Raw genomic sequence first — 71,877 nt, 5'->3', positions numbered from 1 at the left:
TAATGTGGTGACTTGAGTGTTGATTTCATGCTGGACGCGTATTTACCACTATTTCAGTACCATTAGGGTCACCTGTGGTGGATGGGTTACAGCAGAGCTTCCAGCCTATTGTGGACTGGGATGGGAAAACTGGGCTTTTACTCTTTAGATTCAGTCAATGACAACCCTATGATTCATAGACTACTGTCCAAGACCTTGACTTGCTTACTTCAGCATGCCATGAAGAAGGATTGGTCATTGGAGGAGGTCATCATGGTCGGTAAAGTGCGGACCAGCAAAGGCAATTGAGACCCACCACGACATGGACGGACCCAATAGCTCCATTCATTAGTTCCCAAATTTGAGCCCCTTGGCTCACATCCTAATGATCTGAACAGGTCAGAGCCTGGATTCTCTCTTGTGCCGTTGAGTCTGACCCGATGCATAGCCTCTCTGTGTAGAGCAGAACAAACCACCGCACAGTCCTGTCTCAGTCTCAGCCTGGTTCTTATGTCGAACCTGTTGTTGCAGCCACTCGTCAGTCCATCCTGTCGTGGGCTTCCTCTTTTATTGCTGCCCCTCTACTTTACCAAGCATGACGTCCTTCTCGTGGGACTGGTCCCTCCCGACAACATGCCTAGAGTCCACGAGAAGAGGTCTTGCCGTCCTTCCTTTGAAGGCGCATTCGGATGGTACTTCCAAGAAAAATATTTTGCTTATTGTCCTTGCAACCCCCAAACTGATTGACAGCCTGAAGTGCAAAACTAAGGAACCCTTGTTCTCTGCGGTTAAACTAAAGATACAGAAAGAATGTTCCCAAGGGAGGGTCCTGACACAAGACCCTTATCAGGACTTCCCTCAGCAGCCCCCATATAATGTATTTCAACAAAGATATTTGTCTTTCGACCGCCCTGTCAAAGTCTCCTTCTTCACACATCGAACCCGTTCACGTATCCCTATTTGTGTTTCCAGCCAATTGCTTTAGTCTCTGCCCTTAGAGTTGTTATGAAACTTCCGATTAAAATGTTGTCACTTTTAATGGATGCAGTGGAAATTGAGCTCCAGAAATTCAAGTCAGATTCAGAAGAGCACATGAAATCATTGCCGATGACAAATGGACTTGATGGAATATCAGAGAGATGTTTATTTTGTGATTTTTTTGGTTATGAAAAGGCATTTGATTTTTTTGGCTATGTAAAGGACCAAAATCTGGATGGCCTTGAGAAAAATGGGAATTCCTGAACACATCATTGTGCTCAGGAGGAACATGTCCATGGCTCAAGAGGCATTTGTTCAAACAGAACAAGGGCATCCTGAGTGGCTTAAAATGAGGAAAGATGTATGTCAGGGTTCTTTCCTTTCACCATATTTATCCAGTCTGTGTGGCGAGCAGATCATCAGAGAAGCTGGACCGTATGAAGAAGAAGGTGGCATCAGGGTTAGGGGAAGGCTTATTAACAACCTGCGACATGCAGATGTCAGAACCTCGCTTGCTGAAGGTGAAGAGGACCTGAAGCACTTGCTGATGGAGATCAAGAACTACAGTCTTCGTCTGGATTACAACTCAATGTAACAAAACAAAACAAAACCCAAACCCTCGCAGCTGGGCCAGGAGATGCCATCCTGGTAAAAAGAAAGGAGATGGGAGTTGTCCAAGGATCCGTCTTGCTTGGATCCGCCACCAATGCTCATAGCACAGCAATCAGGAGATCAGGCGACTTCTTGCTCTGGACAAATCTGCTGCCTAAGACTTCTTTAAAGGAGACGTCTGTCTTTGAAGAGCAAGAGCGTCACTTTGGGCACCAAGGTGCACCTGACCCACGCCTTGGGGTTTTGCATGACCTCATATGCATGTGAAAGTTGAGCAGGGAATAAGGAAGACCAGAGAACTGATGCATTTGGATTATGGTGGTGGCAAAGAATATCAAAAGTACCATGGTTGTCCAGAAGAACAAACAAGTCAGTCTCTGAAGAAGTACGGCCAGGATGTGTTTTGGAAACGTGGTTGGGGTGACTTTATCTCACCTACTTTGTTATGAAGAGAGACCAGTCCCTGGAGAAGGACATGGTACTTCGTAAAGTGGAGAGCCGGTGAAAAAGAAGACCCTCAACAAGATATACGGACACAGTGGCTGCAAGAGTGGGCTCAAACCTAAGAACAAGTGTGAGGATGGAGCAGGACCTGGCAGTGCTGCACGCTGTGTGCCCAGGCTCTTTATGAGTGGGAACGGATTTAATGACACCGTCACTCTTCATTTTAGCTCCGCGATGGGTGTCTGTTACTCCATCATCGTAGAATGTTGGCTTTTGCTTGGTGAGATGGCATGTGTCTGTGGATATGACTGTTCTGAATCTTTCATAAACCTCGGTTTTTATTTTAAGACTATGTGGTCTTACTAGTTGGCAGCTCTAATGATGGACTCAAATATTTTAATACTCAAGAAGATGGCGTGGGACAAGACCACGCCTTGTTCTGTTCTATACAAGATTGCTCAGTGTCAGAGTCAACTCCATGGCTACTCACTACCACCACCGAGTCACTGCTACTGGCCTTGTGGACAGAAACCCTGGGAGAGACACAGAGAGATGCTTGTGATCCCGGCAGACACCTTCTGTGCACCAGCCAACTGCTGAGGTCATGGGGCGAAGTATGAACCTTGAGACTGAGAGTCCTACGTTCAGCTAGAACCTTTCTCCCTGGCCTGAGGCTGGCTTCAGATAATCCCACTTCCTCTCTGCATCAAGGACATGACTGTTGGAGCCATGAGATGGTTAGGAGAACGGTGGTAGTTCGAGATTGCTAAGGAATTCCTCTGCCATGGCAGAGTCACTGGGTGCTTTGTCCATGAGACTGCTCAAAGAACCGAGGGTGAGCAGGTATGTGCTGAGACTCTGGCTGACTCTATGCTTAGGCCATTGTGGTAGCTATATAATCTGGTGTCAATTTGAGGATTCAGAATGAAGGGGCTGTCAATCAGGTAGCTGCTTCAAGTGACCTCATTTGAAGGCGCTATGGAGATAAATAGCTCGCTGGAGACAGGATGCATGCTCACTCCCGGTGAAACATCCCTGTGGAGAAGAGACATGGAGAGAGGCTGATGGAGCCAGACCTCTGGAGCCAGAGAAGCCACGTGGAGATGCCTGCCATCGCTGAGGTGCTTACAACGCCACTGGATCCACAAGACTTCCCACTCACTGATCTGTGTTCTTCCTGCATTCGGCATCACTACATGTGTTTCATGAGTCTGAAGAGGACTTTATCAATTGGTATCAGACATATGGGCTAATATCAGACTTATGGACTTGATCAGGACTGGGCTGAGATGTTTTCTCAATACTCAACTGTTCTTGTAAAGAAAGCTCTTTCTTATACACATGTGAGTGTCTCTGGATTTGTTTCCCCAGTCTACCCAGACTAACAGTCATTTCTTATCCAGTACCCACAGCTTGGGAAGAAGCCAGGGTGCCAATATGACCCACATTCTGGGAACCGAGTCATAAGAAAGACCCTCTCCTGTAGGAGGAAGTGAGTTCCAGGGATTCAAGAGGGGAACTAGGTACACACATCCGCCCACAGCTTCCTCATTCGCCAAAATCCGGAACTATCCAGATCAGTCCCAAGTACTGGTGGTTCTAAAATAAGCCAGGAAGTAGGGTGGGAGGGGGATGGACAGGACTCCAGAACATCAAGTTACCAAAAGACCAACCAGAATGTCATCTTCTTGCTCCATCGTTTGTGACCACAAACCAATAGCAACCAGAATGCACAAGGTACCAGATTCCTGCTCACAAAGGTGCTTCATGGTCTCTCCAAACTTTCCGAAGACAAACACAGAGTTTACTCACCGTGGAGTTGTGCAAATGGCTGACACAGTTGGCTGCTCATGGGAAAGTTGGAAGGTTGGAGTCTGCCCAGGGGCGCCTCGGAAGCAAGGCATGGTGCGCTACTTCTGGAAAAACGGACCACTGGAAACCCTGTGAAGCACTGTCTGACTCCGGGAGGGGCAGTGAGTCCCGAGGCATGCCACTGTAACGAGCTATCCCCCAGGAGAGGCTGATTGGCAGGCAGCACCCAACTACCAGTCCGCAGAGCCAGGTGAGGGGGCTGCTGGATTTGTGCAAGCCAGTCTAAGGCTGGGAAGAGGCTTTTCTGCTAGAGCTCTGGGTTTTTGCAAACACTCTGGGTTCCCTTTTGTGCCAAACAAGGTGGATTTTATCCAAAAAAGCCAGCCATATCCCTCCCTTGGGATTTCCTGAGATGAACAGATAACAGGCACCTTTGATGTTCTCCCTCCGAAAGGGACGTGCCTGGCAAGAATCAGAGACAGTAGACCCATACGAAGGCTGTTGACTAAGGCCCTCTCAGCACACATGTCTGTGAACACTGCTGGGTCACAACTAGGACCAGAGGGAGCTCCTCCAGGGTGGGCTTGGGCGGGACTCTCACCCCTCGGGGCTGACAGGAAACAGGTTTGGTGACGTGCGCTAGCAGACTGAGCAAGCCGGTGATAGGCAGGAACTAGCGCCAGCTGGGTGGGCACATGCGGGTCCCCAGCCGATGAAAAAGATGAGATGCTCTGCTTCCGTAAAGACTGGCAAGTCTCGGAAAGCCCATGTAAAGTGTGAGAGTCAGAGCCGACTCCCTGGCTGCTCGGGATGGTCATAGAAGGAAGCACAGACATCAGCTGCTCCGGACTCACGGAAACTCCATGTGATTCAGCACAGAAGGGTTTTGCTGGCTGTTTTTGTTGTTGTGGTGGTGGTGGTGGTGGTTGTTTTGTTTTTGGAAATAGGGCTCCAGGGTTTTCTTGTCTTAAAAAAAAAAAATTTCCCGAGGTGCCTCTGAGTGGACTCAAACCTCTAACTTTTCAGTCAGTGGCATATCAATCATCTGTACCACCCAGGGTCCCCAAGTAACTGTTACCCACATGGCATCAAGTTAATTCAGACTGACAGTGACCCGTGTGCTATGTTGAGAAGTACCGAGCTCCATAGGGTCTTCCTGGCCAGCAACTTTACAGAAGCAAATCTCCAGGCTTTCCTGGATGCATGCCTACAGGGGAGGTTGAACTGCCAACCTTCCAGCTAGGAGCTGAGATAAAACTATTTGAGCCACTCAGGGACTCCAAGTGTCTCCAATTCATAGACCAGGAAACTGAGGCTCCAGGAGGGTGTATGAGGTCTCCAGGTCACTCAGTGGCCAAAGCCAAGTTTAAATCGATGGCCATCTGACAGCAAAGCTCCTCCCTTCTCACTCCGCCATGCAGCTTCCCGTGGGAGGGAAGAAATGAATTTGACAAAGCAGTACCAGTCAACCATGATGTGTCCAATACTATGGTTAGGGCACGGTTGCCTATTTCAAATAACTTTAAGTGGTAACACCTGCAGGCCAACCCGAGCAGCGTAGAAGCAAAGCTACATGTATGTGCAAGTATGGGCGAGTACGTGAGGGTGCATGCAGGTGAGTGTTTACGTGCGGCTGAGTCTATGTGTGTGAGCACGCAGGTGAGCATATGGACGGATGCCTGAGTATGCGTGCATGTGAGCAGGCCCCTGTCGTCCTGAGGCGACCTGGCGCAGGGAAGCAGAGAAGGTTCCCTGGAGTAGGTGGAGTTTGAGTTGGCCCTGGAGCAATGGGAAGAAACTCCACAGGGATGTTTGGGAGGTGGGAAAGGGTCTTCTGGCACAGGGAACAGTAGGAACCGTAGCTTGCTCTGGAGATGGGAGATGGTACCTTTTAGCTGGAGAGAGAAGTGTGGGGATGCAGGGGGACAGGGAAGGAGAAGAGAAGGGCACTCCGTGGGCAGGATAAAGGGGTGTAGACCACGTACTTGGGTATAAACTTTCAGATGTATAGAAACTGACAAGTCTCAGGAAATGACCATGGAATGGCCTTAGCCTATGAGCTAGCCTGGCCCTGCCCCAGAATTTTAGCATTGGCACGGGTCAAGAGATTGCACTATGCCCATGTGGAATGGGTACTGGATAAGGGGGGGGGCTTTCTTGCCACCATTCCCCACCTCCACCACCCCTCAAGGAGTATTTACTCACTGTTGGGTGGGGGTGGGAAGAGAGACGGGCCTTACTACGCCTGTAAAGAGTTACAGTCTCGGAATCTCAAAGGGGCGGTTCAACCTTGGCCTACAGGGGTCTCTGTGAGTCGGCATTGACTCGATGGCAGCGAGTCTGGGGTTTCTCGTTTTGTGTGGAGGTGAGGAGGCAAGGCCGCGTGTAAGAGGATGGGCCTGAGCAAGTCTCATGGGCGTCCTCGTTAAGGCCTGCAGGTGAAACATGAGATTCCACACTTGCCTTCGGTGCTCAGCTTAGCTGCTGGTTGTCTTATGACTCTGCTGGCAGCCCTGCCAATGGGCCCTCAGGGGAATCATGCTATCTGACAAGGTCACAGCGCTGGTAGGTGGAGCAGTGAGGCTCCACACGTGACTCATTGGCCCAAAGCCTGTGCTCACCAGGAACCGTCACCTATGGAGCATCAGACCTGGCTCTAGGCATTCGGCTTGCATTGACTCAGTTATTCTCACCCTGACCCATGGGGTAGGTGACTCGGTTCTCACTGTTTTGAGGAGGAGCAAACTGAGGCCCAGAGAGGTTAGGTAACTTACCAGAAGTCACACAGCTAGTAAGTGGGGCTGGGAGTGTTTCGGCATGCTGTGCATCCTGCTTGAAGCAGAAGTCAAGGTGTGAGGAGGTCGACTCACCACTCAACCTTTCCTCGGTCTCTCTCTGTTCGTTTCCTGCTGGGAACCAAGGCCTGCGGCACAGAGCAAGGATCAGAGCACTTGGGAATCAGGCACTTCACATCCACCGTGGCAGTGACCTTTCACATCACCCCTGGGAAACATATAAAGGTAGGTGCGTGCCTGTCAGTGCATGAGAGTATATGCTGGTGTGTGTGAGTGATGGATTGGATTGTGTACCCCCCAAAACAAAACAAACAAACATGTAGAACCCAGGCATGGAGGTCTGTGCATGAGATAATATGCTGGTGTGAGTGTGCGTGTGTGATGGATTGGATTGTGTACCCCCCAAAAAAACATGTGGAACCCAGAGAACTTCCATGCCTGTTGTCATCCTTCTACTCGGGAATGGGTTGTTGTGTTGTTGACGAGGCAGGGTTGGTGCTAAGGCGAGACAATATCCTTTGAGCTGTAAGAGATTACTTACACAAGCAAGATAGATGTGTAAGTAAGAGGGTAAGATAGATGCCCAGCCACATGGAGACTGCTGAGGAACAAGGCAGCATATGTCAGAGAGATGAGGACCTTCCTCCGGAGCCCACCCAGCGAGAAAGCCTTCCCCAAGCCTCCTCAACAGCGAGAAAATACATTTCAATTGGTTGAAGCCATCCACTTCTGGTGGAGTGGGTTATGGATTGGGCTGCTAACCCCAAGGTCAGCTGTTCAAAATTGCCAGTCACTCTGTGGGAGACAAAAGAGGCTTTCTACTCCCATAAGGAGTTAGTCTAGGAAACCCACAGGTCACTGTGAGTCAGAATTGACTTGTAATATTTCTGTGAGGTGACCAAGACATTGAGGGACGTGTGTGTGTGCATCTTGGTATATGGATACATAAGTGTGTGAGATAGTTTATTGTGCCAGCCTGGCCAATAAACACAAGAGAACCCTGTCTAACACAGAGTGTATGTTGCATGTACAGGTGTGTCTCTATGTCATGAGCATGTCTATATGTATGAGAGCCATCCTCTTCCTCTGGTCTTCTTTATAAAGTCCAGCATCTCAGAGGCTTTGCTCAGCATACAGATGGAGTAGGGATGGCGACAGGATAGAACCCGGGCGCATGTTAACAACTGAGCTGAGCAGAGACCTGATCTTCCTTGCTGGAAGCAGAGGTGATGCGGTGCTTACTGAAGCAGATCAGGGCCCAAGAGCTTCCGTGTGGAATGCATGCTACTGTAAAGGAGACAAACGTTCTCACAACGGGAACGAAAAGCAACATTACAATAAACAGAGAAAAGGCTGACGTTGTCAAGGATTTTATTTTACTTGCGTCTACCATCAGTGCCTATGGGAGCAGCGCCCAAGAAACCAAATGGGCAAATTGGCTGCAAAAGACCTCTACAACACTGCGGAAGCCATGGTGCCACCCTGAAGGGCCAAAGCGGCGTGGACCCAAGCCATGGTATTTCCAATCACATCCTTTGCATACAAGAGCTGCGCAGATACCTTGGAATCGTGAGGTTGGTGAAAACTACTGAAAATATCACAGAATGCTAGAAAAACCAAGAAATCAGCGCTGAAAGTAGCACGGACAGAATGCTCCCGAGAAGCGAGGATGGTTAGACTCCATCTCAACATCCTTTAGACACGCTCTTTGGAGGGTGGGGGTGGGGAGGTGTTGTTCCAGCCCCTGGAAAAGGCCGTTCAGTTTGGTAAAGAGGGCCAGTGAGAAAGAAGAAGGTCTTCAATGAGATGGATGGACAGAGGAGCTGCAACAATGGGCTCGAACAGGACCATTGTGAAGATGGGTGCAGGACTGGGCAGTGTTTTATTCTTTTGTGCACGCATCCCTATCAGTCAGAACTGACTCAAAGGCCTGTAACAATACCATATATGTGTATGTGTGATGTGCATCTGTTTGCATATTCATAGATGTGTGTGTATCTACACAAACTCACTGCCATCAGGTTGATTCCAACTCATAGAAACTCTAGAGGAGAGAGTAGAGCTGTCCTTGTGCTTTTCAAGATTTTAAATCTTGGGAGTAGGCAGCCTCATTTTTCTCCTGCTGAGCAGCTGGTGGATTTGAACCACTAACCTCGGGGTCTGGAGCTCAAGGCATAGCCTACTACTCCACCAGGGATCCTATGCATATGTTTGCATGTGTGATACGTGAAGACATGTGGGATGTGTGTATCTTTATGTGTGCGTCTGAAGTGTCTCTATATGTGTAGGTGTGCATTTGGGTGATGTACCTGCATGCACCATATTCTTATCTCTACCAGATGAGGAAGCTGAGCTCAGAGAACCTAATCACTTGCCTGGGGACTCACAGCACATAGGTGGCTGTTCCGCATGACAGCAACGTGGGAGGACCGCTGCCCACTCTACTCTTACAATGTCCAGAGCAGGGCTCCAATGGGGCCAGCTGCTGCTGGAGTAACACTCTGGCTTTCCTGACTCCAGTGTGGGGTTCACACCAGCCAACCTTCTCAAACCCTCCAGAAAGAGCCATTGGAGACCGGTTGGCTTGACCCATCCTGTCCTTGAAATTGTGGAATTATGTGCCAACTCAGGAAACATGAAGTCTCCGCCCTGAGGGCTGGGGGTGTTTACCAGAAGAACCCATGGGCTATGAGGCAACTCACAATGTCATTTCCCATCAGTAGCAATGCAAGCAGGGCCACTCCCAAGCCATCGATGTGGAAACTCGGACGGCAGACCTGAGAATCCACTCGGCCTGTGGGGTGCGACAGCTAGCCTTAGCACTTAGGGGCTCCTTCCCTGTGAGGTTTATTGCTGGCTCTTAGTCCTGTCCCACAGCCCTGGCACTTGCAGGATCCTGCAGCTGACCCATCTGTGATGAAGGAGGTGGCTGACAGAGGGGCCGTCTGCCCCACTGTGGAAAAACAGGGAGGAGGCAAAGTGCTGCGCAAAGACTAGCTGGCAATTCCGACTCCAGGAACTCAGTTTCACGGAAAAGAACCGAAAAGAAACACAATGTCCTATGCGCAAACATGTCCCACAGAGGGTTGCTGGCAAGGTCCACACGTCGGAAGCCAGGGCAAGGGTCACAATAGGTTGATGCTTCAGCCAATCACAGGGTTCCTTCCGGCACCCACCCCAGCACTAGCAAAGGACTACAAGTTAGCATGTACTGCAGGGAGAGCATGGGGCTAGGGGGCCCTGGTGCGTCCTGTGCTCAGCTGGGACCCACCAGCTGTTTCTCCGGAGAGGAGAGAGATGTGGCTTTCTGTTGCCATGCAGAGTGACAGCCTCAGAAGCCCTAACTGAGGTCCCTATGAGCCGGACATGGCTGATGGCGGTGGGCTGGGGTTTGGGCTAGTAGTTTTTTGTTTAAGGAGCCTGGTGGTGCAGTGGTTGAAGCATTCCGTGGCTAACCAAATGAGAAGGACTCTGGACACAAACAAGAACCAAGACTTCCTAAAGAGGAAGCACTTAAGCTCCTGAAAAAAGGCACCAAACGGACTGCGTGGAGTACAGTGAACGAGAGGACACCAAATGCGGATGAATAACCGTTTGCAGCATGGATGGGGTGCTCTGGAACTTTTGCCTTCACAAGGGCAATGGAGAAGGAGGTGGGTAGGAAGAGAAAGCTCGGAGAAGGAGCCACTGGGCGCTGAGGCCGGACACAGCATCCAACGAGGCTGGGGGATTCTCAGCTGTGCCGTCCACAGCTGGATGCCTGGGCCCGGGGTTGGGAGTGGCCCTGCCTGCTTCATCATGACGGGATGTAACAAGCAAGGGAAAATCAAACCCCTCTGGGGACGTTCTAGTCTGTCCTATGGGGCTGGGATGAGCTGGAATCAGCTGAGTGGCACCTAACAACCACACGTGTTCCTAGCACACTGTGCAGTGGGGCTGTGCCAATAATTCAGGCATTTCAGTCACGATCGGAAGGCGAGATACATACATAATAAATACACACGGGGAAACATACTCATTTTCTCAGAACATGACATAAATAGTCAGCGCCACATGTTTGTATCTATTTTTATCATTCCCCATCATGTCTATTTATAAAATCACTCACATCCAGTGAATTATGTTTAATGAGCAACTCATTTTTCTCTCAGTTCTCCCCAAACATAAAAATTTACAAATCGGCTAGATCTTAGATTTACTGTAAAGCGTTCTGAGTGACATCAGCATGGGATTTCTGTCACTAGAATAATGCCAAGAGAGATTGTCCACGTTCTATAAAGCCCTGCTACAGAGTCCAGGAGCATTTTACCAACCACCCCAGGATGTGACAGGGCTGATGAAAATGAAACGGATTTCTAGTGGCATTAAAACAACAACAACAACAACAACAACAATTTTTACCCCAAACAAGTTAAAAAGAGAACATATAGACTGTGGGTCAGGGTAGGGGGTGTTGGCAACGACATATCAAGGAATAACTTCTAAAATTTTAAAAACACATCGACACCTCAAGAAGAAAAAGACAAACGATCCAATTAGAGCATGAACAGAGGACATGAACAGACACTTCACCAGAGAAGACGTTCAGGTGGCCAACAAACCCACCGATCGGAGTTCATGATCACTAGCCAGTGGAGAGATGCGAATCAAAAGACGAAGATGTCATCTCACCTCAGCATTGATAGCAAAGTTCCCAAACAGAAAACAACAAAAGCCAGAGAGGCTTGGTGAGCCTAGAACTTCGTGCACTGCTTGGGAGGCTGCAAAATGGTGTAACCACTATGGAATTCAGCATGGTGCTTCTCAAATGTTGGACAGAGAAATACCGAATGATCCTGCAATCCCACTACTCAGTGGGATATCCTACAGAAATTAGAGCTGATATATGGTATCTGTGCGCATCTATGTTTATCAAAGCACCATTCACAACAGCACAAAGATAGAACTGGACTGATTCGCCATCGATGGAAGAATGGATAGGTCAAGCAAGACATAAATACACAGTGAAGCACTATGCAATGTGACAAAGTAATGACAAACTTGTGAACCGCCTCATAAACATGGGTGAACCTGGGGAGCATTCTGCTAAGTGAAATTGGCCAAGCACAAGAGGCCAAAGACTGTATGAGACCACAGACATAAAAAGTCCATAAAAGGGCTCCACATAGAAAGAAGAATTCTTCGATGGTCCTGGGGGTGAGAGGGGAGAACTAAGAGTCATTAACTAGAGGGTGGACATCTGTCAACTTGGGTGAAGCACAACATGACTCAGGCAAAGGAAGACTCTGGGAGATGCATACAAGTTAAATCCAACAGAGTTAAAACGAGAGGGCTTCAAAAAGTTCACGGAAATGGCATTGAAATGATCATGGGGATTTTCTGCCTACTTATGGAAGTTCCCTCGTGCTATTACATACAAATCCTGCAATAACACGAACAACAGTTATCTAGGAATGGCACATAGACATGGCAACGGAACAGGGTTGTGAAGACCAACAGGACCAACCTCAGGTATATATTATCTATAGGTTTGATAAAGGACATTTCTATACATGTATTTATAGGTGCAATCAGGATGCATTGATAATTACTGGTGATTGGAATGTTAAAGTTGGAAACAGGAAGAAGGAGCAGTAGTTGAAAAACATGGACGTGGTGACAGAAATGAAGCTGGAGAGCTCATGAGAGAATATTGCAAAACCCATGACTTGTGCGCAGCAAATACCATTTTTTTTCAACAACACAAAGGGCAGCTACCCACATGGGCAGCCCCAGATGGAATAGACAGAAATCAAATGGACTACATCTGTGGCAGGTCACCATGGGGCAGCTCAGTATCTGCAGCTAAAACCAGACTCGGGCCAACTGTGAAACAGACCATCAATTGCTGATATGTAAGCTCAGGGTAAAGCTGATGAAAATGAAAACAAGTCCGGTGGTGCCAAAATGTGACCTTGAGTCTATCCCATCTGAATCTCGAGAGCATCTCAAGAAGAGATTTGATGCACTGAACACTAATGACAAGAGACCTGATGAATTGTGGGAAGACATCAATACCATCATTCCCAAAGAAAGCAAAAAAGTCATTAAAAAGACAGGAAATGAAAGCTCAAAGTGGATGTCAGAAGAAACTCTGAAACTTGCTGCTGATCATAGATTAGCGGAAGCAAATGGAAGATGAATGAAGTCAAGGAGCTGAATAAAAAATTTCAAAAGGCAGCTCGAGAAGACAAAGACGAATACTACAATGAAATGAGCAAGGACCTGGAATTAGGAGACAAAAGGGAAGGACATGCCCAGCATATCTGAAATGGACAGAATTCAAGACAAAATTCAAGCCTTGAATTGCAATTTTGAAAGATTCTATGACAAAATATTGAATGATGCAGGAAGCACCAGGAGAAGATGTCAAGAACACACAGAGTCAGTGTACCAAAGAGGACTGGTTGACAATCCATCACACCAGGAGGTAGCGTATGAACAAGAACTGAAGGTGTTGTAGGAAGAAGTTCAAATGGCACAGAACGCGTAAGTCAAAAACAAGGCTCCACGAACTGACAGAACACCCACTGAAATGTCTCAGAAAGCTGAAGAAGCACTTACTGGTCTACGCCAGGGAATTGGGAAGACAGCTACCTGGCCAACTGACTGAGCAATATTCATATCTGTGTCCATTCCAAAGAAAGATGGCTCAATAGAAGGCTCAAATTGTAGAATGGCATCACTGATACCGCCCAAAGGTAAAATCTTGCTGAGGATCCCCCCCAATTATCATGATCCCAATTCTGTCTTGCGGACCTGGTTAGACCAGAGGATGCACAGCGGTGCAGTAGGGATCTGGAAACACAGGGAATCTAGGACGGACGAACCCCTCAGGACCAGCGATGATAGTGGTGACACCAGGAGGGAAGGGGGTGTAGAAAGGGAGAACCGATCTTGGAGATCTATGTGTAACCTCCTCTCTGGGGGATGGGCAATGGGGAGGTGGGTGAGGGGAGACGCCGGGCAGTGTAAGATAAGATAAAATAATTATTTATAAACTATTAAGGGTTCAGGGGGAAGAGGGAGAGGGGAGGGAGGGGGAGGGAAAAAAAGGGAAATGAGCTGATTCCAGGAACCCAAGTGGGAGGCGAATTTTGAGAATGATGAGGGCAATGAATGTATAAGGGTGCTTTATTCAATTGATGCATGTATGGATTGTGATAAGAGTTGTATGAGCCCCCCAAAAATGATTTATTAAATAAAAAAATATCTTGCTGAGGATCGCCCAACAACAGTGGCGGCAGCACATTGACAGGGGGTTTCTGGGAGGCCAGGCTGGATTCAGAGGAGAGGTGGAACAAAGGATACCATCGCTGATGTCAGTTTGACCTTGGCGGAAAGCAGAGGAAACCACAAAGAGCTTTCCTGTGTTCCACTGACTATACAAAGACATTCGACTGTGTGGACCATGCGAACTGTGGAGCACCTTGAGCAGAATGGGAATTCAGGAACACTTCATTGTGCTCATTTGGAACTTGCACATGGCTCGAGGGGCAACCATGCAGACAGAACAAGGGCACACTGCATGGCTCAAAATCGGGAAAGGCGTGCGACAGGGTTATACCCTCTCCCTATACTTGCTCAGTAGGTATGCGGAGCAAATCATCAGGGAAGCTGAATTAAATGAGAAGACTGTGACATCAGGACTGGAGGAAGGCTTATTAACAATCTGCGGTATGCAGATGACACAACCTTGCTGGCTGGAAGTGAGGAGGACTTGCAGTCCTTGCTGATGAAGATCAAGGATCATAGTCTTCTCTGTGGATTACAACTCAATGTGAGAAACACCCAAGTCCTCACAATTGGACCAATAGGTAACATCATGATAAATGGAAAAAGGTCGAAGTTGTCAAGCATTTTGTCTTACCTGGATCCAAACATCAATGCCCATGGAAGCAGCAGCCAAGAGATCAAAAGACACACTGTACTGGGTCAATCTGTTGCACGTGATCTTTCTAGCACTGAACAGCAAGGGTGTTACTTGGAGGACTAAGTTGCACCTGACCCAAGCCATGGTGTTCTCCATTGCCTCATATGCATGTGAAAGTTGGACTTTGAGTCAGGAAGACTGTAGAAGAACGGGTGCTTTCAAACTGGGTGCTGGAGAAGAATAGTACAAGTACCGTGAACTGCTAAAAGGACAAACTGATGGGTATTCGAAGACGTTAAAGCCAGAGTGCTCTTTAAAGGCAAAGATGGCAAGACCGAGTCTGACATTTTGTAGACATCTTCTCAGTAGAGACCAGTCCCTGGAGGAAGGCACCATGTTTGGAAAGGGGAGTTGTAGCGAAAAAGAGGAAGGCCCTCGATGAGGCAGATTGACACAGTGGCTGCAGCAATGGGCTCAGGGGTAAGAACCACTGTGAGAGATGGCACAGAACCGGGCCATATTTAGTTCTGTTGTGCATAGGGAGGCTGTGGGTCAGAACCGACTTGACGGCCCCTAACAACAACATTGAAAGTACTGCAATGTATCCATGAATATAGTGGAGCATATAGAGGGCAGCCTTATGAAAAAGCCTTAGCCATAACCAAATACTTTGAGGGAAAAACGTGCTGGGCCTAGGGGCTCAGGACAAAGAAAACATTTGCAACTGATGTTGGTGAGTAGTGACTAGGGTCTTAGAAGCTTGTGAATGGCCATCTAACATACAACTATTGGTCTCTCTGTGTCCAGAACAAAGAAAATATAAGAAAATTAAAGACTCAAGGAAACAAAGGACTACTAGCCCATCTGAACCCCAGTCCTCATGACCCTGAACCCAGAAGAATACCAACTCCTCTGTAAGGGAGAAGGGAGAAACTCCAAGTTATTAAGAAGATCAATGTTACTGGTCAGACAGAGACTGCTGGAACCTCGGACTTCACGTCTGGAACTGAATTCACCCCACTTTCAGCTAAGCCACAGATAGACCTATAAGGTGAACACCAGCCCAGAGAGACACGCACTCCTCTGAATAATCAGCCATAGGAGATCAAAAGGGCAACGTTTGCCCAGAAACGAGGTTCAGAAAGCAGGAAGGTTTGGGAAAGGAGGAATGGAAACAGGAAACACAGGGAGGAAGCAGGGTAAATGATGTCCCACTGTAGGCGTGGTCATCAATGTCATAAACAAAATGGGCATGAGTTGTTGAGTTGAAAACGAATTGGCTCTATCAACGGTCACCCAACTCACAGGGGACGTTTCCAGTCTTAGAAATGGAACAGTCCTAGGGGAACCCCTTCATGAAGATGTGGCGCACACAAGGGGCAGCAGGGAGATGCCTTGGCCTCCCCCAAACACCTTAAGGGGATGACTCAATGGGCTTTATGTTTATTCTCTCCTTTGGTCTTTACTTCATTATTTTGAAATACAGGGCGATGGTGGTCCACTACATGGAGCCCTGGCGGTGCAGTGGTTAAGAGCTGGACTGCCATACATGTGGTCCACAGTTCGAAAGCACCTGCAGCCCCGAGGGAGAAAGACTGGGCTTTCCACTCCTGGAACTAGTTACAGTCTCAGAAACGCACAGGGGGTCTCTGGGAGTCAGCATTGACTCGATGGCAGCGAGTGATGAGTGGTGGCCCTGCCTTCTAGGTAGAGAGCTGGATTTGATTCCCAGCCCCTGCCTCTCATGTGCAGCCACCCCCCATGTGCCAGTAGAGGCTGGCAGGCTCGCCTCTCTCTGAGCGCCTGTCATCCGTGTGTGTGCCTGTGCTGTCTCAGCTGGCTGCTCTGACGGGCCCCGCATCTGGTGTGGACCGGGCGCCTGGTGGCTCCGCAGCGACTACAAAGAGAAACGAGTCCAGAGCGCAGAAAGGGGCACGAGACTGGGTGGCCTCTCCATCCCCATGGCAGTAAGATGGGATGGGAGTGCAGCCCACTGGGCGCCAAGGCCTGTGTTAGGTGGCACTCTGAAAGGCGCCGTGTCCCCCTCAACGATATGGAGAAGGCTTGCCCCCTGTGCCTGGACAGGTGACCCTGTTTGGAAATTGGGTCTTTCCAAATGTTAGCAGTCAATCAGGTCAGGGTGAAGCAGGGTGCGTTCTTATCTCCACCGAAGCCGTGGCCCTGTAAAAGGCGAGATGAGCCAGATGCAGAGGGACACCGACAGAAGACGCCCAAGTGAAGTGGAGACAGAGATGGGAGGGATCCACAAGCCAAGGAACGCCCGGGATCACTAGATGTCACCAGAAGCCAGGACGGCGACATGGGGGCAATCTCTCCCTTTGGGGGCTCTGAGGGAATCAATGTGGTGACAACTGGAGCTCAGAGTCCCAGTCTCCAGAACACTTCTGTTCTTACGAGCTACCTGGTTTGCAGTTCTTTGCCTGGCCGCCCTAGAAAACAATGAGGGTGGCGCTGTGGGGATAGGCTTTCTCTCTGACCGTTAGTTTCAGTTCTGTTTCAGTGAACCTCAAGCCGGCCTGGGAAGGGGAAATCTCTGGCCACCGCGGAGGGACACCCACCCTGACTGGCACAAAGTGTCTCATCTACAGACCAGGGACAGACGGGTGACATCCAAAGCCTATGGGGCTCTTTCTTCACTCTGCCACTTTCCTGCAGTGATAAGAGGCAGGGGACCAGGACAACCGATGGATGATATCTAGAGCCAGCTGTCATTTCTTGGCAGTTGGAAGAGCCACCACCCCTCCTATCTCTGGGCAGGGTGGGCGTGGCTTCTGCCAGCCCAAGAGTGTCTGAGCAGCGGTGCCCTCCCTGCACGCAAGTGGGGGTCCAGGCCCAGCGGGTTTCAGCCACATCCTCCATTCCTCACCCTCCCATCCCCCAGCCCCAACGCACTGTGCAGTAAGACAGTCCTTCCGACAGAAACCCACACCCTCCCCTTGCTCCAGCGACTCTGGCAGCCGCCAGATGTCGGCTCTCTGACAGACGAGAAAACGAGGGCTCAGAGAAGGACATGGTCTTCTCAAGGACACACAGCAGGCAGCAGCAGTCACTCCACCGGGTCCGCCTCCCACCCTCCCCCCGCCGGCGTCTCCCACAGGCCCACCCTGCGACTCCCCTGTACTCTGACCGCGCCTGCCCCTGCGCCAGCAACTTGGGGTGCTGCTGGGTTCCTGCGCAGCCGGCCAGGCGTTAGTAGGAGGAGCACGTTCCTCGCAGCTCTTGCCAGGAGAGGCTGACACAGACGCTGTTGGAGTTTTGCCCGGTTTCCCTCCCCCTTGCGAAGCATTCACGCAGCGTTGGAGCTGGAACGTCCCCTGGAGCCTGATCCCAGCCCCCTCTTTTCAGATGTGGGTCTGGAAGTCCAGGGGGCAGGACCCGACTGGAGCGCATGATGGCACAGCTGACATGCGAACCAACTGGACTGGCTGGCCCGCAACGTTCCAGAGCTCCTTTGAGAGAAGCCCAGAGCGGGGGAGGCTGGCGGGGGGCGGGGTGTCGATAAAAGTGACCACTCACCAAGCCCCTACTGTGTGGCCAGCCCCTTACAAAAGCTGTTCTTCACCCTCATGGAAGCCCTGGAAGGGAGGGATTCCTATCTCTACTGTGTGGGTGAGCCAGCAGAGGATCAGAGAGGGTGAGGCACCTGTCTAAGGTCACAGAGCTAGCAAATGCTGGATCTGGAACTTCACCCCTCTCTGTTTCCTGCACCAGAGCTTGGCGCCCTAAACTGCTTTGGGCCAGATCCAGCCACCACCTGCTGGTGCTAAAATGGTTGAAAAGGCAAAGCAGAAAGAGCTCGCGTGACTCATGGAAATGATATGAAATTCAAATTGCAGTGTCCATGAATAAAGTTTTATTGGAACATGGCCACCACCCATGCTTCTGCCTCGGTGCTCTGATGGGGGTCGAGTAGTCACGACCTAGTCCGGGTGGCCTGCAGGACTTGAACTCTTCACTGAACCCTTTGGAGAAAAAGTTTACCATCCCCTGCCCTACCACATGCCACCTCCCACAGGGTGCTCACTGCCCAAGGGCATCAGGCCTGCAGAGTGAGTAGCAGGGGGAACCAGCTGAGTGATGCCCTGGGAGGGTCCCCTGGAGGAAAAGCCTTTCCCTAATTTGTGCTCCTGGCATGTCTTCTTCCGGGTATGACAATGCTGGAGCCAGTGATGGTTCAGTAGCAGACTCCCTGCCTTCCGTGCCCTGGTGGCATAGTGGTTACATATTGGGCTGAGATCTGAAAGGTGAACAGTTCAGAACCAGCAGCCGCACTGAGGGAGAAAGACGAGGCTTCCTACTTCTGTAAAGAGTTACAGTCTTGGAAACCCACAGCCGTTAGTTCTCCTCGGTCCTATGGGGTCCCTATGAGTTAGCATCGACTCAATGGCAGTGAAGTTTTTTGTTGTTGTTTTTTGCTTTGGGTAACAACTATGATGACAACTCTGGGAGCAGAAGCCCTCAAGATGTACTTGCCTCCCCGCCCCACCCCTCCACCCCCCCTCCCAGCCCCAGGGACGGTGACATAGCAGCATGTCCTCCTGCACCAGACCTGCCTCAGAAGGAGCCAGGAGGCACAGCCCAGGGAGAAGGCGCAGGCAGGGGTCTGTGAGCAGCTGTCGGGGAGGAGGGGCATCCCACGGGTACAGGTGGGACCTCCAGTTGGCTTTCAAGGGACAATATGTAGACACGTACATGAGAAGTCCTCTACCTTTGCAGTGATTCCGGGAGGGCCACCGTGTATTCTCCTGGACCTTTGAGGCTGTCAAGGGCTTCCCTCCTTCTCTCTCTCTGACTCCTGCACCTGACTTCCTCTCCGGGGGGTGGGGGCTTCACTCCCCAAACTCTCTGAAGAGACAGAAGACATAAAGGATTAACTCCCTGGCTGGCCCTGCTCTGCCCGGCAGTTGTGCCAAAGAGCAACACTCCTCCCGCCCCACCTGAGAGTGGGTGCTCCGGGCCCACTCTGGTAGGAGGGAGGACCCCGGGCTACAGGAATGGCCCGTGATCAGTCTCAAGCCCACACGCTCCCCCAAGCTGACCAAGAGCACCCGTGGAACCCTAGCACGTGGTGAAGGAGAGATGGAACACAGGGTGAAAGGAAGGGGACCAAGGAGAAGGGAGTGGATGGGTGGGGGGAGTGGAGCAGACACACACAGAAAGAATGGGAGACAGAAATGAAGGGAAAGCAGAAAAGAGGAAACCTGGAAACAATGTGGTTATGTGAAGGAAGGTAGACACCAAAGACCACAGAGCCCAGGAAATGTCCGTGGGAAAACCTGTGAAGACAGAAGCAGATTGATGCTGCCTGTGGCCCAGGGGCAGAACCACATGGAGCACCCAGCCAATAACCAACCGCAAGAGGTTCAAGGCCATCAGCACCGTGAGAGAAAGGACCGGGCAGTCTACACCCATACAGAATGCTGTTGTCGGTAGGTACTGTTGCTTGGTTCTGTCTCCTAGCAACCCCGTGTGCAGCAGAATGAAACACTGCCCAAATCCCACGTCTTTCTCTCAGTTCCTCCTAGATTCGAGCCCCCAGGTGCAGCCACCGTGCCAATGTTGCTCCCCACCTTTACCAACCAGGATGGCCTTTTCCAGGCTCTGATAACATGTCCAAAGTACACGTCGGCCTTGCCTTAAGGAGTATATTCTGGCTGTACTTCTTCCACGACAGATTTCTTCATTCTTCTGGCAGTCCCTGGTAGATTCAGTGCTCTTCAGCAGGACCTTAATGTAACAATGTCAGCCTAGGGCACTTTGTGGGTGCAGTTTTACCCAGCCAGATAGCGTTGCTGTGAGCTAGCAGCAACTCGATGGGGAAGAACATTGAAAGTACCATGGACTGCCCAGAGAACAAACATACTTGTCATGGAAGCAGTGGGGGTGGTGAGACGTTATCTCCCGTACTTGGGATACGTTGTCAGGAGGGAGCAGTAACTAGAAGGACATTGTACTTGGTAAAGCAGCAGGGCGGCGAACAGGAAGCCCTTAGACAGGATGGACTGACACAGCGGCTGCAACAATGGGCTCCGCCATTCGAACCACTGTAAGGATGGCGCAGGACCCGGTGGGTTTGTCTGTTGTCCACAGGGTCGCTGTGAGTTGGACCTGCCTCAGAGGCACCTCACAACAATGGATGGGCAAACTGAGGAGTAGCCGAGTGATTGCCAAAGGGTTCTTTTGGGGGTAATGAGAATGCTCTAAATGGATTGTGGTAAAGGTGGCATGATATTGAATTTACAAACAGCCCTCGAATTAGACACTGCAAAATAGGTACCGCATGTCTCAAAAAGGCGGTTAGAAACGAGAAAAGGGAACAAAGCGGAAGAGAATAGACACACGCGGAAAGCAGGATGGAGCGCTATGGGTGAGGATTTGTGAGAGTGCCGGTCACATGCCAGGAGTTTTGCTCAGTGCTGGGACCCTGTGTGATTCTTACAATTTGGTAAAGTTGGTATAGCCGTCATCACCATTCCCTATATTGAAATTCGCCTACTCACTAAAATTTATTCCTACCCATTTCCCTGGAATGGGTAGTGTGACTAATCATTTTTTGCCTGACGTCGTGTTTCTAGCTGATGTCACACAAGGTGACACTCTGCTTCCTTGCTCCAGTGCTCATGCTGTAAACAAGCACAGGTCATTTTCAGAGTCTATTGAGTGTCACATCCCTGCCTCCTCTTTCTCCCTTGGAGCAGCTGGTAGGTTTGAACTGCTGACCTTGTGGTTAGCAGTCCAACGGGGCACCTCACTACAGTACCACGGCTCCTTATGTGGGAAGATGGCAATGGCCTTTGGGAAGAGAACCTGTGTGTTGGATGAGCTGCGTTTAGGCATGAGTAATAGTACGTTGGCTGTGAGTTCAAAGCCAGTGAACTGATAATATGTGCAAACAAGGCTCCTTTAAATGGAAACACACCTACAACGAAGTTGTATGTTGAACAGTTGGCAAAGATATGACAAGAGGTTCGTGGGAACCTGAGAATAGATATCTCCATTCATTCAATGGGTGAGACTGGAACCACTGGGGTCCAGGAGTCCCTGGATGGTACAGACAGCTAATGCGCTGATTGCCAACCAAAAGTTTGGCAGTTTGAGTGCGCCCAGAAGAACCTCGGGACAAAGGCATGGGAATCTATTCCTGAAAAATAGCAGCCATCACAGACCCAGTGGAGGAGCATTTACTCTGTCACACAGCGTCATCATGGGCCGGGACCAAGTCAGCAGCACGTAACCAGCGATGTGCTGGGTGCTCAGGATACAGGAGCAATGCGCTGCACAGCGGAGACGTGTGCCTGCTTCCCCAGAACTTACAATCTTAAGGGATCAGATGTCAAACAGAAGGCAACATGACAAATTAGTTGAAGAGGACAAAGGCAAGAATCAAAAGTGAAGGGGACCAGGGAGGTAACATTGGAGCCCACCAGATGTGAGCTGGACAGAGAGGGGTAAGAAGAGGGTCCTGGGGTGGAGGGAAGGGCTATGAGGAGGGGCAACTTGTGATCAGTGGGATGGACCAGGGGACTCCAAGAGGGGATTGGGGCAGTGGTAGGAGAAAGACAGGGCCTTGGAGGCCACCATAAGGGCTTGTATTTTATTTCACCAGGGGCGATGGTGACTCAATGGTAGAATTCTTGCTTTCCCTGCAAGAATTGATTCCTGGCCAGTGCACCTGATGTATCACCACTCCTGTGTCAGTCAGTGGAGGCTTCCCTGTTGCTATGGTGCTCGACAGGTTCCAGCAGAGCTTCCAGACTAAGGCAGACTAGAAGCCCTGGGGACATCTACTGGGGAAAATCAGCTAATGGAAACCCCATGGATCACATTTGTAGGATCTTCTTGCGTAGGAGGCATGGCAGCTGAAAACCAGTTCATTCCAAAAGCAACGAGGAGTGGAGTCGAATGCCAAATGCCATTGGGAAAAGTTCACTGTGGCTGCAGAGGGAAGGAGAGTAGATGGAAGGAGGTGAGTGAGGACTGAGAGCTGGCGCTGCCTTGCACCTCCATTTGTGCTTCTTTCAGAAGTCATCTGAAGGCTCTCCTGATACAAGAGACCTCCAGGCACCTGGCAATCTCACAGCCCCAGGTCCATGAGTGCAGAAGAGATAGAAAAATAGATAGATAGATAGATAGATAGATAGATAGATAGATAGATAGATACCCATGGCCCAGAGCAGACTCTTGCTACCAAGGTGTTTATAAAGATTCTTTCCCAGCTTCATCTCAGGAGAGCAGAGGAGTGAGCAGGAAGGTGACCCACCTAGTCCTGAACGGGTCCCAGAGGAATGGGGTGCTCCTCCCAGCCCCAGCCCAGTCTGATGTGTACCCCAAGCACAGTAGTTGCTTCCTGGTGCCTTAGTTTCCCCATCTGGTATCTGTGTGACTTTGCTGAACTGCAAAAGCAGAATCAAGTTCAAGTTCAGGCAACAGTTCAACCTGGAAAGAGCCCCAGCTGAGGAATCAGATGGGCGTGGGCTCTGTCTTGGCCGAGGCTGTGTGGCCTTGAAGTGCTCATTTGCTTCCGGGAGCCCAGTGTCGGGGTGGTGACCACATTTTCAAAAGCACTTCCTTTGACTATAAACCTGTGAGCTGAGGGCCTCTGCTTTGCGCACCACCCCTCCCCAAAGCCACCCTCTGCCGTCAGTCCACTGCGTTGTGGGGAAGGTCACGTGGCTGTGACGCTGGAAGCTATGCCATCGGTATTTCAAATACCAGTCACCCCTGGTGGACAGGCTTCAGTGGGCTTTGAGAGATCAAGAGGAAAGAAATCAATCTAGTACTCAGAGAGCTCTGACCCACAGCAGAACACTGTCCTCTACAGGGCCAGAAGAGAGCTCCCCGGGTGGGCAGGTCCTCGAAATGCCCAGTGGCTGCAGCAATGGACTCAAGCAAACCCAGGATTGTGAGGATGGAAACGGTCCAAGCTGTGTTTTGTTCTATGGCACGTGCCGTCCTCATGAACGGAAGCCAACTGCAACTCACAGCGCACCCCCAAACAGTGCCGGCGCCTCCCAGGCTCCTGCTATGTGCTTCAGGCTGAGGAGCCTCAGGGGGTTGTTTTGTTCGAGCAGAGGCTGGGGCCTGACAGGAAACAGCAAGACATGACCAGGGACCGAGCCTTGGAGGGCCAAACTAAGGAGCGGGGCCTTGTGGTTGACTGCCAATAACCCACAGAGGGAATATGGCCCAAAGGACTTGGCAGATGGGATTAGAGGAAGGGACTTGTGAAGGGCCGCCTAGCCTGGATCCTTGATGTAGGCGAGGGTCAACCTAAGCGGGAGGCAGAGGGGGAGCTAGCCACAGGGGTGGAGAGGCAAGGACAGGATTACAAGGTGGGCGCGATACCAGAGAGGAGCCCTGAGCCAAGGAGTATCAGTGAGTGTCGGAGAGTCACTAAGCCAAAAGACGGACTCACTGCCACTGAGTCAGTGCTGACTCCTAGTGACCCTGCAGGGCAGGCTAGAACTGCCCCTGCAGGTTTCAGAGATGGTAGCTCTTCACGGGAGTCGGAAACTTCATCTTTCTGCTGCAGGAAAAGACGGTTGTAGACAGTAGCCTGGTGTATAACCACACCAGCGCTAGGAGCCAGAAACGGCAAGGAGTGGGGGGCGGGGATCTCCTCTGAAGCCTCCCAAGGATCTCCCCCCATCTGCATGTGACCGTTAAACTGCTGGCTTCCAGAACCGTAGGAGAAGAGGGGCGTGCTGTAAGCTGCTTGAAGTTTGTGGCTGTTGGTTAGAGTTAACGCGGTAGGCTGCTAACCGAAAAGTGAGAGGTTTGAGTTAATCAGCAGGAAGAAAGGCCTGGCTATTTCTTGAACCACCACCCCCTGAGAACCTACAGGGGTCAGTTCTATTCCGACGCTCACGGCACCATCAGTCGTTGGTGGTTCCATGGCAACTGGTGAAGACATGGATGCCGGACTGCCCCCAGTGGCCATAGCAAGCCGTGGCGGTGACTCTGAGATTGGAGTGAGGTAGCAGAGGGGACGAGGCTCAGGCAGAGGGGCCTGTGAGGATACTGGTGAAGCGGCCTAGGCTGCATGAAGATGGGGTGTTAGGGCCCAAGCAGGGGCAGACAGAGCACCCTCTATGGGGAGACTCGGCCAGCCCAGCTGGCACTGGGGGTAGGAGTTGGGCTGTGAACTGCAAGGCTCTCGGAAGAAAGAGGAGGATGTGCGCTCCTGGAGAGGTTTAAAGCCTCAGAGGTGGGTGGTTGATAGTAGCCTGCAGGACAGGGAAGGGAGGGTGGAGAAGCTCAGCTATACCCCCCGCGGCATCCCCTAATCTACCCAGGGCTGATCTGACATGGCCGAAGACACCCTGGACCAGCTCTGGCCCTGGTCTCCAAACAACGAGCAGGAAGGACACGCTATGTATATGTTCCAAGATGCCCAGTAGATGTCTGAAACTGCAGATAACACCAAATTCTATATCTATGGTTTTTTCCCCTCAAATATACAGATGACAGGGACCCTGGGTGCCATGGGTGGGCAGTGTTACCTTGCCAGACACCAGCAAGGCACACAGTACCCACTTACCCAATTGTGCTTCCCAGGCTCCTGCCCAGCAGAGAAGAAAGCCAGTTTCAGGAGAGAGTGGGATAGGAGGAGATCTTAGGGAAAGAAAGCCAAGGCTAAGTTTCCCATCTGCAGAGTGAGGGTGAACCTGGACGGACTTCACAGGGTTTGGTGGAGAATGAAGTGAAGGTGGAAGTCTCATCAGTGGCTGGCAGCATCCTGATGGATGGGTCTGATGCCTTTTCCTTGAAGGGCCAGGGCTCTGCTCTCTGGGGAAGTTCTCTGGGCCAAGAGTAGCCTCATCTTGGTGCCTGGGGCCCCATGTCCTCAATCTTTGGCACATGCTTCAATGAATCATGACCTGTCTGTTCCCCTATTGGCCTGAGAGCAATTATAAGGTGGCAAGGGGATGGCGGGGGGGGGGGGCGGCGGGGGGCATAGTGTGGAAATGGGGCCTGTTCTATCTCCACTTAACTGTTAGCACCTGCCACAGGGGGAAAAGGATGGCCTCACAGAATGATTAATCCATAGAAACCATTGGGAAAGAAGGAACAACTGGCAAACAATAGGCACTCAGTGTTAGCCATTGCTGTCACTGTTGTTAAGTGCCTATTGAATACATGAGTCCCCCCAGAAGAGTTGGGTAAGAAGGCAGCTGATGAGTTCATGGGTCCAACAGGTAAAATGAGCGCGAGGTGAGCTTCAGTGAACAATATAAGTCCCTCAACTGGGTCCTGTCAGTTGCATTGTTGGATATGGTTCATGCCCTTTGGGTTATAATTATTATTATTTCTTTACTGAACTGAATTAGCTTTGCGCTTGAGGCTATTTTCTGAAGGAAGGGGTGTGGAAGGGCACAGTTTGAAGCCAGGGCTATGCCATTGACCTCACAAAATAACTAATCACACTGAGCTCCAAGGATGTCATTTCTATATCCCTGGAGCCAGCACAGGTCCTGGCATGTGGGCACCTGACAAGTTACTTATTCGCTGAATGAATGAATGAATGATGGAAGGACAGATGGATGAAAGGATGGATGGGTGGATTTAAGGGTCAATCCCCCAGACCAGCGTGCTATGGGGCAGAGGTATGGTCTGTGGGAGGAGGAAGGAGAGTAATATTTATTGAGCACATTCTAAGCAGTGCTGCAACACTAAAGGCATTCTGTCCCGTGTGCCCCTTGGCAGCCGCAGCTCGCATCTGCCTTTCTACTGACTGAACTTCGTTAAGGTGTCAGAGCCCCGTGGTACAGTTTCCCTTTCTACCCAGCTTCGCCTGTGGCCCAGAGACTTTACTGCCAGTCTCATCTGGATCCTGTTGATCCTTTCAGCCTGTCCATTCTAGGAGGCGGGGCCCAGGGGACCTCCTTGCTTGCATATCCTGCACTCTGCACAGCAGGAGGGATCCAGGCCTTCAGGATTTTCTCTTCTAGATGGGAAACCTCTAACTCATTCTCCTCTTAACTCCATGGACTGAGGCCATAACCCCCTCACTGATGTTCCCATATGTGGTCTTATCCTTCCTCCCGATGCCAAAGGTGGCACCCAAAGCCCTCTTTCCAAAGCAATGGGTCCTCCTTGCTGGTCCTCCAGTCTCTTCCTAAGATCTACAACAACCATGTCCAGATCCTTTGGCTGCCATCCAAAGCCCTCCTGAGTCTGTCAATCCTCTACCCCAGCTGTTGGAGCGTCTCCAAGTGAACAGCCGAAGCAACAGTAGATGCTCAATAAATATTCTTGTTCAAGCCCCACAATGCACCCACCACTGCGACCATCTCAGTGCTAAGGATGCCCTGAATCGTGAATTAGTTAGCACTCAGCTGCTAAGTGAACGATTGGCTATCCAAGGCCACCCACAGGTGCCTTGGAAGAAAGGCCTGACAATCTCCTTCCAGAGAAACCATATGGAGTCCAATTCTAGTCTGACCAAGGATCAGAGTTTACCTGAAGGCAACTGGTGGTATTTGAGAGATACGAGATGGGTTAGGTGGCCGCTCTGGGCAAGAAGCAGCCGAGCTGGACTTAAAATGGAGGACTCCTGATTACATAGACAACATAGCTGGAAGATCCTAGAAGTTCTGTAATTTGGAGACCTTTGTCGGGGACCCAGCTGTGTGATCCTGGCCTAGTTTTCTGGGATTTGGTATGCTCCTTCTAAAAAGGAGCTAGTGGTCCCACCTTAGGGGATTCTAATGAGCATTAAATGAGACAGGGCTCACTCGGTGCTCTTGAAGACCACTTGTCCGGCATGTGACAGACAGCACACAAACTCAGACATCTTATCATCCTGGCTATCTTTGTAGGCACCCACCTCCTTGTGCCCCTCTTTTAGGCCCCCCACATAAACGGCTGGGCTTGTTACCTGTCTGCAGCTCCCTGTGGGGCTTTCAGCTCCGTCCTACACCACACCTGTAGCTTCAGGGGCTTCTCTTCCTGCCCTGTGTGGTTTCTGCTTTGGCTCCTGGACATCTGGGAGTTAGTGGACCTCAGAGAACTGTCATGAAAGTCGTGGGCATCGGGCCTGCAGCAGAAGAGCTGCTTATAGGCAGTGCGGAAGTCTCTGTTCAATGCAGCGTACAGGATGGGGTTCAGGGCTGAGTTGGCATAGCCCAGCCATAGAACAATGGCTTCAATGACCTCATTGATGGCCTCATCCCCTCTGAGCCCACGATAAACAAACACGGTGAAGTAGGGGAACCAGCAGATGATGAAGGCTCCCATGACAGCAGCCAGGGTCACTGTGGCTTTGTGCTCTTTTATGGTGACTGCGTTCCAGGAGCTGATATGATTGATCCTCTTGGCCTGCTCCCGGGCGATCTTGAAGATGCGGTAGTAGGTGATGCACATGATGAGAAGAGGCAAGTAGAAGGTGACCAGTCCATCCACCAAACCGTAGACTTCGTTGACCTGGACTTTGCACTTAGTGGTGTCGTTGCCACTGATGGTCTTGTTCCTGCTATTCCAGCCCAGATGGATAGACAGGAAGGACAGAGTGATGGAAATCACCCAGATGAAAACGAGGGAGATGGCCACTCGGACAGGGGTGACTAGCACGGGGTATCGGAGCGGGTCTGTGACGGCACAGTACCGGTCCAGGCTGATCATGAAGAGGTTGAGGATGGAGGCTGTGCAGAGCATGACGTCCAGGCTGGTGTAGATGTTGCAGAAGATCTGGCCAAATTTCCACGTGGAGGACAACTGGTACATGGCAGAGAAGGGCAGCACTAGGAGGCCAAGGAGCAGGTCAGTGATGGCCAAGGACACGATGAAGCAGTTGGTCAGACTGCGAAGCCGGCGGTTCAAGCCCACGGCTAGGCAGACAATTACATTGCCAGCAATGGTGATGAAGATGAGGACCACAAGGACCAGGATGATGGTGATCTCAGATGGAGAGGAAGAGGCCATTGCTAGACCCTGCCGCACCTGCCCTGGATCACAGCACCAGGTGGCTTCTTCTCAGTTCCCCGGAGTACCAAATATGTCAGTCGCTGGGCTCCAGAGTCCCATCAGAACCAGAAGAAAGGGTCCAGATTTGGGGGAAGGGGAGTCTTCAAGGACTAGTCCAAGGTTCTATTTTTCTATAACAAAATTAAACGGTCTGTGACAAGGTGTTGGGCAAGAACACAAAGAAAGACGAGGTAAAAAGAGGTCTTGAAGTCAGTGTCGTGGCTCCAACCCGTTTCCGGATTGCCCCATGAAGAGCTAGCTCCCTCCAGGACTGTCACAGAGATACCCGGGCACTGCGACATGTGACTGCAGGGGGCACTGGCTCGCTGCTGGAGGGCTCTTGTGAAGACATGGCCACCTCTTTCTTCATCGCTGGCACCGGCTCCCGCCGTCCATTCGAGGGGGCATCAAGGACTGGGGCGCCTCCCCTTGTGGGGGACATAGAGAGCCGGGTCTGCAAAAGGAACGGTGGCAGGGTGAGAACTTTGAAGTTAGGCTGAGAGGGTGACCCCGCGCAAGGCCAGTGCTTCTAGAACCAGACCTCCTTTCTGCCACACCATGAGTTCTGAGAACGTATTAATAAGCAGAGGAGGAGGAAGGCCTGTAAGGGACTGGAAAAAACAAAAAAGCCTCGTGGCGAGCAGTTGGCAGGACTCGCTCACTGCTTTGAGTCAGTGGAGTAGCGGGCTGAGTACTGAGCTGCTAATCACAAGGCTACGGTTCAAAGCTCCATAGCAAGATGGCTGGAGAGATGAAAAGGCTTGGAAACCCAAAGAAGCCGTTCTACTCCATCCTCTCGGGCCATTAGAAGTTGGAGGGATCAGGAATGCTGATCTCTAGACACAGGCTCTTAGCTCCCAGAGGACAAGGGCCCCGTCTGCCTGTTCACTGCTTAGGCCCAGGGCCTGGCCCAGTGGGTGGGTACCGAGTATCTCATGAACAAATCATACCCATCAATCAATAATTAAATGAATGCAACGGATGTCACCCAGCAGAGCTCTTAGGGCGTCTTACACAATGTCACCGTGCTCCAAACCAGGGGTCGAGAAACACTTTCAGGAAAGGGCTAGGCAGTGACTATTTTCTGCTTCGCACGCCAGATGGGCTCCCCTGCGACCACTCAACTCTGCCACCACAGCGCGAAGACAGGCTTGACAATGTGCAAACGGATGGGTGTGGCTGTGCGCCAAGAAAACTTTATTTATGGAGATGGAGATTTGCATCGCATTTCATTTTCATGTGTCACAAAATGTTATTCTGCTTTGGGTTCCCGGCACACCACCCCCCACAACCATTTAAAAATGTAACAGCCATTTTGAGCTCGGGGGTGAAAGAAAAACAGCCCTGCTGGTACCCCACCACCCCCCTGGAAACACCCTTCTGACTTCATTTCCTGAGAGGCCCCTGGGGACAGAGCCGTGGGCTGAATTAGCAAAGTCGGCAGTTTGAACTCACCTCGAAAGTCCTGGTGACCTGTTTCCTAAAGTCCCAGCTGTGACAAGCTACGGAGTGCAGATGTCTGTTGCACAATTGGAGCTGCTGAGTCTGAATCCACTGGATAGCAGCTGCTTCGATGGAGTGGTTTGTGGCTTGTGGTTTTCTACCCCAGTCGGCTGGTCTAGAACCTGCTCGCTTTGCTCGTAATGACTGAAAAGAGCCCATGGGGGCTGGGGTGGCGGCAGCCATAGTCTTACTTCGTCCGGCACACCCTCTCTCCTCCCTTCCTTTCACTCCGCAGCAACACCCCTTCAATAAAAACAGCTGCCCACAGTAGCTCTTGCTTAAACACAATCCCCGGGGTGGTCAGCTGCTGCCATGTTGGGCCTTGCCTCAGCGCCATCCCCCGAGTCCCAGTGGAACCATCTCAATGATCAATACGAAGTGGACCGTCCTGATCCAATAGCATTTTCAGTGACTGAGTTGGGGAAGCAGATCTTCCTAGTCCCTCTCAGTCGGGAAGCTTCGCTGATCCTGTCCGGCATCCTAGCAACACTGACAGATGGGTGGTGCTTTGCATGAGGCGGACTGGCCAGGAATTGACCGTGGCCTCTCTGTGGAGTGTTGCAGGCAAGCATTCTGCCACGAGGCACTAATGTCCCCAAAGATTCCTTGCTCGTGGTACTCTCCTAGGCGTCCCATGGATGAGAAGCAAGTTAGGCACCAGCTCAGTTCCTGGCCCTTTTCCCAGAGCCTGTTGGGGGTTTTTCCAGAGAGCAGCTAGCAGGACATCTCCTGAACCCACGGAATGTGCAGGAAAATGGAATCAGCAGTGGAACCCTGCTCAGGAGCAAGTTCATTTCCACCTGATATAAATGCAGCCTCTCGCGGGCTCCTGCCTGGAGCTGTCTGGCAACCTGAATCTGAGAAGCCTCATTTCATCATAACTAATGTGTAGCTGTTGGGATCATGGCCCATCACCTTCTGCCACTCCAGCTGGCTCAGCCACCAGCCTCACCAGCCCGGCCTCAGGGTGCTATTTTTAGCACATCTTTTCATTACATAAATACCCCAAGCAGCATGGGTCTCACTGTCACACTTAATTACCTTTGGAGAGGCTGGCAGCAAAGGTGTCTGTGGCAGTTACATCATCTCCTGTCAACTTGAGTGAAGGGGTGGAGTTTAGCCTGTCAACCAGGTCATAGCCAATGATACCTCTGTGTGGGCGTGGCTTTCTCCTGAGGATTCTGGGAACTCCTGTCTTCCTCCCTGGAGGCGGGACACACTCTCTCTCTCTCTGATTTATATTCTTGTTGACAAGCCACATGGAACCACGCTGATGGTGCCAGAGCCCTGGAGCTGGAGGAGTCACGTGGAGACGCACGCCAGCAGCGTGATGCTTCCACAAGACTTTTCCCCCATGGCTTGTGATTTCCCTGCTTTCAACATCATTGCTTGTGCTGTGTGAGTCTGTAGAAGAACTTATGAACTAGTATCGGACATCTGGGCCAATATCGGACTTATGGGTTAATATCAAACTTATGGACTTGATCTGGACGGGGTTTGAATGTTTTCTTAATATACAATTACTCTTTGATATTAAGTTCTCTTTTACATCTATATGAATGACAGTGAATTTGTTTCTCTAGTCAACTTGGACTAACACAGTGTCTTTTCAAGAATCCCTGTTTCTGCTCAGTTTTCTGAATTTTTCCTGACAGTCAGGCAGAGACATTTTGGCATTGGACATCCTTTTAGCTAATTCTAGGGGTTTTCCACATCTGGGTGGATTTGCCTCTGCTATGATGAGACACCCTTCCCTTCCTCCTCGCTCTTCTCTTGCCTTCTCTGTCCCTCCCTCTCTTCCTTCTCCTCTCAGCCCTCCCTAACTCCCTCTCTTCCTTCCTTCCTTCTTTCATTCCCCCTTCCTTCTGTCCTCTGCTCTACTCAGCAAATGGGGCACTGGCAGCATCCTGGATTCCACATTGGGCTGCTATCACAAGGTCAGCAGTTTGAAACCACCAGATGATCCTCCAGAGAAAGATGAAATCTTTCTGCTCATGTAAAGATTCACAGTGTTGGGAACCCACAGGAGCAGGTCTACTCTGTCCTATAAGGTCACCGTGAGTCAGAAATGACTCGATGGTGGTGAGCACAGTGGCTACTGAAGAAAATATCACCTAGATTTACAGGAAAAAACCCAACCACCTGGGCCATCACACTTAACCCCCCTTCCTTGCTGATGGCACCATATGACCAGGTTATTCCACGCGTTCTCGGTGTCTACATATATACACACACATACAGCAGGTTACTCAGCCTGTTGGCATTTCAATTATGATGTTGGTGAACAATATTGATTATCCCATGGACATCTAGAAAAAGGAACCAATCTGTCTTAGAAGGAGTACAGTCAGAATGTTCCTAGACATGAAGATGGAGACACTTCATCTGTGTCTTCATATGAAGTACTTTGGTGGGCATATTAGCAGGAGGACTCAGTCCCTGGGGAAGGACGTCATGCTTGATAAATCAGAGAGTCAGCCACCAAAAGAGGAAGCCCCTCAATGGAATGGATTGGCACAGTGGCTGTAGCCATGGGCTCATCCTTAGGAAGATTTTGGTGAGGAAACTGGCAATGTTTTGTGCATTGGGTTATGATGAGTCAGAACTGACTCATGGCTCCAAATGATAAAAACAACATTTAAAGTTTCCAATTAAAAAATAAAATAAAGTTTCCAATATATGATGAGGCCTCTCTAGGTCACTGGAGCCTGGTGATGAAGTAGTCACACGTTGGGTTGCGATACACAAGGTCGGCAGTTCAAAACCACAAGCTGCTCCACTGTACAAAGACAGGGCTTCCTACTCCTGTAAAGAGATCCAGTCTCAGGAAACTCACAAGGGCAGTTCTACCCTGTCCTATAGGGCCACTATGAGCCGGCAGTTACGTTGGTTTTGAACTGGGTCACTTGGACTCTAGCTGGTGGAAAAGCAATTGCCACGAGGACTCGTTATACTGTAGAACTCTTCTGGATAAAGTGATATTTCCTCTATTACACGTGACACTAGTTAATCCTTACAGCCACCCCATGTGTGAGGGGGAATGAACTGCCTCCATGTGACAGTCCAGGAAAGTGAGGCTCAGAGGCAAAGTGACATCATACTCCCAGTGGGTATAGCACAGTCTCGATTCCAACCCAGTCTGAACTCCTTTGACTCACTCACTGCTATCCAGTCCATTTTGACTTATGGCTATCCTCTAGGACAGGGTGTAACTGCCCCTGTGGATTTCTGAGACGGTAACTCTTTATGGAAGTAGAAAGCTTCATCTTGTCCCGAGGAGTGGCTGGTGGTTTCAAACTGCTGACCTTTCAGTTAGCAGCCCCGTGCATAGCCTGCTATGTCACCAGGGCTACTTTCTGTCCTACAGTGTCACCAGTTCAGACCACTGAGCATTTCCTCGAATGGAGCAGGACTTTCCCTCCTGCCCCGGGAGTTCCACTCTGCCTTGTATTCACCACAGATCCTGCACCAACACCTCCAACTTATTGAAAGTTTCCTAAGTGCCTGGAGGCAAGAAGTTCTGTCTTTGGGATTCCCCTACACTTTGCAGCACCTGCTGCCTTGTATTGTCACTGTAACTCAGTGTGCCCACTCTCAGCTAGAGTGGGAACTATGTAGGCAAGGACCTGATCTGGTCTATCTCTCTCCATCCACCCATTCTCCCACCCATCTATCCACCCACCCACCTATCAATCCATCTACCCACCACCCACCTATCCATCTATCCATTCATCCATTCACCCACTCCCACCCACCCACCCATGCACCTATCCATACATCCATCTACCCACCCACCCACCTATCCATCCATCCATCCACTCACCCACCTATCCATCCATCCATCCACCCAGCAAACATGTCCTGTTATCTGTTTATTGGGTGAAGCACTGGGCACATGCAGCATCTGTGCGCACGTACACACACACACACACACACACACACACACACACACACACAGTTTCCCCAACTTGGAAGCCTAAGCTAATGTTGACCTTGGGATTCAATGTGCTAGATGGGTATCAGGACATGTAAAAGTCAATCTCTGTCCACCAACATTTTATAATGAGCATTCCTCAATACAGAAAGACAGTTGAGAACGTGATACGGTGGACACTGCATCCTGCCCAGCTGTCCTCTCAAGTGAAACAAGTCTCCGCCACACCTCTCGCTACTGCTCTCTTTGCATCGGACATGAGATTCATAGGGAATTCATGTTAAAAGGCTTCTCCTTCCCATCAGGCAGCAAAAACTTCCAGGTTTCACATCCCTTCCTCTTACATCTTCTCATCATTGCCTTCCCAGATTTTGGAAAGGCACTTCCTGGAGAATCTGCTCACAGGAACTCAGGGCCCTCCCCCCTAGCCCGCCTGCTCTCCCAGGAAGGCTCCTGCCTTTACCCACAGTCATCACGGATGGCAGCGTGCCACCCAGCATTGGCCTCACTTCCTACCTCCCCGGGACTCCCCAGAGTCAGTAAGCACAGGTTAGGCCTCAGTGTGCTCGCAGCTGCACATCTCACCCATCACCGTGGCTTCGTGGTTATGCCTTGGGCAGCTAACTTTGAGGTCCCAGCTGGAAACCACCAGCTGCTCTGGGGGAAAAGGTGGGGCTTTCTACTCCCAGAAAGAGTTAGAGTCTCAGAAACTCACAGGGTAGGTCTACCTTGTCCTGTAGGGTAGAATTGACATCGACTTCATGGGGGTCTCTGAGCAGGGAAATCCATTGTGGTCATTTGCCTACTGAGTATCTCAGCCTTGACTGTCTTGGAAACGCAGATTCTTGGCCTGCCATTCAAAGCTTCTTTATGACCAGATCCCAGTTCCCTCCTCAGGCTGGGCTCCTGCCGGCCAAGTGCCTTGGGACACCACTTGGGGGAGCACAGCAGTAGCATTGAATTCCTCACGGTTTTGAAAAGAGGCAGTTCTTCCTCACTCTGTGCTTTGCCTGTGCTGTTCCCACTGCCTAGAATGCCCTTCTTGCCTCGCATGAATGGTGATTTTGTAGCCTTCCTTCAAGCCCGAACTTTATCTGTCACCTCCTGCAGGATGCCCTCCGGAGGCAGTGGCTCCATCCTCCATTTCTATTTCCCAGTTGCACCCATCTATTTGCTTGCTAGGGCAGAGAGGAAAGAGGGGGCTCTCTGAACCCACGGGATCGAGCTCTGAGCTTTCTGGTCCACAGTGAACTGTCCCCTTCACCACAGCTGCCCTCGGTGACCCACTGTGGGATGAGTTTTCCAGAAAGCAAGTGGCAGCGAGACCCAGAACATCCTAGCCCTCTCTCTTCCACTCTGCTCCAGACCACAGGGGAAAGGGAGCGCAGAGTCGGGGACCACCTGAGCAGTTGGAAGCCACCCAGGCTCACCTGACACCACCACGTTGCCCCCACTGCTTTTCACCCACCAACACCCAAGAACAATGCTGCTTCAGGTCAGTCCGTTGACCTGCGTGTTCCTAAACTCCCAGACAGTTCTCCGGAAAGCCCTGGTGAACTAGAAGAAAAACCAATCTCTTCAATTTGAAGTCCAATTCTTTCTTTTCCTTTTTCAGTGAAAAGTGAAATAAAGTTGTGACTTCAGTTCCCAAAACACCATTCTCAGCCACATGAGGGGCTGGCCATGCACAAGCTGCCAGCATGGGTTTCCGAGACTGGAGCTGTTCGGGGAATAGAACATCCAGTCTTTCTCCCACAGAGGTGTGTGCTGGTGATTGTGAACTGCAACCCAATGCGTCAGCACGACAGCACCAGGGCTCAATGGTTTAAAAACAGGAAAGGTGTGTGTCAGGGTTGTGTTCTCACACCGTACTTATTCAGCCTTGATGCTGAGAAAATCATTGGAGAGGCTGGGCTCCAGGAAGAAGAGCTCAGCATCTGGTGTGGAGGAAGGCTTATTCACAACCTACAGCATGCAGATAGATGATACCTCCTTGCTTACTGATGGTCAGGCGGGCTTGAAACATTTGCTGATACAGATCGAGGATGGCAGCCTTCAGTATGGATTATAACTCAGTGTAAAGCAAAGCACATCCTCATAATGGGACCAATGAGTAACATGAACAATGGAGAAAAGGTTGAAGCTGTCTAGGACTGTCCACCGTCAATACTCATGGAAGCAGCAGTCAAGAGACCACATGATGCATTGCATTGGGTGAATCTGCTGCACCAGGCCTATAAACGTGCTGGAAAACAAGGAGGTTGTTTTAAAGATTAAGGTGTGTCTGACCTAAGCCATGGTATTCTCAGTCGCTTAATGTGTATGTGAAATTTGGACATGGACAAAGAAAACCAAAGAAGAATCGATGCATTTGAACTGTGGTCGGCCAAAGAATAGTGAGAGTACCATGAGCCGCCAAAAGAATGAACAGATTTGTCTGAAGTGAAGTACAGTCAGAATGTTCCTTAGAAGCAAGGATGGTGAGCCTTTGTCTCACATATTTGGGACTTGTGGTCAGTCGAGACCAGTTCGTGGAAAAGGACATCATGCTTGGTCAAGTTGAAGGGCGGCGAGAAAGAGGAAGGCTCTTGACGAGGGGGACTGACACAGCGGTTGCAACAACAAAGTCAAACAGAACAATTGTGGAAATGTTCCAGAACAGAGCGGTGCTATGCACAGGGTCACTGTGGGTTGAAACCGACTCTATGGCACCGGACAACAACAACAACAACAACAACATGTGCTTGGCATGTCTACAGTGACCTCATGAAGGAGCTAACTTGGTCCTCAGTAGATAAAATGGGAACTTGGGTAAGTGCAGGGAGTTGCCACGGGTTCCTAGCAAGAACACTGATGCTAGACAGAGTGGGCTCCAATTCTCACACCGTCATTTCATAGCTTTGCCAGCTCAGACCCTTTAATTTGGCTCCTGGGCCTCGGTTTCCTCAGTTAGAAGTGGGACTATTGAGCACTCCCCCTCGCTGGCTATATGAGAAGATAAAGATGGTGCAGGCGTGGAAAATGCTGAGAACGTTGCCCAGCGTGCCAGGTTCTCGCCACGTGCTATGTGTACTGTTGCTCAAAGCTGCCCAGTCAGCAAAGAGCATCTGTTACACAAGACACAAGTACTGAGTGGTTTCCAGGCACAGACACGGTGATGGATTCTAGGGATACCCAAGTGCTATGGCTTAATTGTGCCCTGCCCCCACCCCAGATCAATTAAAATCCTAACCGCTGGTGAAGGTGACCTTGTTTATGTCATTGAGGATGTTACGGCTAAATCAACATGAAGTCCTATCCGAGTAGGGTGGGTCCTAAGTCAATATGCCACCGACTCTCTGTAAGTGTGTTGACTTGTGGAGGCTCGAGACTTGCTGTGATTCTGGGGCTATGCCGCTGGTGTTCCCATGCCCATCGGGTCACCCATGGTGGGTGGGTTTCAGTGGAGCGTCCAGACTAAGACAGACTAGGAAGAAAGACCTGGTGATCTTCTGAAAATGAGCCAGTGAAAACTGTATGAATCACACCAGAACACTGCCCAGTGGAGTGTTGGAAGATAAGCGTCTATACTGGCAGGCACTCCAAATACACAGCAGTTGTCACAGCAGACGGAAGCATGCCAACTCTCGAAAGATGGAGCAGGGCTAGGCAGTGCTTCGTTCTCGGAATCATGGAGCTAACACGAGTCAGAGCCATCTGGATGGAGGCTGACGGCAGCCGCAGCAACCCGACGAGTACTGTCTTATGAAAAGGAAGGGGTGCAGACACCGCGGTGGGAGGCAGCTGGACCAGAAGCTCGGAGAGACATGGAACAGACTGACCCTCGAAACCTCCCAAGGAGCCAACACAGCCAGCACCCTGATCTCAGCCTGCAGTAGCGAACACTAAGAACAGGGCAGAAGTAGTACTCAGAGCTGAACTTGGTGCACACGGCGGCCTGAGAGCAACAGGGCGGATCTCAGGGGTCTGGGCTGGGGGCTGGGACCAGATGGTCTGCACAAGTGTGTTGGGTGTGGTATGAAAAGGGGATACACTAGGGGTTTCAAAAACCACATGGAAAATGGGATGTAAAGATTATGTTTTCTTTTTTCCCAGGTACTTTCGAAGTCCCGGTCTGTGTGTATGGGGGTGGGGTGGGTAGGGGTACCGGTGGTTCTGCATGTTTCCACGAGCCAGGCAGACTTTCTCAGGAAGGACACTGTGGAAAAGTGCCCACCAGAGACAGTTTGGGGAGGGGGGTGAAGCTGGAGGGCTGGGGTGGGGGATCAGGGCACAGGTGACAGAGACTTATTTTCACCATACCCTCTTTGGAAGTTTCTTTTGAAATTTCTTATCTCATGGATGTATCCGGGAGAAAGACAACGCTTTCTGTTCCTGTGAAGAGTTACAGCCGGGCAAAGTCACAGAGGCGGTTCTACCCTGTGCCCTAGTATCTTCAGAATGGAGTCCCTGTCAGTGGAGGCATGTGCCACCTATTCCAAGTCCACACAGATAGTGCAGTGGGGAGAAGGGCAGAGGGCAGAACGCACAGAGGAACGAGGGCCGAGGGTACGCTCATGCTCACGGTGGGAGAGAGTGGCACGGTGGGTCAGGGCTCCAGGTCTATGCTGCTAAATCCCCAAACTGACTGCCATCGCGTTGACTTCAATTCATAGCGCATAGAGCAGGGATGCCCCGTGTGGTTTCTGAGGCGGGAGCTGCTCCTGGGAAGCAGACCATCACTCTTTCTTTGCCACGGCTGGGGGATTGAACTCCTGACATTTTGATTAGCAGAATACTTAACCTCCATACCGCCAGGCCTCCTTCTGCTACGTCCTTTTGTAAAAGGCTCCCCACCCCAAGCCCAGGGTCCTCTAAGTCACCCGCATGCACATAAAGCACGCCACCCAATCATTCCCTCATGGTGAAAATGCACACAGGGGTTTGAATCAACAACCCGAATCCTGCTGTCATCCTCCCTTCTAGGGTTAGAACAAAGCCAGCAGCATTTACACACCTGGAGGCATCTGGCTTCCGCCGGCCCTCAGCCTCCCCACTTGATTCTCAGGAGGAAAACGCAGGAGTGTGAACTTAGTTCTAAAAGCAATAAGGGAGCCATCGAAGGTTCAACCAACAGGTCCCCAGTTACTCAGGGAACTGGGTGGATACCAGACAGCTGTCAATAAGGATAAGTTGGCACACGATAGCATCTAGAACACTTGTTCCAGGCCAGATCTGTTCCCCTGGACACTTGTCTCATTTAATCTTTGTTACGACGCATGGCAAATGATGACGATGGCGCAGGTCCTGACAGCACTTCGCTCCGCTGTACAGAGAGAGGGTCCCTTTGAGCTGGAGCCTAACACCCTACCACAAACAACACGGTGACAGAGGGATCCGTATGTTCTGCATGTCACAAATGCGAGACCTAGGCTCGGACAGGCCAAGTGGAGACGTCAAGATTTGAACCCAGGTTTATCCTGTCCTGGGTGGTGTGAGTCCCTGGCGCATGTGCAGTGCAGTGCACGCGCTTCACCGCCTTCTTTGGGGTAGCAGATCTCTAACTCCACCCCCGTGGGGGCTGGGCATTTGGTGAATACCCTAATGGCCTGAAAGGATTTCTTGCTGTGGCTCCTTTCATTAGCGAGAGCTCAGCCAGTGTCCCCCTTCCTCCCTCCCTCCCCCGCCCCTTCATTTCTCCAGAGCCAGGGCACTTTGGGCTTCTATGTCCAAGTGCAACTTGCTGCAGGCAAGCAGTGCCCTTAGTGGGGCCCCTCCGCGTAGGGAAACAGTCACATTAAGGTCGAATTCGAGGTGATTCTAGACAAGAGCAGTCCTTCTCGCCCCTGGGATGGGCATCTGTCAGCCCAGAGCTGTGTCGCAGGATCAGAGCGGACGCCAATTGGGATGACCGCCATCATGAGGTATCAATCAGAGTGAGGGGGAAGGGGGCCCAGACCAGAGCCTGGGCACCAAACACTTCCATTTACTGAGCGCCTACCATGTGCCAGGCAGGAGTATTATATCCACTTGACAGAAGAGGAAACTGAGGTTCAAAGGGGTTGAGTCACTTGCTAAGACCACACAGCAGACAATGAGGCAGGCAGGGCTTTGAACCAGGTTGTATTCCATCGTCGGTGAGCTCCCATCTGCACATTTAATTCAGTCCAGCTCAGTCACTAGTTCTGACTGAGCTGCTTCTCATGGCTGAGCCAGGAGCCTCTGCCACAGATCCATGTGGGATCCATGAACCCATAGCTGGACAAATTGCCCCAGTTCCTGTCTGTCTGAGAGAGTTTTTATTTCTCCTTCACTTTTTAAAAGCGCTTTTATCATCAAGGTAAAATTCACGTTACTTAAAACTAGTCATCCAAAAAGTCTGCAGCACCCTCAGAGTGTTTTTGCAAAGATAACCTCTAGTTCTCAGCAGTAGCCTCACCCCCAAAGGAAGCCCTCACCCATTACGCAGTTGCTCTCTGTCTCCCTTCCCACCCCTGGCAACCAAAAGCTGCTTCCTGCCACTGTGGGTTGCCCAGCCCTGGATGTAGTGGGCGCACATGTTTTTGTAAAACTGAGATCTACTCTACCCCACGGGGCTCTCACTGCCCTGCCTCGGATTCATTCTTCTGCTTAGCATGTTTTCCCTGGTATTTTTCTCAGGTCTGCTTGTTCACTCTGGGTCTTTCCCTACTGGAATGAGCACTACACAGGGCGATGGTCTGCCCTGCCTTGCTCCCTGACAGGCATCTAATGGGACTCAATTGATATTTATTGGATTGGCTAAATGAATGGTAAAAATAGGCATCATAGCAATGAAAGTCCTACCGTGGTTCTCCTGGGTGAGTTGCGACTTGACTTGGGTCTGTAAGGAGGCACAGAGGTCAGGAGCAGAACTTCCAGGGAGAAGAGGTAACAGGTGGGGTGGTGGGAACTGAGGAGGGAAGGGCACTGAGCTAGGAATTCAGATCTAGGGTCTGAGCACTTGATGAGACTCTGATTTGCCGTGTTTGTGCCCTTTGTGGGGCTCACAGTGTCCTCAGTGGGACAGGGCCTTCAAATCTCTCAAAGATTTCTTTCAACTACTACCTGCAGGGAGGTACCGCAGAAGAAAGACCTGGCTATCCACTTCCAAAATTTCAGCACTGAAAACCATATGAAGCACAGTTCTATTCTGACATACATGGGGCTGCCATTGGTTGGCGTCTACTGGATGACAACTGGTGTGTGTGTGTATGTGTGTGTGTGTGTATGGGAGGAGGAAACACAAGTTCTACAAATAACGAAATAGGAGGGCTATGGATAGAAAGGAAGCATGGGAGTGACTGTGTTCTGGATCCCTTTTTCCATTGTCCCAGAGAGACAGTCCTCCCGGCTCTGGCTGCATGAGCCCATAAATGGGCGCTCACTACTTGACACAGTGTTTGCCAATCAGGCACATTAAAAGACATTTGTGTACGGCTGCGGACACACTCCCTCTTCAACAGCTGGGCACCCGTGCGTAACAAATGCATCACAAAATACATGCGCATTCCACAGCCAATGGGGTTTGTATGACACTGGTTCCTTAAATGAGCTGGAATAATGGAGACACTCAATTAAAAGTTTACAATTTTGTGGTTTGCCTTTTGCCTTTGGGGTCTGCTTTGTTGTTGCTATTTTATTGGCCAGTTGGTGGTCATTTTTATAGATCCTTGAAAAACTCGGAGGTCCTGGAGAGCAAGTCCAAGTTCCTTTTCTCAGCACACCATGTCCTCCTGGGTGTTTACTCCTCTAAGTTAAACAGCGTCTCAGGTCCTCCAAGTGGACCCATCGTCATCAATACCATTGTCACCCATGTTATAACCACCACTGCTTTCCTCCTCCTCACCGGCATGACCACCTCCACTCTCATCACCGCCTGTCCTACCAGCAGCAAAATCCCCACTTTCACCACCTTCGCCACTGGCATGGCCATGACTATCACCAGCAGCACACTTGTCTTCATCATAATCTCCACCCCCACCATCATCATTGTCATCATCAGCAGCAGGAAAGCATCCCTCCCCACTTTTTTCTTGCCCCCCACCCATGCTTCCCTGGCCCTCATTCTCACTCCATGAAGGCCTTGCCCTTCCAGAGTACAGCTTGCTCTTGCAGGCAATTGCCAGCCAGGTCACCTGAACGATATCGACAGCAAACAGCTACCACTTGCCAGGAACACTTGCACGCACTGGTTATCTGACTTAGTCCTCTGCCAGCCTCACTCTCCAACTCCCCTCCACCTACCTGCCTCTGGCCTCATTTTGGGTCCTGCCTGGAGCTTCCGTGAAACAGCCAGGGCAATTGTGCGGTTGTGGTACAGAAAGATGGTGTCCAAATGCACCCCACGACAGTCAGCAGAGTGCCACAGTGACTTTACTCCTAGCGCCCCTCTAAAAAACCAAACATATTACATCAAGCCTATCCGACTCTTTGTAGCCGAGAGGACAGAGTAGAGCTGCCCCCTCTGAGTTTCCCAGACGGCAACTCTTCATGGGAGTAGAAAGCCCCGTCTTTCTCCCTCAGAGCAGCTGGTGGGTTCCAGCAGCTGATCCTGCAGATCGCAGTCTCACGTGTAACCACTAAGCCACCAGGGCTCCCTAGTTGCTGTCAAATTAGTCCCTAACTCATGGTGACTCCATGCACAAGGAAATTGTATCCTGCCTCATCCTGTACACCCCACTTCTCCTGGACTGGTTGCTGATCCATTCCACTGCAGTCCATAGGGCTCTTATCGGCTGCTTTTCCGAAGTAATTTATTTAGCTTTTCTTCCTAGTCTGTCTTAGTCTTGTAGCCCTCAGAAATCTGTTCGGCATGCCAGTGCTGGCCTCCATGGTCAGAAGGTGGAGACTGTGCTTCAGGTATGCTGGCTGGGAAACGCATCTGGGTCTCCCGATGGAGGTCTGGATTTTACCACTGAGGCACCACTGCCTCATCACTTTGAAAATGATCTCCCTGCAAACCAAGCCGACGTGGTTCAAGTCCCTGCTGGCCCGAAGGACCCCACTGGAGCCTCTGTCGGTTAGAAAAGGGGCGCTGGCTGGCAGGTGTTGGAGACGTCTGAGTGCCTGCCTGAGACTTTCTCTTCTACACAACCTTGAAGAGAACGAACAAGCGAGCCTTCCCACTGCATGGTGCTGTGTCTGCCTGTGCCTCTGGCAGCCCAAATCCCTCTCTGCGTTCCCCGGCTGGGAGTACCCCCTCCCCGCCCCCCCCGCCCCCCCTGTCCTCCCAGCCCCCAGGAAGTGGAAACTTCCTGGTGGAAAGGGGCCAGCTGGCTAGCAGCGCCTTCCGCCAGCTGCTCGGCATCAGGGAAGCGCTCTGAGGTTCAGAGTGCCCGGGCTGTCAGCTGTCATGGAAAACGCTGCCCAGTCCTGGACCATCCTGATGAACGGCCGTCAGGGGTCCCATTACCCACAGTGCTGGTATCTGGAAGCAGATCGCTCGGCCTTTCTTCCAGGTCTTCACCTGGAACTTGCACTGAAACCGGTTCCCTAACTAACACAACCACAAGCAGACCTGCACCCATGGACGGGACTGCCAGTGTGGTGCGCTGGCGGGAATGAAAGACTCACAGGGAGCCCTCTCTGCCCCCAGGGCTCGGTTTATCTGTCTCCAAATGGGCACGACAGGGCTGCGGGAGGCGCAGGGAAGACTCAGCCGGGCTCTGCGCTGCTCTGCCCTCGGAAACTCTTTCCGATGCGAGAAGCCATCAGGGTTGCCAGCTGGATAGAAGCACAGAGCCCTAAAACGGTGTCCAGTCGGATGGTCTGAGTCCTGGGCGCGCCCCAGGGAGCACTAGCGGTCGGCAAGGCCCGCATGGGGCTGTGTGGGGTTTGGGAGCAGGGCTGAGGGCCAGGGTGGGTGGCAGCAGGGGCTTTATAGAGCTGGGATCCAGGCTGCAGCCCGGCTCTCAGAGCACAGGGCACCCAGGGGATGGAGGGAGGCAGCCTAGGAAACCAGGGGCCCTGAGATTTCAGGCAGCATGAACCTCGTGAAAAAGCTCCTGCTTACACCTGTCCTCCGTGGTGCCCAGAATCAATGCCCTGAATTGCTAACTGAAAGGTTGGAGGTTCAAGTCCACTCGGAGGTGCCTCAGAAGAAAGGCTTAGTGATCTGCCTCTCAGAACGGAGCCACTGAGAGCCCCGAGGAGCACAGTCCTGCTTCACTAGGCCCGGGGTCCACAGAGTTGGAATCTACCCTATGGCCACTGGCCTACTGAGTCCAAGGGCCTTAGCAACCAGGTGGTTTGGCCCCTGGCGCCCTTGCTAGTATGAATTCCAAATTTCTCTTCCCCTTAATCAGAGACCCCTGGCCGCACCAGCCTGCATTGATTGTCCCAAACTCACCCTCTCAAAATGGTCAGAATCCTTGCTTGGTTTTGCATGGCACTTGTTGTACCTGTAATAAAGCATCATTTGTGCTTATCCCTGTACCTCTGTTGGTCCTTGCTAGATACGTGTGTACGCTCTGGGGGTACTGCCTTCCAACAGCACCACACACTCACATGAAACTCTGTACGCATGTGTTACAGGCGCATGTCTTAAAAGGGCTTGAACAAGTGACCCCTGGGATCTTTGCTGTCAAAGCTGTGGGCCGACTTAGGCCTATGGGGAGAATGGTAGACTCTTCAGTGGTCCCTGGTGGGCTTGGGGGTCTTGGAGCTTCTGTCTAAGTAGGTGGTCCCACTTTACAACTTGGCTCTTTCTTGCAGCGTTCTCTGGCAAGCTGCTGAGCAGGAAATCACCCAGTGTACTAACTCTGTAAGTTCAGCATATCAGATGACTTGTCAGACCACCTCTCTTTGATTACCCCCAAAGACGGGGAGGTCATTCCTTTTCCTGTAACCAACTGAGAAGTTAAGGATCTCCTGGTGAGAAGGATCTTCAGCTATCCTACTCATGAAGTCACCAGAGACTCTCCCGGAGCCTCAACTTTCGTCTCTGGGAGCTGAAGGCCATGTAAATGTGCTCCTAGATTGTTGGGAAGCTTCAAGGAGCCACAGTAAGAGACGTGCTCACAGAAGTGGTCAAGCGTAGCCTCTCCCCGACAGTCCCAGTGAGGAGACGAAGCAGCTCGCTGCATCATGGCATCTGTTAGCAAGGACCCCTCATGCTGGGCCCGGGCCTACTTGTCTGCCATACCCTCCCTGTGGCCCACGGGGGCTCTCTGGAGCCTCCCAGAGCTTGTAGGCTCCTGTGGCCAACTCTTCTCCCCCCCAGAGCCACCCAGTGGGCGTTTACTGACGACTACTCTGTGGGCGCCCCCACCTACTCCTGAGGAGCCGTTCTTAGAGCTGCACATGAGCCCCGCAAGGCGCTCTGCTCTGGGGGATGGTATTTCGGTCTCACCACGAGACCGGCATGTCTTGTATAGCAGTAGTATGCTACGCTTTGCTTACACTTGCTCTTCGAGTTCTCGCTGTGGCTACGGCTGTCTCAGGAGCAGAGAAAGTTCTACAATAAAATCCTCCCTTCCCACGAAAGACACCCCGGTTCACTTCTCAAGCAACGTTTGATTCCCACCCATAGCATCTCATGTGCACCCACCACCCAGCTGTCAGGGGCGGCTTCTGTGTTGCCATGATGCTGAATCTCTGCTGAAGAGTTTCCAGACTAAGATGGGCTAGGAAGAAAGGCCTGGAGCTCTACCTCTGGGAATCAGCTGATGAAAACTCTACAAATCACAAAGGTCTGCTCCACGACTGAGCCTGGGGGCAGTGGAGGACAGACAGGCAGCCAGTGGCATTGGCTTTTGTAGTGCAGGCATCTTCACCACTGATAACACCATGCCTCGCTTCGGGACATCGACACACAGAGACACCAAGACATTGCTCAGTCTGCAGAGAGCAGGCATTGGGCCAGAACCTACCCCAGGAGGTCTGGCTCTCTCCACCTGTCTGGCCTCTGAGACTTTGGACTTTGTCATTTTCAGGGAGCTGCTCCCCTAGCTAATAAAAGTCAGGTTCCCGAGGAAAGGACTTCAAGTGACCAATGGCCACACCAGCCTTCCTGGTTCTGCTCAGCCTGTGAAATGAAAGCACAACATTCCTTTCGGTTTGTAGCTCATCTACATGTAGCCCACGGACCTTGTTTGGATTCTGATGTGAACAGAGCTGTTGCGTTAAGCTTGGGCATCAGAAGACACCAGGGAGCCACGGGTATATCCACTCAGCTGCTAATCCAGAGGCTGACTGCTTGGAGGGAGAAATGACCTCTCCGTCTACCCCCATAAAGGTTGTAGTCAAGGAAACCCCAGGGTACCCCTCTACGCTGTCATACAGGGTCACTAGGAGTTCGCATGATGCCACAGCGCAAGACAACCTCAGAATGTACTGGGAATCATTATTCATTCTGTAATTCTCTTGGGCCTAAAGATGGCAACGGCTCATGAACTCATTAGCTAGAAATGAACACTGGAATCTTAATGAGCAGAGTTCCTTGGTTTTGAATTTACTTTAAAATATGCCAGTAAACAAATAGAGGTCGGGGGAGGCAACGGATGAAAGATGATTGGTGGAAAGGCTGGGCGAGGGAGCTGTTCTCTTCAATTTCCTCTTGGCTCTGCTACCGTGGATATTAGGAAACACATGATTCGAACCTCGCAGGGACTTGCTCTGGAGAAGTTTGGGAACCACCCTACAGAACACCCTTCTCCTCAATTCAGCTCGGGACTGAGCCCTGACCTTTCCCAATTCTACTGTGGCCTCTCCCGAAGTTTGGCAACTCTACCTACGACCGTCCTTATTTGAATGCCTTCAACCTTATTCTTATGTCATTGTCAAGATCAAACCAAATTCACTGCCCTCGTGGTTGATTCTGACCTACAGCAACCCTATCGGACAGGGTAGAACCACCTCTGTGGGTTTTTGAGTCTGTAACTCTTTATAAGAGTAGAAAGCCTCATTTTTCTCCTGGTGGTTTTGAACTGTTGACTTTGCAATAAGCAGCTCAACTATGCCACCAGGGTTCAGTGGGTTCTAATAACAGCTCTGCTACATAACAATTAGGTCCAAGGGACTTTGCCCGGAGCCCAAATTTCTCCTTCTAGAAAATGCTATCTTAGTTACCTTGAACTCTGTAACAAAAATATCACCAATGAGTGGGCAGCTCTAAGGGGTCTCTCTTTGCATCTGTTCTAGAAGGTTCATGTCTCTTTTGAGTTTTTGCTCCTGGATGACCTGCGTGTGGCTTATCATCTCCTTTTAGACCTTTTATCTGTTTGCTTGGTTAATCTGCTTTATATGTGCCTGGCCTAAGCCACCGTTTTCTCTCCATTGCCTCATATGCATGTGAAAGCTGGATGTTGACTAAGGAAGACAGTAGAAGAACGGATGCATTGGAACTGTGGAGCTGGAGAAGAACATTGAAAGTACCATGGACTGCCAAAAGGACAAACCACTCTGTCTTGGAATAAGTAAAGCCAGAGTGTTCCTCAGAAGTAAGGATGGCAAGATTTTGTCTTACATATTTTGGACAGGTTGTCAGGAGAGACCAGTCCCCGGAGAAGGACATCATGCTTGGTAAAGTGGAGGGGCAGAGAAAAAGAGGAAGGCCCTCAAGTAGATGGACTGACACAGTGGCTATAGCAATGGACTCAGGCATAGGAACAATTATGAAGATGGTGCAGGACCAGGCAGTGTTTTGTTCTGCTGTGCAAAGGATTGCAATGGGCTGGAACTGACTCAAAAGCACCTGACTACAACAATACTTTAGGGGACACAGTTCAGTCCACAAGGAATGGGGATTTCAATCCCTACCAGGGTGTTTAAGGGGTCATGGGGGTGAAGTGCAAGACTCTTCAGCTCTCTGGACTAGGTTCTGTTGTGTCCCTCTGCAATGTTTCCATATCTCTCTGCCTCTGGTTCTCTAACCAAAGACCGGAGAGAACCATGTCTCACAAAGGCTCCATGCTCCATGGAAGTACTGTTTGGACCCGAGCCATACCCATGATTGATTGTAGATGGGACCATTAGGATTTCAGGGAGTAGATTTTAGTCCTCCTGAGACTGGAAGTGTTACTGAAACCACACACAAGCCCCCGGGTGTGGCTGTGCATGAGGTGTGCACCAGCCAAGAATCACCCCCAGGTCCCTTGCATGGAAGGAGTTAGTTCTACCGAACCACCACTGCCCTCCAGAGTTAGCAACAATCCCTTCGTGATACGGCTATTGTGAGGAATAAGTAGGCAAAAGTGGGTGAAGCATTCAGTAGGTGCTTAGTAAGCATTAATACCATATGTTGTCCCCAAGCATTGGGCACCACGATTGCCCTGACTGGGTCCCTGCCTTCCTCCGGCTACTCCTATGCCTTACCTGACCCATCTACCAGCCCTGGGTGAATCAAAACACAGGCTGTTCAGTTTCTGGACAGGAGATACCAAGGCTTATTGGAGATGCTCAATCAGCTCAGTCCCAAACATATTAAAGGGACAAAAAAAAAATCCAACTGTAGACCTACCGAGGTTGAATATAAGAGTCAAATGTTTAACAAGAGAATAATGGCAAGGATCCATATGTGACCTCCTCCCTGGGAGACGGACGGCAGAGAAGGGGGGAAGGGAGACTCCGGATAGGGCAAGGTATGACAAAATCACAATCTGTGGATTATCAAGGGCTCATGAGGGAGGGGGAAGCGGGGAGGGAGGGGGAAAAAAAGAGGACCTGATGCAGCGAGATTAAGTGGAAAGCAGATGCTTTGAGAGTGATTAGGGCAAAGAATGTACAGATGTGCTTTATACAATTGATGTATATATATGTATGGATTGTGATAAGAGTTGTATGAGTCCTTAATAAAATGTAAAAAAAGAAAATGATTAGGGCAAAGAATGTACAGATGTGCTTTATGCAATTGATGTATGTATATGTATGGATTGTGATAAGAGTTGTATGAGTCCCTAATAAAATGTTTTGAAAAAATAAAAAGAGAATAATGGAATAAATTATGTCACATTGGAATTAAAGTAGTCATTACTATCACCATTGGAAAACCATGAAATAATGAGAGAGAATTCTTATTCACAGAGGCTTCGAAAAGATTATGGGAAAATTATATTATATTTTTCTTCTCTTTTTCATGGATTTCCAAAGCCCCTCCTTATTTAAGCGAAAATACCAGGATTCAAATTGTGCAGAAAGAAGGAGTATAGCTCTGAGCTCCTATCCCGTTAGCTTATAGGGAAAATAAAGATGAAAGAACAACTCAAATTCATGCCTAGAAAGTAAGACTGGATGGCGGCAATGACTTTCTGTGAATGGTAATTGGGACTTTATATATATCTATATATATCCTATCATTCCACAGTTCAGTCACATAAAGCGGTACTTACAATTGCTACCACAATCATTTCCAAACATTTATTTTCTTCCTGGACTCCCTGACATCGTCTCCCTTATACTATCCCCCTCCCCAAACCCATATTCTACTTGCTGTCCCTAGAGGTTCATCAATCCTGGGTTTCATACACCAAAAGACAGAAGAACATAGAACACAACTTCAGGAGGGTGACCTCCAATGACAAAACACCTCGGAGACAAACCCTAATAGGAAAAAAAAAAGTCAAGACCCAGAGCAGGTCCAGTGTGCATTAGGGGGAGATAAACCCAGAGTTTTATGGTTAAAGTCTGGTTTTCCCCTTTGATCTCCTAGACTCGTCTCCCCACGCTCTTGGTTTGCCTTTTCGACATTCCCTTATTCAAAAGTGTCTGCATTGAGATTTAATTCTAAAGTTACAAAAAATGAAGGAAGGAGGAAATGTACAAGTTATGGAACCATGAGTATAATTGACCTCCTTTTGTGTCAAAAATTAAAATACACACAGTGAGTCCTGTGAGAGGCAGAACTCAGTGAGCCTGCTTGCTTTCTCCGGTTTCACCTGTTGTCTGAAGAAGTAGGGCCAGATGCTCCTTAGAAGCACGCATGTGAGACTTGGTCTCCCACACTCTGGAGATACGATCAGTCCCTGGAAAAGGACAGCCTCCTTGGTAAAGGAGAGGGTGAGTGAAAAGGAGGAAGACCCTTGACAGGATGGATTGACACAGGGACCCCGCCCTGGGCTCCGATAGAACGATGGTGGGGACGGCGCAGGACCAGGTGGTGTTTCACATTGTTGTGAATGAACCCAAACTGACTTGAGAGCACCTGACAACAGGGGCACCAGTTCTGCGTCTCTGACAGGGGCTTTTCCCTCTGCTCGATTTGAGGAGGGCATATAAGTCTCCTCTATTTAAAAAAAAAATTGATGAGAAAATAACCGTGGCAGCCCAGGCAGGTCACAAAGCTGTGGAAAAAGGCAGTGCTTCCCCAGATAGGCCCAGAGCTGCTTATTACAGGGGCTCTCAGGAGAGACAGCTGTGCTCCTGACAAGCACAGAGGTGAATGGAGTCAAGCTAGGATCTCAATTGCTGACTTAGTCGGATCGACCAGCAGGTGCGGGGACTCTCAGAGGGGACTGTGGACGGCAGGGTTTCCAGAAAAGCCACATCCTCTCTTCTGTACCTCTTTTTCCTGCTGCATCTCCCCTCCCACCCCAGCCTCCTGCAAGATGCTCCTCCCTGAGCATCTTTTGCCTCCCCTGCCTTGCCTGACACAGGAGGCTGACAGCTGTCCCTGTGTCCTCTGGCACATTGTCTCTCATGACAGTTTTTCCTTCCCTCCTTCTCACCAGCTGCAGTGTGCTGACCTTCCTCACTTCCCACCTGGACAGGAGCACCTTCATCCTGCCTAGCTTCCTGACAGCCTGCTCCCTCCTCAGGCCCCCCTCTCCCCCTCCCTGCCCCTCCCTGCCTCCTTGCTGTCAGGAGAAGGAGCCTTTAATCTGGGTCACAGCAGTAAGGCTAAAATTGTGTGTGACTTCTTCAGTCTAGAAGACAAACACCAAACCTGTCAGACTGGCATGGAGGGCTTTTCTAGATCGGGGTGCTGTTGACCGGGGTGCTGAGGCCTCCATCCACTGACCCTGGGGCCTCAAACCAAAGCAAATTGCTCCAAACACCTCCATACGCCTGGTTTTGCAGGTCTGTGCTTTGCACGCATCCCCTCTCCATCTGAAATATCCAGGGCGCTGTCTACCTGCTGCCCTCCCCGTCACCTCTGAACCCAGCAGTGCAGAGCCCTCCCGGCCTCTCCCGGGCTGGCCAGAGTGGGCGCTGTTCTCTGTGGTGTGCACATGGTGTAAGGGCTCCATCTGTCCCTTTGTGGCATTGTCTGTAGGTAAATTATTTGCTGCCCTCAGTACATCAAGAGACCATCTCCTGGACTGCAGGGCACTGCTCAAACTGGGCACAAGCCCCAGAAGTATTTGTTGAGCGACTGAATGAATGAGTGGCTAGCTCTGGTGCCAGGAAGCAGAGGCTGGCAGATTGTTCTCTCAGGAAGTGTGGGCAATGCCAGAGTTATTGCTGGGGCTGGTGAGCCATTTAGCATCTGGCCTACCATGTCTGATAGCTGCCATCCCATCATACCTGCTGGAGACTTCTGGAGACTGTCCCCGGGGGCTGGCAATGGTCAGCCCTGAGGCCGAAGCCTATCTGTGACCCACTTGGCTCCAGCCACCCTTCTCTCACCGCAAAAGTGCTAGCCCGGGCCCTCCTGCCAGTGTGGTCTCATGGCCAACACTGGAGAAGAGGGGAGTCAGAAAGGCCCTTTGTAGTCATCCAGTCCTGCCTCCAAGAGGGAGACGAGGTGCAAAGGGTTGGTGTCCACCCAGGGTCACACGGTGCGTGACACCAATAAGGGGCTTCAAATATTTTATGGGAAAATGGAGTGAAAGATAATGGAATCCCCCCCTGCAGACTTTTTAAAAGTCCCTTTGTACATACAATGAATGATTTTTCAGCCACATAGGGAACTGATCTGTGGATACATGCCACAGCAAGGATGAACCTTGAAAGCATGATGTAGAGTGAATTAAGACATAAGAGGGCTATGTGATCCCACTTATAGAGTATGAAGTGGGAAAATGGATACAGACACACACACACACACACACTCGCAAAAAGCTGAAGAAAATGGAAGCAAATATGCAGAGTCCAAGTATGATTTTGAACATATCCCACGTGAGTCTAGAGAAAACCTTAGGAACACATTCGATGCACCGAGCACTAATGGCAGAGGCCAGTGCCATTGTCGGGTGGCATCAAGAACAACAGAATGAGGTAAATAAGTGTGTTTTGAACATTGAAAAGAAGAAGATGCACGCAGAAAACAAAGGTTTACTAAAAAGGAAGGATAGAAAAAGCCCAAAGCGGATGTCAGAAGGGACTCAGGACCCTGCTCTTAAACATAAGGTAGTTAAAGTGGATGCAGGAAAAGAGATGCAATAAAAGAGCAGAGCAGAAAATTCCGAAGGGCAGCTTGAAAAGACAAGTGTTAAAACGAAAGACACAGTGATCTGGAATTAGAAAACCCAAAGGAAGAATGCCTTCCGTGTTTCTTAAGCTGAAAGAAAAACAAAAACCGAAAAACCCAAGCCTCGAGTTGCCCTACTGAAGGATACTTTGGGAGAGATATTTAGTGATTCTGGGAGCATTTTAAAAAGATGGAAGGGATACACAGAGTCACTGTACAAAAAAAAAATTGCTCAATATTCAAAGACTTCAAGAGGTCTTACATGAGCAAGAAGCAATGGTGCTGAGAAAGCAGCGAGCAACCCTGAAGGCAGTAGTAATAAACAGGCTCCAGGAATTAGTGGAAGACCAGTGGAAATGTTTCCAGAAACTGACGAAGCATTGGAAGCACTCACTCTTCTATGCCAAGAAGTTTGGGAGACTTGGCCAACCAAACTGGCCATTGGTCCCAAAGAAAGGTGACCGGCAGATTGCACAAATTATTGAACAATATTACTATCACACTCAAGTAAAATGTGCTTGCAGCAGTCTACCGAGAGGAATCTATCAACAATCCAAGCTGGATCCAGAAGACGGTGAGGAGCGCGAGTACCATTGCTAGCGTGAGCCGGCTTTGGGAAAGCAGAGAGCACTAGACAGACGGCTGCAGGCGGTTTGTCAACTGTGCCCAAACATCTGATGGGATGGATGGCAACAATCTATGGATGATGTTGCCAAGAGTGGGAATTCCAAACCACTTCATTGTGTTCATGTCAAACCAGTCACAGACCCAGAGGCAGTCGTTCAACTACAGCCAGGGAGTACTGGATGGTGTAAAGTCAGGAGAGAGGTTGGTTGGGATTGTACCCGTTCACTGTATTTATTCAATCTGTGTACTGAGAAAATCATCTGAGAAGCTCGATTATATGAAGAATGTTGCGTCGGGGTTGGAAGAAGACTCAGAGGTATTGTACAACAACCTGCTGTATATGCCCACGGCACAGCTCTGCGTGTAGAAAGCAAAGAAAACCTGAAGCATTTACTGAGAAAGACCTAAAATGGCAGCATTTGGTATGGATAATATAAAGAAAACAAAAATCCTCACAACTAGACCAATCAACAACATTATGATGAAGGGAGGAAAGATTGACATTGTCAAGGATTTCATTTACTTGGATTCAAAATCCACATCCATAGGAAGCAGCACTTAGGAAAACAACCAGCATAGACCACTGGGCAGACCCGCTGCACAAGACCCATTTAACGTGTTCAAGAGCCAAGATGTCACTTTGACAACTTGTACTAAGATACCCCTGAGCCAGGTCATGGCATTTTCAGTCAGCTCGTATGCATGGGAAAGCTAGACAAGGAATGAGGAAGATTGGAGAAGATTTGATGCCTTGAATGTGGGTGTTGGTGAAGAATAGTTCAAGTACCATGGGTACATGAATGGGCACAGAGGAATGAACAAGTCAGTCTTGGAGGAAGTGCAGCTCTTTAGATGCAAGGATGGCAAGACTTTGTCCTTTGGACATGTCAGAAGGATGTGTTCCTAGAAAAAGACACCATGCTTGGGCAAGCAGAGGGCCAGTGAACAGGCAGGCCCTCCATGACATGGATTGGCACAAGAACAATTGTGGGGACAGCACAGACCAGGCCAGTGTTTTATTCTGCTGTGCAGAGTCCCTGTGAGCCAGAATTGATTAAATGGCATCTAACAACAAACATGATTCTGTAGCAATACTTTTGACTTACCCTCATGCATATCATCTATATGTATGTATATTATACACAATATATACACAAAGGCACATATGTGTGTGAGTATGTATATTTTTTACCAGCCTAATAAAGATTCTGTCACCTAATAATCTATGATTAAAGGAAATCTTGAGATCTACGGGAGAGGGGCTAGGAGGCACTTGAGCCTGGAGAGAGATCGAGTTCCTCTCTGAAGCTGACGACAGAGCTGCTAAGCAAATAAGACAGAAAAAAAACAGCAAAGGCAAGAAGACCAAGCAGGGGGAAAGCATGCTGCTTAGAGATCATGCGAGGAGAGCCGAGCCCGTGGGAAGAGCGAGAGGGAGTCGCATTCAGAGCTCTGTGCAAGGGTGTGGTCATAGAGGGCCCTGTAGAGTTTGTGTGGAGTTGGCTTTCCCTCTAAATAAGGGAATCTCCGAGGGTCCTGTCCCCAGCTGATGCCTGTGCACTCCCCACTTAGCACTGGAAGCCCCGTGTATCCAAGGACGCTGAATGGGCTCCTGCAGTTCCAGACTAAGTGGACGAGGAGAATCTATTTCTGGACGTCAGTGTCGAAGACCCTGTGGGTCACCAGAGGCCAATCCACACACCAGCATGTGGAAAGTGTGGCCTGGGAAGGGTTGTGTCTCATTACGCTCAGAGTCCCCACGAATCAGGGACTCAAACGAGAAGGGCATGGCACACACATGCTTCAAAGACAACACTGCTCCGGACAGACTGTTCACCAAGGATCTACAAATGACCAACAGGCACAGGGAAAAACAACCCCCGCCATTAGTCATCAGAGAAATGTAAAGCAGAGCTGCAGTGAGGTGCCGCTCCCTACCCACGAGAGTGGCTAGATTAAAGAGATGGGTAGTACTAAGCGCTGGCAGGGTGATGGAGGAAACAAAACCCTCATGTGTAGCTGGTGGGCATGTAAAACGCTGCTGCCGCTTTGGAAATCAGGGACAGTGCCTTAAAAGGTAAGATGTAAAGTTGTCATATGACGCAGCAATTCTACTCCTAGGAATAGATCCCTTATAAATGGATACACGTAGCTACAAAAAATGCATCCACAAGGGGCCCCAGCTCCGTCACGCATGATAGCCCCAAAGTAGGGACAGCCCAAACCAACTAAAGCGTGCACGGGCATAACAGGGCATCCCCATGCCACACAATGGAACGTGATTCTGCCATCAAAGGAATGAAATGCTGCTCCACGCGACAACCTGAATGAACCTTGAAAACATAATGCTAAGAGAAAGAAGTTAAAGACGAAGACGCCTACACCGTATGATCCCATGGGTATGAGCCATCCGGAGCAGGTGACTCTAGAAAGACCAAGTAGGTTAGCAGTTGCCCAGGCTGTTGGCCGAGGGTGAGTAATGACTGGATACAGGCTTCTTTGGGGGGGGTGATGGAAATGTTCCACAGTTAGATCTCCTGATATTGAATGTTCTAGTGCTGGTTGCGTAACTCTGATGATACGGGATGGTACGCCTTAAATGAGTGAATTGTATGGTACACAAATAAAGCTGTTCTATGAAAAAACAAAACTGCTCCGGAGATCAGATCATAGTGGAGGCAGAGCAGAAGCTATGAGATCAGGTGGCCAACAGTCATGGAGAGAAAGCTAACCAGCCCACAGTAGGCACCTAGTAAATATTTGTGGATGCTTTTGTATGTATCTCATATGAACTGGTCCCTATTCAGAAATGCCCTTTCCTTCTAACCCAGTTTTCTCAATCTCAGTACTCAATAGATAGCTTGGGCAGAGATGGCTCGCTGGGCATTGTGAGATGTTTAACAGCATCCCTGACCTCTGTACACAAGATGCCAGGACTGTCCCCACGCCCTCTCACCCTGGGTGTAACAACAACTATATCAAGTATCCTCTGAGGGGTAAAATTATCCTCAGCCCAGGAGCGCTGCTCTAACTTGTCGAGCTCACCTGGTGAATTCTTTCATGTCCACCTGGAGCCACTTTACTAGATCCTCTGTGGGTAGCTTTCCCTCTGCATCCTCTGTGGCTCCAAGGTTTGTGAACATCCCATGTCAAAGCCCCTAGGACACGAACCTGGTCTCCACGCTGGTCCTCACCCCACTGTCTGGCAGCCCTCAGAGATGACATGTTTTGAGTTCTCAGCAACCAGCACACAGTCTAGCACATTGGAGGCCTCGCCGTTGAGCATTGAGCTATTTCTTCCCCTGTGAAATGCAAAGAGGCCTTCCTTCTCACTGGGTTCCTGCAGTGGGTGCTTAAATGTCAATTGACTCTCTCTGTTGGGCTAACTCTGCTTAGGAGTGTAGACTCTGACTCTAGATGGCTGCCATTGAAATCTTCTGTGACCAGGGACAAGCAGTCTACTGTATCTGACTCTTGGTTTCTTCTCTGTAAAATTGGGATATTAGTGGAGTCTACATCAACTAGACTGATAAACAAGATCATGGCAAAGCTCATGAGAAGAACATGAAGTTGTTGAAGTTGTCAAGGATTTCATTCTTCTTGAATGAAATCTTCTCTCAATGGTCAAGGAAGCAGCCATCAAGAAAGCAAACAATGTATATTGCCTGGGGGAAACCTGCTACAGAAAGACCTCTGGACAGTTTTCAAAGGCTAAGACACCACTTCAATGACTGAGGTGTGCCTTACCCACCCCATGATCTTTTTACTGCCTCGGGAGCATGCAGAAGCTGGGGAACGAGCAAGGGAGGCCCACGAAGAATCAATGCCGTGAACTAGGGTTTGCGAAGAATAGAGCTCCTGAAGAACAAATGCATCCTCCGTCTTAGAAGAAATACGACCAGGATGTGTCTTCAAATCTAGGATGGCAAGACTATGACTTGCTTGCTTTGGATACGTCAGCAGGAAAGCCAATCTGTAGAAAGGGGCATCGTGTTTGGTGAAGCAGAGGGCCAAGAGCAAGGACAGAAGCCCTCAAGGAGATGGGCTGACATACTAACCACAGCAGTGGACTCAGACACACCACCTGTCTTGAAGGCGGTTTGGTACACACACACACACACACACACACACACACACACACACACACAAGTACATACATACAGGGGCATCAGAATGTTCATGGTGAATAGAAAGAGAGTGGACTTCATCCAAGAACGTTTTGAAGCCCCTTGTAAATAAACCCATGGCCTTCGAGTGACTTCTGACTCATACCAACACTACACGACAGAGCAGGACTGCTCCAGGGCTTGCAATGCTGCCGTCTTTATGCAAGCAGGTGGCCTTGCCTGTCTCCAACGCAGCAGCAGAGAGGTTAAACTGGTGAGTGTTGGGGGTTGCATTTGAGCACTTTAACCACTGGCTGCCGGGGCTCCCTGGAGTGTGTGAGTGGGGTGGGGGGGTTCAAAATGTTGGAAGGCAAATTCCATTGTCTTTTAATTCCATTTTCCTTGACTTTTTAAGGTTGCCGCACCCACCCACAAGCAAGTCCCCTTATTTCATAATTTGCTTTTATAAATAGCCCAACGTTATTCTATAATCTCACTGCCCCACCCTATAAATTACTTAGTTGAGCCTCTGTGGTTGTACCTCTAGGCTATCTCTGTTGGTGTCTATGTTTGTGTTTGAAAGAGGCTTTCTTCTGAGTCCCATCATTCTGTCTGGATGTGCTTACTGCTTGCCTTCTTTGAAAACATTTCTGGTCAAGATACCCATTTTCCCAGCATCAGGAATCTCCTTCCCAAGGTTGTGCTAAATCCGCAGGATTCTCACTTAATCCTGCTTCCTCATCTTTGAGGCTTTGGTGGAGATAGACCACAGCTGGACTCGGCTTCTCAGACACAGCCTGGGAGAGGGCCAGGGAGAGTCCACTTGGGTAGCTGAGGATGGAGAACAGAAAACGCCTGCGAACCCAGCACTGTTAGAGGATGCCAAGATGAACGGGAAGAGTCTACCAGGACAAGGTAGTGGAAAAAGGAAACGAAGCTGGCGGACTGGCCTGATACCTGCTTCCCATAGGTCGCGGAGTCTGGACCTTCCTTCCCCAAAAAGCACTAGGCAAAAATGGCCTAACCCCGCTTCCAATTCATGTATTCAGGTCATAAGTGGCAGTTTTTTCCACGACAAGTGGAACTAGAAACCAACACTCATATTGTGGGAGCCACACGGTACCATTATAAACACCCTGGGCTCAGGCGATCTGGAGCCAATCCGGCTCAGGTCCTTCTCCCCACTGCTCCTGTGTGGAAACCACATACCTCTGTAAGCCTTGCTTGTCTCATCTGTAAACTGGGGTAGCTTCCAGGACGACTGTGACGCGAGTGCCGTACCTTTATACAGGTGCTTTATAAAGCAGGTGCTTGAGAGATGCCGTTTCTTAAACTCAGTGCTCTTTCTACCTGAGGGTCGGAAATGTCAATGAGTAAAATCTATTCCCTTCTTCATGAGAACCTCTAAGGACTGGGGGTGAGGGGTGGGGTGGAAGTCACTATTTCCAATATACACAGAAATTCTTTGTTTTACAGATCAGGGAACTGAGGCTCTGAGAGGTTAAGGCAAGATTTTTACTGGCGTATGCCAACATTTGGGAGTTGCCAGGTCTCAGAGAGCCAATGATGAGCAGGGTTCCTGGGCTCCTCAAGGATGGGGGCCCTGCTGCATGCCCAGCCATACTGCCAGCCGGATCCATCCACTGACCATCTCAGGGAGCAGGAGGGAGAGGACCTGGTGCATACCAATGGGTTCCCAGGAGGTGCCCAGAGCCAGGAGGCTCAGGCCACTCCGTCTATTGGGGACCAGCACACGCCGTTCCCATGTGCTTGCCCCACATCGGGACACTTCCAGGCCCCTTCCCCATTCACAGCGGAGGACACCAAGGTTCTCAGGCTCAAGGTCAAAGCGCTCCTTTAGCAGCCGCACCGGTGATCAGCTGCCTGTCCCTGTCTGTCACTCAGCAGGCGTATTCTTCATCAAATATTCTAGGGTGGGCTCCCCCTGGCAGGGCACTGCTTGTCCCTGATCTTATTTCCCGGATCACAGACACCAATGATAGATAGCTGGCTGCCTGGGGTCTCAGCGGAGATAAGGGCAACCCCACCCCCATCCCCGGCTCCCTGCTGGGCTTCCTTAAACAGAGAAAGTCACTCTGTTCTCCCACTGACTCATCGCCCTCCCCTAGCCCTGACCCCCGACCCAACCCCAAACGTCACCGTCCAGCCCGGACCCGGGCAAAACTGGGGCAATTTCGGCGCGGTGGACTTTCCAAACCCACGCCAACGCAGCAAAAGGGACATGACCCCTACCCTGCACCTCAAGCCCTGAGGAGGACCAGGGCTTCCTCCGATCCCGCAACGCCCCTCGTGGGCCACCAGGAAGAAACCTGAAGCTTGGAATCAGCCAAGGTCAGGCACGGCCCACCGGCGGCGGGCAGGGGTTCCTGCCAGCCCTGGCCCCCACCCGAAGCGAAGCCCAGGGAGGGAGGAGGTGACGGTCGCCTTACCTGGTGCCGCCGCAGCCGGTGGGGCTCAGGCCGGGCTCGCCTGGGCTCCCGCGCCTGCCCGCGCCCGCAGCGCTCGGGATCCGGGCTGGGATGCCCAGTGCGGCGCCGACTTCCTAGGCTCCGCCCCCAACTCTCTGGGCGCTCCCCATTTCTCCTTTCGCTCGCCGCCCCTCCTTCCCACCCCAGCCTGTCTTTCTCAAGCCAAGCGCGCGCACATGGGCGTGCTCACGCGCGTGCACTCACACACACACTCCACACTCCCACACTACCCTATCCTTCCCCCCACACTCTCCACCCACCCACACCCACACCCACCTCCCCCCCCCACACACACACGCCACACTCTCTCCCCCTCTTCTTTCTCCCCCAGTCTTCCTACTGCAGGGGCCTTGGTGGCACAGTGGTTCAGGCACTTGGCTGTTCTCCCAGCTGCTCCCTGGAGAACGATGTGACTGGGACATGAACTGATAGTCCTGGAAAGGCCCTTCACCTTGGGTTCCCTCAGGCTCTCAAATTCACTGCCATGGAGTCCATGCTGACTCATAGCGCCCCTTGTGGGTTGCCGAAACTGGAACTGTTCACTGGAGTGGAAAGCCCCGTCTTTCTCCCGCAGAGCGCATGGTGGTTTTGAACTGCCAACCAGGCGGATAGAAGCGCAACATGTAACCACTACTGCCACCAGGGCTCCTCAAGCTGGCCCTAGGGGCAGCTTATATCCTATAAAAGCCTGACATTTGCCCAGCCCAGTGCCATCACCCCGATCTTTGATACGCATGAGTCCATTATACGGCGATCATGTTCCTGCATCTCTTTAGGGGTTCTCACTCCTCGTGCCTCACTCTCTGATTTACTAAACAGGATGTCCTTTCCTAGCCACCGGTCTCCTACAAACTCAACCATGCTCACTACCCTCGAGTGGACGCTGGCTCACGGAGACCCGGTAAGGCAGGGGAGAACTGTGTCTGTGGGTTCCTGGGTGTGTCAGGGTAGAAACCTTTGTCTTCCTCCCTGGAAGCAGCTGGTGGTTTCAAACTGCTGACCTTGCCGTTAGCAGCCCACCGGGGATCGGGTTATAAAAGTGAAAGAGCCAGTGTGGAGGGGAAAAGCCGGGACAGTGCTGGAGTTAAGGTCTAGAAACGAGAGGTCCTGTGGCAGAAGGGCTCATCGAAACCAACTATTGTAGTGAATTTAAACACAGACAAAACCAAATCAATAAAACTTCAGAAAATCCCCAAGTGGGCTGGCTTGCTCAGGTTGGAGGTAGGGATATGGAAAGAGACGTGGAGAGGAGGACCTTGGGAAAAGGCGCTTCTCTCATGAAAGCCTTTCTGGGTAGGGGCAAAAATAAAAATAAAGAGCTCATCTTCCAGATGAGCATTCTGAGCTTCAGAGGGCAAAAAACCCTAAAACACCTCATCCTAAATCTCAAGGGTGTTGTGTTAATGGCACAGGTGTCAGTGTCTCCGATGGGAAGCAGGTTGGGTGAACAGGGTGGCCTGGGGTAGCCTGTCAAATGGGTGCTCCTGGTTGCCCAGAGAATCTGGTACCTGGTATGGGGTGAAAGGAGGCATCTCTTCAGAAGCTGGGCAAAGGAGAGCCATAGGGAGCAGGCTTAGTTGGGCATGAATATGGGAAATATGTTGGTGATGATGACTGACAGACGTTAGGGAACTTAGGTGCTGGGCTAGAGGAGGAGACGTGGTCCCCTGGTGCCCTGAGTCCACAGCTTCTAGAAGAGGTTCTGGTGAGTATCGTGAATCCCAGTCACCTTCGTCTCAAGAACCTCCAAGCTGGTGTCCGGGTCTCAGTCTTACTCATCTGCAATCCACAAAGCAGCTCTTAAAAAAAAATGTAAATCACACGATGGGGTTTCCTGCTTAGAACTCTCCTATGACTTCCTGTGATTTGACACACCCCTTTCAGTGGATTCGATCTCAGAGATACCCTGTAGGCCTGGGTACAACTTGGGTTTTCGAGGCTGTCAATCTTGATGAGAGCAGAAAGTGTCCTCTTTCTCCTGCAGAGTGGTTGGTGGGTTCAAACTGCTGTCCTTGCGATTAGCAGCCCAATTCATAGCCCACGAGGCCACTGGGGCTTCTGTGGTAGTAGGAGTAAAATGGAAACTTATCACTTTCACAAGGCCCTTCATGCTCTGATCACTGTCTCCCTCTCTGATCTCATCTCTTTGGGTTCCCTGCCCTCTTACTGTGTCTCTCTGTTCCCAGAGTAGGTGGAGGGGGGCTTTCCACAGGCCTTTGGCCATGACTGCTTCCTCTGCTGGGAATGTACGCTCATGCCTTCCAGCGGCTGACGCCCCTTATTCCAGGCCAGCTCAAACCTCACCACCTCAATGAGGACCTCCAGGGCCATCTCATGGAAGGCACTCACTCTTTTTTCACAGGTTTTTTTTTTTTACGCCAGCCCTTTTCATTAGGACCAAATCACTTACTCCGACCTCAAGTGATTTTATCCATTTCTTCATATGCTGAGTGTCTGTTTGGCTCCACCAACATATAACATCCAAGGGAAAGGGGTCTTGGCTGTCTTTGTCATTGGGCGTCTGAGAGCCTAGAGCCAGAAGCCAGTTGCCTTTGACTCACTTCTGGTTCACGGTGACCCCACGTGAATCCGTAGGGTTTTCAAGCACTGACTTTTCAGAGGTAGATGACCTCTCTTTGCTTCTGGATGGGAAGACGCCACCTTTTGGGTCAGCAGCTGAGAATGTTACCAGTGACACCGCCTAGTAACTCCAGAGATGACAGCATATGTTGTTTCTAGGTGCCATCAAGATACCTCTAACACATAGTGACCGCGTGTGTCACAAAAAGACACACTGCCCGGATCCTGGGCCATCCTCACAACTGTGATTTATGTTTGAACCTCTTCTTGCAGCCATCGTGTCAACTCATCTTGTACTTCATGAATGCACGATAAGGGGCTATGATGTTAAAGAAAAAAAAAAGGAAACATGATCCTACGGAGGGGAAAAAGAGGATTGTTTTTGGAAGGGTCCCTTTAGAACCATATCTTAAAAAAAAAGCCAAGTTTCAGGGATTGGAGAAGAGGGGAGAGGCCTCGCAGGCAGAGGAGACAGCCTGAGGCATTCATCCCATGCAGAATGTTGGCAGAGCTGCACATGAAGGTATGGGAGCAGGGGCCAAGGGTGGAGGGGCCAGCAGGACCAGGGAGCACTTCGAAGACCTGGGTGGAAGTTTGGACAGGTTCCTGTGTGCAGAGGGGGAGGGAGAGGCATGGCAGATGTGTAACTTGGGAATGGCTAGAGAAGTTAGGAGGCATATCCTGGGATCAGGAATGTTAAGGAGACATTTGCCTCTCTCGTGACTCTCGTGGCAGAAAGAGGGAAAGAGAGAAGCACTTGGACCCATGGTAGACATAGAACGAGAAAGAGTTGGCCCAGCTATTGATATCCTGGTAAAGGAGTTGTCTTCGTTATCTAGTGCTGTTCTAACAGAAATACCACACGTGAATTATTTTTAGCAGCAGACATTTATTCTTGCACAGTTTAGGAAACTAGAAGTCTGAACTCAGAGGGCTAGCTGTAAGGGGAGTCTCTCTCCCTCTGTGTGTGTGTGTGAGTGAGTGTTGACTTTGGAAGAAGGTCCGTGTCTTCTTTCACCATCCGTGGTCCCAGTGTTGGATATCGCTGTGTGTTTGGCATCAATCTTCTCCTGGGTCTAGCAGGTTTCCAGCACAGGATTCCTGGCCCAAATGAGAAGTTCCACTCCTGACTCTTCTTTCTTGATAATGAGCTCTCTCTCTCTCTCTCTCTCTCTCTCTCTTTCTCTCTCTCTCTCCTCACTTCTTCATAGGAATGACCAGACTCTGCGTGTTGTCTCCCACTGTAATCCCTTTTCAACCAATTGGCTGGTCACATCAGATTGCATCATGAGGCATGCTTACATTGTTACATAACTGCTAAGCCACGGAGAATGATTTTCCAGTTGAGGTGACACATATGATGGGGGTGGTGATGGTGGGGCGTCACAATTCAATCGCTGACTGGAGTCGAAGACGAAAGTGGACAGGATTATCATCTGTCATATTCACAGCCCATCCCAGAGGGATGTGTGTGCCTGCGCCCTGTCTGGCCGCTACCTGCTGGTGGAGGCGATCTGCGTCATTTCCCAGCAGAGAGAGGCTTTCGGGTCAGCGTGGGCTGCTTGGTGTGACGCTGGCACCGTTCCAGGCATGTTTCAGGGAAAGACTGCTCCATCGCGGTGGGTCTTCCAGTGAGTCCCAGACCCACAGCCACCTCACTGACTCGCCAGCCAGCACTGCTTAGTCAGTTCTTAATTCTGGCGACCCCGTGTGTGTCCACATCTGACCGTGCTCTAGGGGACTGCCTTTTCTTTGTTAACCTGTGGTTAAAATATACGTAGCCAAGCACCTGCCATGCACAGCACTGACACATACAAGTCAGACATGTGGATCACATTCTTCCCCACGTACAACCATGAATCCCACCCTCCCCCAAATGATTCTACCACAATTAGCAAAAACTCATTACCCTGCACCCCAGGCAATCACTCTCCCTTCCCCCTTTCTGTTTCCCATACCTGGCAACCATGAATAAGCCTTGATTTCGATGTGTTTATGTCATCCCAACAGTTGTCAGTGGCTGAAAGTCGGGCTGATCACCTGGCCTGCCTACTGACTGAGGCACGTCTGAGTGCACTTGGATTTCTAATGTGAATCAGTCAGCAGCGGAGCACACGGACTGATCATACCACTTACAGACTTCACAGAAAACCCACAACTCAAGTGCCAGACAAACTGTGTAGCAAACCTTAAGACTTTCAGAGTCATTTGGTATCTCTGGGCAGTCAGACTTCCCTTGGTCTCTCTGACTGAGTTGGCGGGTTTGGCTAAGCTGGCACCAACAGTTCCTGGCTGTGGCCGCAGTTCAGCCCATGCTACTTTGCAATGTGACACTCCTCCCACCAAAGCCTCCTGACTTGCGTGGGCCACTGGAGAATGGAGTAGGAGTGATGCTGTTAGACTTCAGAGTTTAAGGCTGAAGAGACCTCAGAGCACCCGCTGTCACCCTTTTGGAAGAGTCTCCCAGGAGCACCAGGCTGTGAGGACGTCAGCTTTCAGAGGTTACCTCGAGAGAGATGCCCACTTGTCTCAAGCCCCACAGCTGACACTTCCACCGAATACAGCCTCGCATGTGAACTCAGTCCAGACCAAGCAATGCACAGAATCAGGAGATATGAAAAATTCTTGTTGTAATTCAATAAGTTGGGCGTGGTTTGCTGTACGGCCATGAGAAACTTGATAAAGGGACTTAGGCATGTCAGTTCCTGTCTTTGAGCCTGTTATGCTGACTGAAAGACACACATACAGGAACTACCTTTCCCTGTCAAATCAATCAACCAACCAACCAACCAAACAAACAAATACACATCAAATCAATTCTGACTCATAGAGGTTAGCATCCCCACTAGCCACCAGGGTTCTTGCCGCCAAGACTATTCAAATTAAATGGACCAAGCCACCACTTCAAGACCTAAAAGGCAGCATTCACCCAAGGACCAAATACAGGGGTGTAGGAAAGAAGAGGCCATGGAAACAGGAAACCCGGAGGAAGTGGCTTCACTGATGGTGATGAAACCGAAGGCGTGTGACTGCAATGGGAAACTTAGGGTCCGCCTGGGGAAGCTTCGCCGCTTCCCAAGAGCACGCTGAGAGAGAGTCAGAAAGAGATGCAGGAAAAAGTTGCTCATTCAACAAATGTTGATTGAGCACCTACTCTGTGTCGGGCCTTGGGTTGGCTGTGGGCTGCAGCCATAAACTAGGCAGACACAGCTCTGACATGCCAGAGGGAGGAGAGCTGATGAACAAGGCAGATAATTTCAGCTGCAGATAATTGCTGTGAAGGAACTGAAACGGGGGGGATGCAATTGAGAGCGGCTGGGGTGGCACTTCGTTTCAGAGAGCCGCTGGGGGCTGTTCTGAGAGGGTGACATTGGAGAGGAGCCAGGCAGGAGATGAGGAGGGGAAGCTGCATTCTATTGGGTGGGGACACGGGTGAGGGGAGCAGGGAGTTCAAATGCCCGTGCAATCACACACACACACACACACACACACACACACAGGCTGGTGAGCGCGCGTGCTGCAGAGTTTCTTAGCTTGAATACTTCGGAAGCAGGTCACCAGGGCTTCCTCCTGTAGAACTGCTGGGCGCACAGGAACCTTTGGTTTGTTGTAGCTGTTCAGTGCCAGTGAGTCGACTCCAACCTCTAGCGAACCTGTGCACCACAGAACGAAACACTGCCCGGTTGTGTGTCAGCCTCACAGTGGCTCCTGGGCCCGAGCCCATGGATGCAGCCCCTGTGTCAATCCACGTGCTCAAGAGCCTGCCTCTTTTTCGCCATGCCTCCACTTTACCAAACATGGCGTCCTTCTCCAGAGACTGCTCTCTCCCAACAGTAAGTCCTAAGAATGTAAGACAAAGTCTGGCCATCTTCACTGCTGAGGAGCACTCTGGCCTAATTGCTTCCAAGACCGATTGGGCTGTCCTTCCGTTCAGCCGCCCATGGTACTTCCGATACCCTTCTCCAGCACCGCCACTCAAAGCCTCGTGTTTAGCTTGGAAGCAGTTTCACCTATGAAAAGCCTAAGCAAAGGCCACAGATCACTTGGGTGGTTGCTAAGAGCAAACCGTTCACATCACTGGTGGTGGGTTGGGGTGAGGGACGGGGGCTTGCGAATACCCTGCCTGAGGGGTTGGTCCTCACTGAGGACCACAGAGATCAGCATGGCTGCGGGTGAGGGAGCGTGAGGGGTGGTGGGCTTGGTGCAGGGTCTTGCGGGCGATATTGAGACACGTAGATTTCACCCTCAGAGTAGTGAGGAGCCACTGGCAGGCTTTCAGAGGAGGGCCTATGCTTCACCCACTATGAGAAGCCACCATGACCACCCAGCTGGTAAGGAGGACATGGTCAACCCCTTCCAGCTCAGAAAGCCTTCGGTTCTGTACTAGGTGTGAAAACGTTTGCAAGCCGGGAAACCCTTGCCTCCTGTAAGGAGTCCCTGGGTGACACAAATGATTAAGCGCTTGGCTACCCACCAAAAGGTGGGTGGTTCGAACCCAGCAGAGGTGCTTGGTTCTTTGTTGCCCAAAGGGCGCAGCCTTTAAACTCCTGTGGAGGGTTCTATGCCACACGCAGGGGCTTGCCCTGAGTTGGAATCAGGTTGACAGCAACTGGCAATCGTATATGTACTGATCTCCAGAATCGAGCATAGCTTGTTCCCACCTGAGACATCACCACCCACTACTCCCCCTACGTGAGGCATTGCCCATCCCCACCCCAATTTTCTTATGTCTGCCTCAGCTCAGATGTCACACACACACACACACACACACACACACACACACACACACACTCACACAACCACACGCACGCACGCACACACGCACCCTCGTAAGCACTCTTCCCAACGATGCTGAACCTTCTCATTTATAGTACCCCGTTTCCTTTCCCTCATGACCTCCCCATCTTTCAGGAGCATTTTGGGAGCCGAAGGCCCAAAATACCTCATTGCTCTGAATATGCAATAAATACCATTTTCCAAAGGAAGCAGGGAGCAGCTTCTCATTCGGAGCAAGCCCAAACCACTCCTTGACCAAAATAGCAAAACATGCTTTCTTTAGAATGAGTAATCTCTGCTGAGTCTGACAGCTTGAAGGAAAAAAAAATTAACAACAATTAAGATAATGAATGACACGTCACGGTGATAACATTTACTGAATCAGTCTGTGGAAAATTCCAAGGAAAAGCCACTGGCTTTTGTCATCATTAATCTGGGCTCTGCAATAGCTTGGGGTTTGAGGTCCTGCACCTGGGGCTGAGGTAACAAATGCAGGGTGTAGGATTTCCTGGCTGTCACATGCTTTGGGGGCTTGAGCGAGGAGTTGGAAGGCCTGTGGTCTGGGCATTTCCCGGAAGAAAGAAGCTGGTCTGGTGCCAGTAGAGCTGCTAAGGAGAGCCGGAGCATGGGTCTTTCCCAGCTTCTCTGAGGGTGCACGATGCACCAGCTCTGTCCCAGGAAACAGGAAGGAGCACAGCGTGTTGGATGCCTCCATAATGGGCACCCAGCGCAGGGAGCTTCATAGACCCCGATGCCATGCAGGGGCTTCTGACTCATGGTGGCCTCTTTTGTGACAGGGAGGAAGGTGCATCATAGGGCTTTCAATGGCTGGCTCTTTGGCAGCAGGTCACCAGGTCTTCTTCCAAGGCACATCCAGTCTTGAACCTCCAGTCTTTCAGTTGGCACCTCAATGCGTTAATGGTTTGCACCATGCAGACATTCTGGGTTCTTTATGGCTATAAACAAAACAAAACAAAACTCACTGCCATAGAGTCAATTTGGACTCAGGTTGATCCTATAGGGCAGAGCAGAACGATCCCTGTGGGTTTTCTAGGCTGCAAATCTTTATAGAAGGAGACAGCCTCATCTTTCTCCTACAGACTGGGAGATAGGTTTGAACCACTGACCTTTCCGTTTGCAGTCCAATGCTTAGCCCACAGTGTCATGAGGGCTCCTTGGTTCTTTATATGCATCATCTCAAAAAAAAAAATCCCACCCCAGTCTGTGAGGTTATAAAACAAAAAACGAATCAAACTGGTTGTCATCAAATCCATTCTAACTCATAAAAACTGGGGGTATAACAGAGTTGAACTACCCCATAGGGTTTTTAAGGCAGTGTCAGCAGATCACCAGGGCTTGCTTCCAAGGCACTCCTGTGTGGTTACAAACAGCCAACCTTTAGGTTAATGACTGAATGGTTTGGGTCGCCCAGAAACCATCTCTGCGAGGCGGTGGTGGTCGTGGGTTCTGACTCATAGGGAGCCCATCAAGCACACCCTGTCTTGCCTAATTCTCACAATTGTTCCTATGCTGGAGTCCATGGTTGCAGCCACGATGTCACTCCATCATGGTGAGGGCATTTCCCTTTCTCTCTTCCCTGCTGCTTAACCAAGCATGAGGTGGTGGGGGTCATCCTTGTTGCTTGTCGAAGAGTTGGTTCCAACCCATAGCACGCCTATGCAAAGCAGAAGGACACACGGTACTGCCGTTCCTGTGCCGTCCTTCCAGTGTTCCTGTGTGTGAGCCCACTGCTGCAGCCCCTGTGTCCATTCATCTCATTGAGCACCTTCCCTCTTCTGTTGCCCAAGTGTGAAACCTTCTCCAGGCATTGGTCTCTCCTGACAACATGCCCGAAATACGCGAGACAAAGTCTCACCACCCATGCCTCTAAGGACTTCTCCCCAGACAGACTTACTTGTTCTTTTAGCAGTCCACAGCACTTTCAATATTCTTCCCCAGTCTCACAATTCGAATGTATTGATTCCTCTTCACTCTTCCTTATTCAACGTCCAACTTTCACAAGCTTGTGAGGTGACTGAAAACACCACGGCTTGCGTCAGGCGCACCTTGGTCCTCAAAGGAACATCTTCGCTCTTTAATACTCGGCAGAGGTCTCGTGCAATAGATGGACCCAGTGCAGTACATCGGTTGATCTCTTGGCTGCTGCTTCCATGAGCACATGAGCATGGATTGTTGGTCCAAGCAACACAAAATCTTTGACAGCTTCCGTCTTTTCTCCATTTATTGTGTTGTTACTACTTGGTCTAGTTGTGAGGATTTTGGTCTTCTCGATATTGTAATGCATACTGAAGGCTGCAATCCTTGATCTTCTTCAGCAAGTGCTTCAAGGACTATTATTTCCCTCAGGTTACAGATGAGAAAAATGAGGCTCAGAAAGTTGAAGATTTTTCCAAGACTGCAAGAGTGTCTTCCAGCTTTCACAGCTGGAAATGGAATATTGGGCTGTCCCGTAGGCGGTATCTGCCACAAATGAAGACACAGTTTAGTAAGTTATTTGTTGCCCTTATGGTGTAGTGATTTACCCACTGAGTGGCTAACCAAAAGGTCAGTAGTTTGAAACCACCAGCTGCTCAGAAACAGAAAGACTCTACTCCCGTAAAGAATTACAGGTGCAGAAACCCACAGGTGTGGGTCTACTTTGTGCTACAGGGTCACTATGAGTCAGAATTGACTTGATGGCAGTGAGAGTTTTGCTGTTTGATGTGATCTAGAAACAATAAACTTTGTTGGAAAAATTCAAGCCATTTAGGTAACGACATGAGTCTTCTGAAATCCCTTTGCCCTAGAGATAACATCATGAACAGTTGAACTGACACAACATCCCAGACTTTTAGCTACATCTAAAAATGTTTTCGGGCATTCATTTGCAGTAATGGGACCTCATCACACAAGCTATTCGATCATCTATTTTTAGTTTGCATACACAGCTTCTGTTAAGGGTGATGGAAAGGGATGGTACATGATGAATTCTCAACATGATAAACATAATCAATGTTACTAAACTGTACATGTAAAAAAAGCTGAGAAAGCAAATATTTCATCACAATTATACAGTTGGTTGGTCTGGACTCACTCAAAAGGGTCTTGGAATATAGACCTCGCAATCTGCTTCTAACAGGTCACGGGTTTGTAAGCCCCACAGAACAATTCCACTCGGCACACCTGAGGGGAGCCTGAGCTGGAAAGCACTTGACCGCAACAAAGAACAACATCCACAACGACAATCATGAAATCATGCCATGGACATCTCTCCATATTTACAGAAGTAATAAAGGAGTCCTCGTGACATGGCAGTTAAAAGTGGTCAGCCCACTGAAGCCCATCAGCCAGCCCGGAGTTCATTTCTGTAGAGATGCCTTACCTTGGCAACCCTGCGAGCAGTACTGACCTGTCCTGAGGGCTTCACTGTGACTTGGAATCAGCTTAACAGCAGGAGGTTATTGCCCATAGATATGCTTTAACCCTTTTTGTCAGTGGTATAGCTTCTGTATTAGTTATCTACTGCTACGTAACAAATGACCACCAACTTAGTAGCTTAAAACACCTCCTCGTTGCTGCAGGTCAGAAATTTGGGCATGGCAGAGTCAGAGTTTCTCTCTAGATTGCAATACAGATGTTGGCCAGGGTTGGACTCTCTTCTGAAGGCTGGACTAGGGAAAGCTCTACTTCCAAGTTCACTTGCATATAGTGGCTTGCAGGATTCAAGCAACTTTGTGGTTGTTGGTCTGAGGGTGTGAATAGAATCTGTCCCCAGTCCCTCTCCATGTGGGATCACCAACATGGCAACGGGCCTAATGAAAACAACCAGCTAGCAGCATAGAAGCCAGAATCTTTTATAATGTCATAAAATCCAGTTGCCCCCATGCTGACTGGCTCATGGGATCTCTATGCATATGCTCCATTGGCAGTTTTTTGTTTGTTTTTTCCCAGAAGTAACTTGCCAGGCCTTTTTGCAAGGCACCTTGGGTGTCTTGGGTGTGCTCAAATCACCAATCTTTCCGTTTGCAGCTAAGTGCATGAATCATTCTCGCATCACCCAGGAACTCCTGAAACCTAATGAGGGGTGGGGTCCACTCAAAGTTGAGGACTTCTACTTCCTAGAAGCAATTTACAGGGCCAGCCAACCCTCCAGGGGAGACGATTGATTACACAATGCTGTGAATACTTGGGAGGCAGGCATCCTTGCGGGTGACCTTCGAGGCTCTCTTCGCCTGTGTTGCACTTTTTTCGATTGTTCTACTGATGAACTGCTAGACTGCTCTCCAGATTTGGTTTTCACCAGCAAGATCAGTGTCATCGTCTTTGGAACTGCTTGTGAATCAGTCTGAGGATTTCTTTGGACATCTTTTCAAAATGGAATTCCCCACTCTAAGGGCAAACAGACTCCCAGGTGGGTGCTCTTCCAAATGTTGACCAAAGATGTTCCCTCGACAGCAATGTGCGAATGCTGACTCTTCTCTACCCTGGCCAACACCACCGTTTGCAATCTGTTAACTAGTTTTCAGTGAGAGGTGAAAATTGCTATTTCGGTGTTTTAATTTTCAAATCTTCATAAGATGAAGTATATTTGCATATGTTATTGGATGGGCGTTTTGATTAGAAATTTTGGTTACTAGGAACCCAAACCCATGTTTTCAATTGGAAATTGATACAGTTATCCTATCATTCCATAGTTCAATCAGGTCAAGTTGAATTGCACAATTGCTACCACAATCAGTTTCCAATCTTTCTTTTTCTACATGGACTCCTTGGCATTGTCTCCTTTTTACCACACCACCTCCACTGTACCCGTCCCTCTACCCTGAAACCCTTATGCTAGTTGCTGTCCCTATAGGTTCACCAATCCTGAGTTTCATAAGCCAAAAAATAGAAACACATTTAACACTTCAAGAGGGCGACTTCCAATGACATAACACCTCTGAGATATACCCTAATATGAACAAACAAAAACCATACAAAACAATACCAACAAAAATA

The 71,877-nt window shown here is 50.2% G+C and overlaps 1 protein-coding gene across 1 annotated transcript; it reads right to left on the bottom strand.

Moving 5' to 3' along the window:
• Positions 1-19,139: 19,139 nt before the first annotated feature.
• HRH2 (histamine receptor H2) lies at positions 19,140-58,375 on the bottom strand. Its single transcript, XM_075543213.1, has 3 exons — positions 58,244-58,375; positions 27,434-28,972; positions 19,140-19,398 (listed from the first exon to the last, which is right to left on the bottom strand). Exons 2-3 carry the CDS (start codon positions 28,474-28,476, stop codon positions 19,383-19,385), a joined length of 1,059 nt encoding a protein of 352 aa, XP_075399328.1. The 5' UTR covers positions 28,477-28,972; positions 58,244-58,375; the 3' UTR covers positions 19,140-19,382.
• Positions 58,376-71,877: the final 13,502 nt, after the last annotated feature.

The sequence above is a fragment of the Tenrec ecaudatus genome, chromosome 2, assembly GCF_050624435.1.
Source record: "Tenrec ecaudatus isolate mTenEca1 chromosome 2, mTenEca1.hap1, whole genome shotgun sequence".
Classification (NCBI taxonomy): Eukaryota; Metazoa; Chordata; class Mammalia; order Afrosoricida; family Tenrecidae; genus Tenrec; species Tenrec ecaudatus.
The sequence above is the reverse complement of the archived record's forward strand: the minus strand, read 5'-3'. Positions and strand labels throughout refer to the sequence as shown.

Coding starts and splice junctions, on each gene's coding strand:
- HRH2 (XM_075543213.1), bottom strand. CDS start 28,476: ATGGCCTCTTCCTCTCCATCTGAGATCACCATCATCCTGGTCCTTGTG.